The following is a 72,089-nucleotide window of genomic DNA, read 5'->3' on the forward strand; positions in this document are numbered from 1 at the left end:
TGAATATTGGCCCCCTCCCAGGCTAGAAACACCAGCCGTCAGCCGCCCCAGAAATGGCGCATCCATAGGATGCGCCAATTCTGGCACTTAGCCTCGCTCTTCCCACTGCCCTGTAGCGGTGGCAGTGGGGTAATAGGGTTGGGGTTGATGTCAGCTTATAATGCCAGCTGACATCAAGTCAAGGTTAGTAATTGAGAGGCGTCTATAAGACACCCCCATTACTAACCCCATAGTGAAAGTTAAAAAAAAACACAAACACCCAGAAATAAAGTCCTTTAATTGAAATAAAGACTCAATTCTTTAATGTTCTAAATTAAACTCTACTTACCGTCACGCCCATTCCAGCTGAAGCCAACGATCTCCTGCAATAAAAGTAAAATAATAAACCAACCTCATCCTTACCTTTCCATGGTTCCCAGGACGGCTTCAGCTCTGCTACATTGACATGACAGGCTGGATCGCAGCAGAACGCTGTCATCCAGCTTGCCGTGCCGCAGACACTGAGAAGCTCCTCAGTGAACCTCCTCAGTGTCTGGTTGTGACGGCATCCAGATGAGCCGAGTTCATGTCTAATGAACTCAGCTCACCTCATGCACATCACTGATAGCATGGGAGAATTCTCCCGTGCATGCGGTGCCGGCAAATGACGTCACCGCTTGAGCAGGAGAAATCTCCCACGCTGGGACGGCATTGAAATTGCAGGCTGGATGGTAGCAGAACGCTGGCATCCAGCTTGTCATCCTTCAGAGACACTGCAGAGCACAAGCATGCCTGTTGTTTCTAGCCTGGGAGGGGGCCAATATTCATTGCACCCTTCCTGGGCTATTAATATCAGCCCCCAGCTGTCTGCCTAGCCTTTGCTAGCTATTAAAATAGGGGGGAACCCATGTCATTTTTTTTTTGGGTCCCCCATTTTAATAGCTAGTAAAGGCTATGTGACTGACATGTTTCTATCTATCTAATCTATGTGTGATGCTCTATTCTTTCTGTTCTAAATTGTCAGGTACCGGTGTTTTTAAAGAGACCGGTGCATGAAAATCGGAGGGCACTAGTGTGTTCCAAGTGCCCTGCTATGTTTTTCATGCACCCTCCTATATACCCTGCCTGCCTGTCTGCCTATATATTCTGCCTGCCTGATGTTTAATTGAGCACTGTTCCCATCGATTTGGGCAATTTTTGACCTTCTGCAGACCGCCGGGGGGGACCGCCAGAAAAATGCTCGAGTTTCCCATAGACTTACATTGGGCTCGTTGCTCGGGTCGAGCACCCGAGTATTCCAATGTGCTCGACCCAAGCTTCGAGCACCCGAGCATTTTAGTGCTCGCTCATCACTAATCTGTACCATACTCCAAAACTTTGAGGAGTCCACCAAGATGGTGAGCTGCGATGATGCCATAATTAGCGTCACCATCCCGCTTCTCTGTCTTCTGAAATGCACTCTGCTCACAATTAAAGAGGATGCATTGCCGGCAGAGTGCAATGAGATGGAGCAAGGAACCATACAGGATTCCACACAGCCCAGCCTCATCTCATCCCAATGTGGATTGGGTGACAATGAGGAAGAGGAAGAGGAGGAAGAACAGGAGCTAGTTTCCTGCACTATAGACGGTACTACCTGCACAACTGTCATACTGTCTGTTCAGCGTGGATGGCCTGAGGACAGAGAGGAGGAGGATGACGAGGAGAGCATGGTCAGTCGTCCTCTTGGTGAGGGAGGGAAGTCTTGCCTCTTTGCAGTCTGGAACCATACGGGGTGATTACACACATCCCAGCCTCATGTCATCCCAACGTGGATTGGGTGACAATGAGGAAGAGGAGGAGGAAGAACAGGAGCTAGTTCATGCGCTATAGAGGGTACTACCTGCACAACTGTCAAACCTTCTGTTCAGCGTGGATGGCCAGATGACAGAGAGGAGGAGGAGGAGAGCATGGTCAGTCATTCTCTAGGTGAGGACACGGAAGTCTTGCCTGTTAGCAGTCTGGTAGGCATGGCTGAGTTTATGTTACGCTGCCTTTCCCGTGACCCTCGTGTTGCCCAAATTTTGGGTGACAGTCATTACTGGTTGGTGACACTTCTAGACCCATGCTGCAAAGAGAACTTTCTGTCTCTTATTCCCTTGCTGGACAGGCCTAATAAAATGGGGCAGTATCAGAATGCCCTTGTTGCGGAATTATTAAAAAAAATCCAATTTGAAAACGCTGACGGCAGAGGTCACAGTTTGTTGGACAACCAAGGAGTACAGGTGAGAGAGACACAAATGCAATCCAGCAGAGGCAGGGGAACACTGTCAAAGTTCTGGGACAGTTTTCTCAGACCCTCCCATCGCACAGGCCCTGAGATGCGGGGTACTCTCACAAGGAGGGAAAAGTTTCGGAAGATGCTGAGGGAGTACCTTGCCGATCGTACCAACGTCCTCCGTGATTTCTCTGTGCCTTATAATTATTGGGTATCCAAGCTGGATATGTGTCATGAACTTGCTCTCTACACCTTGGAGGTCCTGGCCTGCCCTGCCGCTAGCGTTTTATCAGAGCGGGTTTTTAGTGCCGCTGGTGGAATTATAACTGATAAGTGCATCCGCCTGTCAACTGAAAATGCTGACAGGCTGACTCTTATAAAAATGAACAAGGGCTGGATTGGGCCAGACTTGTCAACAACACCAATTGATAGCAGCGTAGCATAAACACAAATACAGTTTCTTTTTTTTGGGAGGTCTAACTCTATTCCCATGCACCTCTGTCTTCACACCCAGACATGGGTATATGCTTCTGGATTTTGTCTATTTGCTCTTGTTTTCCTCCTTCTCCTCATCCTTTTCCTCCACCACCATATCACCACAATATCTACCATATCGGCATATACATCAACGTCTCTTGTAAGGAGCATTGGAGTACCTCCAAATTTTTGACAGCTGTTGCACTAATTGCATAGGCAAACATTATGGGAGACCCACTTCCTAATAATGGGAACATTGTTTTCAGGAGACCCACTGACCTCTTCGTCTCTTGCAAGGGACATTGGAGTTCCTCCAAATTTTTGGCTGCTGTTGCATTCACTGAATAGGCAATAACAGTATGGGAGACCCACTCCATTCTAATGGGAACATGTCGTTGCTGTGGCCCAGCTCTATGTGGCTTTAAATTGCTATTGGGGTATTTCCTAAATTTCCTAAATTTTGGCAGCCGTCGGACTCACTGCATACCCTATAACTGTATAGCCTGTAAAAACATCAAATTTAAGGTTTCTTCTGAAAAACTAGGGCATAAATTTATTGTTAAATGTGAAATAATTTAAGTCATTAACCCTTTCCATCTGAAACTTCTTCCGTTGTTTAGGATACTTAACATGTTTCAGAAATATCTGTTCAAAATATACTGATTGCATTTTCACACTATAAGAAATCCTCCAACTACTGTAATAAGCAGATGTAACTTGCAATATGATGTGCAAAAAATTCTTGATTTCCTTATGGAGAGAGGGTCTCATTAGTATTTGGTTCACTGGAGAGGTTATGTTATAGAAGACATCTTGGGTGCCAGCTAGTAACATTTACCCTTTTCTGACATGGTACGTATGTGCTCTGGGCCTTATGGACCAGGTACGTATTATTATGACATGGCGATCACGCCCACACACAGGCTGCGCGGGCGCAATCGTCGCTGGGTGTCAGCTGATTCTGACAGCTGACACGCGGCACTCAGTCCCGGGAGCGGTGCCCGTACCACTCCCAGTACTTTAACCCCCTGAATGCTGCGATTGCAGCATTTAGCGATCGAGCAGAGAGACAAGAGCCCCTCTGATCTGGGATAGGAGACCCCGCACCGTCGCTGTCATGACGACATCCGGGTCACCAGGCATCAGCAACTTAGTTTGATCATGCGAAGTACATGATCAAACGGACGTGTCTGCAGCACTGAAAGGTGATAATTAGTGATGAGCGAGTATGTTTTGTTAACCCTTTCACCGAGTATACTCAGCCGAGCTCCGAGTATTTACAGCTGCTCGGTGATATGTTTGAATCACTCCCGTGTGCATGATTTGCGACTGTTTGACAGCTTTAGTACATGTGAGGAATGTCTGCTTCTTACACATTCCTCACATGTACTGTAAATACTCGGTGCTTGCCAGAGTATTCTCGGCAAAAGGGTTAAAAAAACATACTCGCTCATCATTAATTATCACTTGTCAGTGCTGCAGACACTTGTGATAATGTTTGTTATTAAGAGAAAGGCAGAGTCTTCACGGCTTAGAAAATAGTACATATTTTATTAAACAAAGTTCATTAAAAGAGAGAACGCAAAACATCAGGATAAAGTGCAAGGTGAACAATGATATGAATGGCCAGACTAAACACAGCCCAAAATATAAGGTGCTATATACTCATTCGATATGTGCAAAGTTGCAAGAATTGGTACCTAAACAGCCATGGGGTTGAGACACTACCCCTATGGCCCCCATTACTAAACAGGGAATAATCAATCACTTATTGTTAGAGCCAGAGTACCAGGAAAATATGTAGTACCTCTGTGGCTCCGAGAGCTTATTGCGGGTGATGGTCACACCATGGCTGGCGGGCTGACAGTAGGCTGGCCAAACAGTGGCGTGCCTATGTGGCACAATACAAAGAGTGACCAGACCTGCAATATATAAAGTGCTACATGCAATCTAATTTGATATGGTAAGAATACGGGGCCTTGTGAATCCTGGAGTGCGGCGGAGCAGGAGGCGATTTCAAATTTGGAAGAATTACTACAGGAACAGAGGCTTCCCCAATCAGGTGGGTTGCCCCCATGTGCAAGACCCAAATCTACGCACTTTCCCCCCTTGTCCCTGTGTCCGGCTGTGGAGATATTTGCCAAACTTGTCTCTGAGGACTTAGGAAGCTATCAACTTCCAGGAGACTTGACAACCTGACAGCATCACAACGTAGAGCGATTAATGTATTACAGTCATATAATGACATTGTAATTAAGGCAGCAGACAAGGGGGGAAATATCGTGATTTGGCCTTGTATGAAATATGAAAAGGAAGTATTTCAACAATTGAAAGATACTAACACTTATTCTAAATTACATTATAACCCTACTGCATCCTTCTCCGCTGCGCTCCAGGCGATCCTGGCCCGTGCTTGTGAGGATGGAGTTATAGACAAAAAAACTGTGGAGGCCCTTACTGTGAGGTTCCCCAAAACATCAACCTTCTATCTATTACCTAAAATCCATAAGGACGACGTCGACCCACCTGGGCGTCCGATTGTGTCTGGTTTGGCCGGTTTACCAATATGTAAATTTATCGATTTTTATCTGAAACCAATTGTTGAGACATTGCCTTCTTACATCAAAGACACAACGGACTTCCTCACATGGGTCGATGGCGTCCTTTTGGAGGTGGGGGTATTGCTTGTCACGGCAGATGTAGAAAGTTTATACACCTGTATTGAACTCACTATTGGTTTGGAGGCGATCCGCCTCTTCCTCGGGGCGTCCGACCTGGGGAGCCCTCTATGTGGACTGATCCTCGAGCTGCTGCACTTTGTATTGACCCATAATTATTTTTTATTTAAGGATGTAGTATATCTACAGAAACGGGGCACGGCCATGGGGGTGGCCTGCGCACCCTCGTACGCCAAACTCTTCTTAGGGGCGTGTGAGAGGCATATTTTTGGCGACGAGGGCGCGGGGGCCGCGGACCATATTTTGTTCTGGCTCCGTTATATCGATGATGTTTTGTTTTTTTGGCGAGGCACGGTGCAGCAGCTCGAGGAATTTATGGCCAGATTGAATCAAAATACTTGGGGCATTAGGCTGACCTACAAATTCGACACCAAAAGAATTGATTTCTTGGATGTCGCGCTGGAGGTCGATGACGAGAGGTACCTCCAGACCGACATCTTCAGAAAATCAACGTCAGTCAATGCCCTAATACATGCTGGGACAGCACATCACCCTGCAACTATAAGGGCTGTCCCTGTCGGGCAGTTCCTGAGGGTGAGGCGGATTGGTTCCTCTGACCTTAAATTTGAACGCCAGGCGGTAGATTTAAAACACAGGTTCAATCAGCGCGGGTACAGCAACAGGTGTATTAGGCGCGGCTATGACAGAGCAAGGAGGACCCCACGTAACAATTTATTGTATTCTAACACTAATAGGAGGTTGGATGTGGGGCCAGTGAAAATCCACTATATTTCAAACTATAACAATGAGTGGGAGAATATGAGGAAAGTCATGACGAAACATTGGGACATCTTGACAACAGACACCTCCCTGGGACCAATCCTTGGGGATCGCCCCCTTATGACCCCGAGACGAGCTAAAAACCTAAAAGATGTCTTGGTCTCTAGTCACTACGTTCCTGCAAGGCCAAACCCTTTTGGGTCTCATGGACCGACTGTTGGGACATTTCCTTGCGGCCGTTGTCTTGCCTGCGCCAATGTCGCGCGCTGCAACACGTTCACGTCCTCAGATGGTAAGAAACACTTTGAAATAAGACATTATATCTCCTGTGGCACCAGTAATGTCATCTACTATGCCACCTGTGATTGCCCATTAATTTATATTGGACTAACATCTAGGGAACTGAGAATACGTGTGCGTGAGCATGTGCGCGACATTGGCGCGGCCAAGACGGCAGCCGATGTCACTGAACTCAAAACTATTCCCAAGCACTTTAGGGCAGCTCATAATTGTGACCTCAGTTGTCTCAAGGTGCGTGGGATAGATGTTATACATCTAGGCGCACGGGGTGGTAATGTAAGAAAGATCCTGGCACAAGTGGAAGCCAAGTGGATCATAAGACTTCATACATTATCACCTCACGGTCTGAATGAGTCCTTATCGTTCTCTTCATTTTTGTAATAGGATTATGTATTTTTGAATTATTCATTATTTCATGTTGACCCTTCCAGCTACCCCTATTGGGTCCGTTAGGGCGTAAGTGGTTGCGGGCTTATAATTGTTTTTTGTTTTAATCTCATGTTTTTTACTTTACTTTTTTAACTGGTTTATTTCTTTAGCTTTTTTCTAGATAATTTAATAACTTCTTCATTCTGCACTGCACTGTACCTTTCTCTTATTTGTCTCAAGTGAACTCTATGACGCTTATACCTCAGATCGCACAGAGAATGGGATGATAAAAATGATCACAAAGGAAAAGAGAAAGAAAAGAACACTGATGGACTAAATACACTATATACTGAATTATCCACTTATCCATCTGCTTATCTCAACTTTTTCCTCTGTATATGATTGGTTGTTGATTTGGACCCCATTACTTATGTACACCTAATGGCAGGTGCCACTGTCCCCGGATGCGGTGCGCATGCGCCGGCTCTCCTGCAGTTGGGCGCGCTCCCAGCTGTCTTTATGGCGTCCGCGTGCGGTCGGGGACTTCCGCATTCTTTTGCGGCGTGCTCGCGCGTGCGTCGAATGTCTTGACGGCTCAGGGTTGGCGTCCGACGTAGGACTCGGCGGGCGCATGCGCCGTTCTCGCGCCTGTGGGACATCCGCACCCGCTCCCTCTGATCATGTGACCGGTCACGTGACAGTGCACGTGACCGGCGCGAAAGATTTAAAAAGGTCCTTCACTGTAGATACCACTACTGCCCCTTGAGAAAGCGGCCTTAGACGCCGCGAAACGCTCGTCGGGGAACGCCCTGTGACCTCTGCCTGATCAGCCTGCTCCCAGTCTATAATTTTGGTAAGAATACCACCCCTAATATAACTCTTTAAAACTATAGGTATCTCTTTCCCATTATTCAGTGATTAAGGGGTTTGTGGGTATTTTCTTACCATATCAAATTAGATTGCATGTAGCACTTTATATACTGCAGGTCTGGTCACTCTTTGTATTGTGCCACATAGGCACGCCACTGTTTGGCCAGCCTACTGTCAGCCCGCCAGCCATGGTGTGATCATCACCCGCAATAAGCTCTCGGAGCCACAGAGGTACTACATATTTTCCTATTACTCTGGCTCTAATAATAAGTGATTGATTATTCCCTGTTTAGTAACGGGGGCTATAGGGGTAGTGTCTCAACCCCATGGCTGTTTAGGTACCAATTCTTGCAACTTTGCACATATCGAATGAGTATATAGCACCTTATATTTTGGGCTGTGTTTAGTCTGGCCGTTCATATCATTGTTCACCTTGCACTTTATCCTGATGTTTTGCGTTCTCTCTTTTAATGAACTTTGTTTAATAAAATATGTACTATTTTCTAAGCCGTGAAGACTCTGCCTTTCTCTTTATAAAAAATGTTTCCAATGAGTCGGTATAGAGGGGTGTTTGGGGGAAGTGGTTCTCCCCACATACACCTCAATCTTGATTTTTGGGCTGTGTTTCTAATTATACTTGTGATAATGTATAGCAGTGATCCTGCACTGCTATACATATAACTGCGATCAGACTGCAGAAAGTGATAGTACCATAGTCTGACTAAGTAAAAAAGTGAAAAAAAAGTAAAAAAAAGTTCTAAAAATATTTTTAAAACTTAAAAAATATACAGTATATACAGTGGGTACGGAAAGTATTCAGACCCCTTTAAATTTTTCACTCTTTGTTTCATTGCAGCCATTTGGTAAATTCTAAAAAGTTCATTTTTTTTCTCATTAAAGTACACTCTGCACTCCATCTTGACTGAAAAAAAAACGAAATGTAGAAATTTTTGCAAATTTATTAAAAAAGAAAAACTGAAATATCACATGGTCATAAGTAGTGTTGAGCATTCCGATACTGAAATATCGGGTATCGGCCGATATTCGCGGTATCGGAATTCCGATACTTAATTCCGATACTATTGCAATATCGTATACCGGAATCGGAAGTTCCCATAATGCAATGAGACATTTTCATTTTATTCAGCCAATGAGGATCCTAAGAAGTGTGGGCACATCCTGTTAGGCATGTAGGCATCTTAACTAATGGCATGGCTGTGATTGGCTGCTGAAATGATGTCATGATGCACTATAAAAGCCACCGCCGCCATTTTGAGCTCACTCTGCTGTGAATTCAGTTAGGGATAGGACGCTGTTGTTCTGAGGGACAGTTTTAGCTACCTATTTGCTCTATACTGCTTTACCCAAGCTACTTTCTAAATCACTGTGCCTTGCAGTGCTAGTGCACAGTTCCCTGTGCTGTTCACCGCTATCTGCAAGGTCTGTGTGTGTGAGTGCAGCTCACCCTGTAGTGTGTGCTTCAGCCAAGTCTGGTTGTAGTGCACTCAGTGTGTGTCACTGCCTCATACATTGTCCTTTTTTGCCAATTCATAATTTTTCCTGATATCTCCTATTAGTGTGGTGGTTCCATCTGTATTCAGCTAAATTGGTTCCAAACACACTATATAGGAGTAGATAGAGAAATTTTTTTCCGTCTTGCAGCACTAGTGCACAGTGCTCTGCATCTGTACTGTTCACCGCTGTCTGCAAGGTCTGGTGTGTGAGTGCAGCTCACCCTGTAGTGTGTGCTTCAACCCCGTCTGGTTGTAGTGCACTCAGTGTGTGTCACTGCCTCATACATTGTCCTTTATTGCCAATTCATAATTTTTCCTGATATCTCCTATTAGTGTGGTGGTTCCATCTGTATTCAGCTAAATTGGTTCCAAACACACTATATAGGAGTAGATAGAGAAATTTTTTTCCGTCTTGCAGCACTAGTGCACAGTGCTCTGCATCTGTACTGTTCACCGCTGTCTGCAAGGTCTGGTGTGTGAGTGCAGCTCACCCTGTAGTGTGTGCTTCAACCCCGTCTGGTTGTAGTGCACTCAGTGTGTGTCACTGCCTCATACATTGTCCTTTATTGCCAATTCATAATTTTTCCTGATATCTCCTATTAGTGTGGTGGTTCCATCTGTATTCAGCTAAATTGGTTCCAAACACACTATATAGGAGTAGATAGAGAATTTTTTTTCCGTCTTGCAGCACTAGTGCACAGTGCTCTGCATCTGTACTGTTCACCGCTGTCTGCAAGGTCTGGTGTGTGAGTGCAGCTCACCCTGTAGTGTGTGCTTCAACCCCGTCTGGTTGTAGTGCACTCAGTGTGTGTCACTGCCTCATACATTGTCCTTTATTGCCAATTCATAATTTTTCCTGATATCTCCTATTAGTGTGGTGGTTCCATCCATATTCAGCTAAATTGATTCCAAACACACTATATAGGAGTAGATAGAGGAGCCTTTCTGCAGCATTGGGCCCTGCAGCCCCAGCCAGATTAGTATTAGCCTATTTTTTGCAGCCTCATCTATTGCATTGTAGGTTACCTTCCTACATTGTAATAGCTACAAAAAGTTTGTGATACTATCGTTATTACATCTTTAGGCACATCCAGTGTCTTTTTGTGACAAAAAAAACCTAAATAAAGTTCACCAAACACTCCACTTTACAGTTGTGTAGGCCACATTAGCTCATATTAAAGTCTAGTCCACACTTTATAAAATTAGTGTTTCTTATACCTGTTAGCAGCTGTTCAGGAATAAGCACACTAAGCCCTTAGTACTTTTCTGCCTATCTTTATCAGTCTACCAAGATGAAGAAGGCAGGGAGTAAGGCATGTGGTCGTGGTCGTGGGCGTGGGCGTGGAGTTTCTGCAGGGAGAGGACGTGAGGATTCTGTGCCTGCAGGGAGAGGACGTGGGGATTCTGTGCCTGCTGCGGGCACCAGTGACTCAGCATCCCCCAGTTTTACCAGGGAACAGTCCTTTATGCGCAGCTTTGTAGGAGCTAGCCGTACCCCACTGCTGCGCGAGGACCAAATTGAAGCCGTTGTCGGATGGATGGCAGCTAACGCATCGACTTCAATTAGTTCCAGATCCTCTCAGGTCCTGAGCACTGAAGAGCACCCATCTGTCTCTTCACCACCTGCCAAATTGCCCAGGCAGTCAGAGAGCCCTGGACAGGAGCCATCTCTACTTCTGTTCTCTGAATCTCTTGGCTTGGAAAGAGGGGGCCAGCCAAGCAGAATTCGAGAATTTGAAGAAGAGGTAGTATGCAGTGATGCGCAACCGTTTTGTCTCTCTGAATCTGAAGAGGCGGGTGGGCCAGTGCCTATGGTCAGCAGCACACCTCAGTACGCATCTGATGATGAGACTCAGGTGCCACTTTCTGGTGCGTACTGTGCTGTCGAGACTACCCAGGAGAAGCAGTTGTTTGAAGAGGGTGGTGTAGATGATGAGGTCCTTGACCCATCATGGCGTGAGGGACAGGAAGGTGGTGGGAGCAGCTCTGAGGAAGAGATTCCCCGAACGGCCCAAAAAGGAGGGAGAGGGAGGGGGCAGACTTGGTTGCCTGTAGCCTCCACTTCGGCACCCATTAGGAGCATGGCTCTTCCAAAATCCAAAGCGGGCGCTCCCAAGACTTGCAGTGCCTGGTCCTTTTTTGACACAGTTGCAGATGACATTTGCTTTGTCAAATGCAAGCTGTGTAATCAGAAGGTGAAAAGAGGGAAAAGTGTCAGCAACCTCAATACCACAAATATGTGGAAACATGTGCGGACCAAGCACGTGGTGGAGTTACACAAACACACTGAAGACCTAGGCCAACCTACAGCGCCACCTACCACCTCTTCAGCTCGTGTTGTAGCCTCTTCCTCCAGCTCACACACAGCTGGTTCGGCTTCCTCACAGGATCGCCATGGAAGAATCTCTGGCACTGTTGTACAGAGACACAGTGTAATTCCACCCACAGCACCACTTTCCCAGTCATCCTCACACTCCCAGGCCAGTCTACAGCCATCGTTAGCACAGGCATGGGAGAAAAGGCGCCCATACTCGGCAAACCACCCCCGAGCACAGGCTCTGAATGCTGGCATTGCTAAACTACTGGCCCTTGAAATGCTATCATTCAGGCTGGTGGAGACTGACACATTCCGTAACTTTATGGCATTGGCAGTCCCACAATACAACGTGCCCAGCCGCTTTTATTTCAGCAGGCAAGCCGTCCCTGCCCTGCAACATCATGTGGAGGGAAAAATTAAACATGCGCTACAAAACGCCGTCAGTAGCAAGGTCCACCTGACCACTGATGCGTGGACCAGTAAGCATGGACAGGGACGATACCTTTCCCTCACTGCCCATTGGGTAAATGTTGTGGAGCCGGGTACAGATCTTGAGAGTGGCGCTGTACGTGTTCTGCCAACTCCAAGGATTGCAGGAATCCAGTCTGTACACATTGACTCCTCCTCATACTCCAGTTCCTCTGAATCAGCGCTGCAGGAGCCGTCACGGTCTACCTCCACATCGACCCGTGAACGGTTACCTGTTATGATGACCGATATGAGCACAGCCGTGGCCAAACGTCAACAGGCCGTATTAAAATTAATTTCTTTGGGGAATCGAAGCCACACAGCGCAGGAGCTCTGAAATGCCATCAAGCAGCAGAGTGACGTGTGGTTTGTGCCAGCGAATCTCCAGCCAGGCATGGTAGTGTGTGACAATGGCCGAAATCTGGTGGCAGCTCTGGGCCTAGGCAACCTCACTCACATCCCATGTCTGGCACATGTGCTCAACTTGGTCGTGCAGAGTTTTTTGAGGGACTATCCGGATCTTGATGCACTGCTTCACAAGGTCCGCATAGAGTGCGCTCACTTGCGGCGTTCCAGCAATGCAAGATCACGCATTGCAGCTCTGCAGCGCCGATTATGTCTTCCGGAACATCGCATCATATGTGACCTACCCACCAGGTGGAATTCAACGTTACATATGTTGGAGAGGTTGTGTGAGCAGCAGGCAGCAGTAATGGAGTACCAGCTGCAGCAGGCGCAAACAAGTCGCAGTGCGCGCCGTTCACACTTCACCACCACTGAGTGGGCCTCTATGAAGGACATTTGCCACGTTTTGCGTGCCTTCGATTATTCCACGCGGATGGCGAGTGCAGATGATGCACTAGTCAGCATGACTATCCCCCTTATCTGCCTGCTTGAAAAAACACTGCAAGCACTAAGGGACGAGGTTTTGGAAGAGGTGGAGGATGAGGAGTCACAAATGCCATCTGCTTCTCTACAGTCTGCGCAATGTGGTTCCTCACAAAGGCCTAGGCAGGGGACACTTTGTGAGGAGGATGAGGAGGAGTCAATGGATGAGGAAGACATCTGTCCAGAGGAGGGAGGTACACAATGCTCTAGTAGTCAGTATCTAGAGCGAGGGTGGGGTGATGCAGAGCAGGCAGAGATCACGCCTCAAGCAGGGGACAGCGTTTCTTGGCCAGTTGGCAGTCTGCAGCACATGGTTGATTTCATGCTGCAGTGCCTCAGAAACGACCGCCGCATCGCCCACATTCTCAACACGGCTGATTATTGGGTGTCCACCCTCCTAGATCCTCGCTACCGGGACAACTTACAAAGCCTCATAACACCATTGAACCGGGAGCGTAAAATGCGGGAGTACCAAGACGCACTGGTGCATTCCATCATGTTCTCCATTCCAACCGAGAGCAGTGCTGCTAGTGCTTTACAAAGCAGCTCAGTGCGTCGAGGCAGTGGAGGAAGCTCTGCACAAAGAGGGAGCAGAAGCAGCGCCTCAGCACAAGGCAAGACCAGTATGGCCGAAATGTGGCAAAGTTTTGTGTCCCCGCCGCCACAAATGTCTACACCATCACAGACAGCTCCAGTCAGCAGGAGGCAACGTTTCCGTCAGATGGTGACAGACTACATGTCTTGCCCTCTTAGTGTACTCCCAGACGGCTCTTCTCCCTTCAAGTTTTGGGTCTGTAAGCTGGATACATGGCCAGAGCTTAGTCAGTATGCACTGGAGGTGCTAGCTTGCCCTGCTGCTAGTGTATTATCGGAACGCGTCTTTAGTGCCGCAGGTGGTGTACTAACAGACCGTCGCATGCGACTATCCTCCGATAACGTTGACCGGCTTACTTTTCTCAAAATGAACAAGGCCTGGATCTCTCATGAATTTGCCAGTCCTCTTCCAGAATAAATAATTGGTTGGCAACAGTATCCAGGTCTCCTGTTCTGTTCATGTTTCTACCACCTGAACTGTAATCCCTGAGCTCCAACACCGCCAGTTGGCGCTCGGAAGTGCCGTCTGCACAGTCAACACTTGCTGCCGTGTTATTGGGGTTCAGTAACGTCAGCTGTTCTCCTGCTGTGCGGACGGCAATTTCTCCTGATTTGTCCACATCCACTGTACTACACATTTTAAAGTTGCTCCAATTACTCCTCTGGCTCCTCTGTTTTCATTCTTATCCCTGGGCTCCAGCACCGCCAGTTGGCGCTCGGAAGTGCTGTCTGCACAGTCAACACTTGCTACCATGTTATTGGGGTTCAGTAACGTCAGCTGTTCCCCTGCTGTGCGGACGGCAATTTCTCCTGCTCTGTCCACATTCTCACTACTACAGATTTTAAAGTTGCTCCAATTACACCTCTGGCTCCTCTGTTTTCAGTATTATCCCTGAGCTCCAACACCGCCAGTTGGCGCACGGAAGTGCCGTCTGCACAGTCAACACTTGCTGCCGTGTTATTGGGGTTCAGTAACGTCAGCTGTTCTCCTGCTGTGCGGACGGCAATTTCTCCTGCTTTGTCCAAATCCACTGTACTACACATTTTAAAGTTGCTCGAATTACACCTCTGGCTCCTCTGTTTTCATTCTTATCCCTGGGCTCCAGCACCGCCAGTTGGCGCTCGGAAGTGCCGTCTGCACAGTCAACACTTGCTGCCGTGTTATTGGGGTTCAGTAACGTCAGCTGTTCCCCTGCTGTGCGGACGGCAATTTCTCCTGCTCTGTCCACATTCTCACTACTACAGATTTTAAAGTTGCTCCAATTACACCTCTGGCTCCTCTGTTTTCATTCTTATCCCTGGGCTCCAGCACCGCCAGTTGGCGCTCGGAAGTGCTGTCTGCACAGTCAACACTTGCTACCATGTTATTGGGGTTCAGTAACGTCAGCTGTTCCCCTGCTGTGCGGACGGCAATTTCTCCTGCTCTGTCCACATTCTCACTACTACAGATTTTAAAGTTGCTCCAATTACACCTCTGGCTCCTCTGTTTTCATTCTTATCCCTGGGCTCCAGCACCGCCAGTTGGCGCTCGGAAGTGCCGTCTGCACAGTCAACACTTGCTGCCGTGTTATTGGGGTTCAGTAACGTCAGCTGTTCTCCTGCTGTGCGGACGGCAATTTCTCCTGATTTGTCCACATCCACTGTACTACACATTTTAAAGTTGCTCCAATTACTCCTCTGGCTCCTCTGTTTTCATTCTTATCCCTGGGCTCCAGCACCGCCAGTTGGCGCTCGGAAGTGCCGTCTGCACAGTCAACACTTGCTGCCGTGTTATTGGGGTTCAGTAACGTCAGCTGTTCCCCTGCTGTGCGGACGGCAATTTCTCCTGCTCTGTCCACATTCTCACTACTACAGATTTTAAAGTTGCTCCAATTACACCTCTGGCTCCTCTGTTTTCATTCTTATCCCTGGGCTCCAGCACCGCCAGTTGGCGCTCGGAAGTGCTGTCTGCACAGTCAACACTTGCTACCATGTTATTGGGGTTCAGTAACGTCAGCTGTTCCCCTGCTGTGCGGACGGCAATTTCTCCTGCTCTGTCCACATTCTCACTACTACAGATTTTAAAGTTGCTCCAATTACACCTCTGGCTCCTCTGTTTTCATTCTTATCCCTGGGCTCCAGCACCGCCAGTTGGCGCTCGGAAGTGCCGTCTGCACAGTCAACACTTGCTGCCGTGTTATTGGGGTTCAGTAACGTCAGCTGTTCTCCTGCTGTGCGGACGGCAATTTCTCCTGATTTGTCCACATCCACTGTACTACACATTTTAAAGTTGCTCCAATTACTCCTCTGGCTCCTCTGTTTTCATTCTTATCCCTGGGCTCCAGCACCGCCAGTTGGCGCTCGGAAGTGCTGTCTGCACAGTCAACACTTGCTACCATGTTATTGGGGTTCAGTAACGTCAGCTGTTCCCCTGCTGTGCGGACGGCAATTTCTCCTGCTCTGTCCACATTCTCACTACTACAGATTTTAAAGTTGCTCCAATTACACCTCTGGCTCCTCTGTTTTCAGTATTATCCCTGAGCTCCAACACCGCCAGTTGGCGCACGGAAGTGCCGTCTGCACAGTCAACACTTGCTGCCGTGTTATTGGGGTTCAGTAACGTCAGCTGTTCTCCTGCTGTGCGGACGGCAATTTCTCCTGCTTTGTCCAAATCCACTGTACTACACATTTTAAAGTTGCTCGAATTACACCTCTGGCTCCTCTGTTTTCATTCTTATCCCTGGGCTCCAGCACCGCCAGTTGGCGCTCGGAAGTGCCGTCTGCACAGTCAACACTTGCTGCCGTGTTATTGGGGTTCAGTAACGTCAGCTGTTCCCCTGCTGTGCGGACGGCAATTTCTCCTGCTCTGTCCACATTCTCACTACTACAGATTTTAAAGTTGCTCCAATTACACCTCTGGCTCCTCTGTTTTCATTCTTATCCCTGGGCTCCAGCACCGCCAGTTGGCGCTCGGAAGTGCCGTCTGCACAGTCAACACTTGCTACCATGTTATTGGGGTTCAGTAACGTCAGCTGTTCCCCTGCTGTGTTCACGGCAATTTCTCCTGCTCTGTCCATATTCACTGTGCTACTTATTTAAAACTTGCTCCAATTACACCTCTGGCTCCTCCGTTTTTAGTATTTACCCTGGGCTCCAACACCGCCAGTTGGCGCTCGGAAGTGCTGTCTGCACAGTCAACACTTGCTGCCGTGTTATTGGGGTTCAGTAACGTCAGCTGTTCCCCTGCTGTGCGGACGGCAATTTCTCCTGCTCTGTCCACATTCTCACTACTACAGATTTTAAAGTTGCTCGAATTACACCTCTGGCTCCTCTGTTTTCATTCTTATCCCTGGGCTCCAGCACCGCCAGTTGGCGCTCGGAAGTGCTGTCTGCACAGTCAACACTTGCTACCATGTTATTGGGGTTCAGTAACGTCAGCTGTTCCCCTGCTGTGCGGACGGCAATTTCTCCTGCTCTGTCCACATTCTCACTACTACAGATTTTAAAGTTGCTCCAATTACACCTCTGGCTCCTCTGTTTTCATTCTTATCCCTGGGCTCCAGCACCGCCAGTTGGCGCTCGGAAGTGCCGTCTGCACAGTCAACACTTGCTGCGGTGTTATTGGGGTTCGGTAACGTCAGCTGTTCCCCTGCTGTGTTCACGGCAATTTCTCCTGCTCTGTCCATATTCACTGTGCTACTTATTTAAAACTTGCTCCAATTACACCTCTGGCTCCTCCGTTTTTAGTATTTACCCTGGGCTCCAATACCGCTAGTTGCTGCTCAGAAGTGCCGTCTGCACAGTCAACGCTTGCTCCAGTGTTATTGGGATTCAGTAACGTCAGCTGATCCCCAGCTGTGTGTCCGGCAAATTCTCCTGCTTTGTCCACATCCACTGTAGTACGGATTTAAAACCTCCTCCAAATACACCTCTGGCTCTTCTGTTTTTAGTATTTACCCTGGGCTCCAGCACCGCCAGCTGGTTCTCGGCAGTTCCATTGGCTCTTGTACCTTCTGCTACCCATCCGGGTTCCAGTACCGTCAGCTGGTTCTCGGCAGTGTCTTTGGCACGGGTACTCCCTCCTGCCCAGCCTGGTTCCAGCACGCCAGCTGTTTCCGGGTAGTGTCAACGTCACTTTGCCTCCAATGCGTTGTCCTGTCGTGTTGCGGTCGGGTTAGCCGACTCTATGGTGCCTGCAGTTTAGGTGACTCCTATGTGGGCTGCGGGATCTGGCAATGAAGGCTGGTTCCATAGTGCCAATAGGACAAGCACCCTCTGTAGGACTGTGGGTTTTGGTAACTGCGGCCGGCTCGCGGCCTTGAACTTTTTTTTTACATGGGTACCTTCTGCTACCCATCCGGGTTCCAGTACCGTCAGCTGGTTCTCGGTAGTTCCATTTGCTCTTGTATCTTCTGCTACCCATCCGGGTTCCAGTACCGTCAGCTGGTTCTCGGCAGTGCCTTTGGATTAGGTGCCTCCTTCTCGGTATCCAAGTTCCACCAACGTCTGCTGGTCCTTGGTAGTGCTTTCTGGCACAGGTACCTCCTGCTTAGTAACCGAGTTCCAGTAACATCAGCTGGTCCTCGGTAGTTCCATTGGCTCTTGTACCTTCTGCTACCCATCCGGGTTCCAGTACCGTCAGCTGGTCCTCGGTAGTTCCATTTGCTCTTGTATCTTCTGCTACCCATCCGGGTTCCAGTACCGTCAGCTGGTTCTCGGCAGTGTCTTTGGCACGGGTACTCCCTCCTGCCCAGCCTGGTTCCAGCACGCCAGCTGTTTCCGGGTAGTGTCAACGTCACTTTGCCTCCAATGCGTTGTCCTGTCGTGTTGCGGTCGGGTTAGCCGACTCTATGGTGCCTGCAGTTTAGGTGACTCCTATGTGGGCTGCGGGATCTGGCAATGAAGGCTGGTTCCATAGTGCCAATAGGACAAGCACCCTCTGTAGGACTGTGGGCTTTGGTAACTGCGGCCGGCTCGCGGCCGTGAACTTTTTTTTTACATGGGTACCTTCTGCTACCCATCCGGGTTCCAGTACCGTCAGCTGGTTCTCGGCAGTGCCTTTGGATTAGGTGCCTCCTTCTCGGTATCCAAGTTCCACCAACGTCTGCTGGTCCTTGGTAGTGCTTTCTGGCACAGGTACCTCCTGCTTAGTTACCGAGTTCCAGTAACATCAGCTGGTCCTCGGTAGTTCCATTGGCTCTTGTACCTTCTGCTACCCATCCGGGTTCCAGTACCGTCAGCTGGTCCTCGGTAGTTCCATTTGCTCTTGTATCTTCTGCTACCCATCCGGGTTCCAGTACCGTCAGCTGGTTCTCGGCAGTGTCTTTGGCACGGGTACTCCCTCCTGCCCAGCCTGGTTCCAGCACGCCAGCTGTTTCCGGGTAGTGTCAACGTCACTTTGCCTCCAATGCGTTGTCCTGTCGTGTTGCGGTCGGGTTAGCCGACTCTATGGTGCCTGCAGTTTAGGTGACTCCTATGTGGGCTGCGGGATCTGGCAATGAAGGCTGGTTCCATAGTGCCAATAGGACAAGCACCCTCTGTAGGACTGTGGGTTTTGGTAACTGCGGCCGGCTCGCGGCCTTGAACTTTTTTTTTACATGGGTACCTTCTGCTACCCATCCGGGTTCCAGTACCGTCAGCTGGTTCTCGGCAGTGCCTTTGGATTAGGTGCCTCCTTCTCGGTATCCAAGTTCCACCAACGTCTGCTGGTCCTTGGTAGTGCTTTCTGGCACAGGTACCTCCTGCTTAGTAACCGAGTTCCAGTAACATCAGCTGGTCCTCGGTAGTTCCATTGGCTCTTGTACCTTCTGCTACCCATCCGGGTTCCAGTACCGTCAGCTGGTCCTCGGTAGTTCCATTTGCTCTTGTATCTTCTGCTACCCATCCGGGTTCCAGTACCGTCAGCTGGTTCTCGGCAGTGTCTTTGGCACGGGTACTCCCTCCTGCCCAGCCTGGTTCCAGCACGCCAGCTGTTTCCGGGTAGTGTCAACGTCACTTTGCCTCCAATGCGTTGTCCTGTCGTGTTGCGGTCGGGTTAGCCGACTCTATGGTGCCTGCAGTTTAGGTGACTCCTATGTGGGCTGCGGGATCTGGCAATGAAGGCTGGTTCCATAGTGCCAATAGGACAAGCACCCTCTGTAGGACTGTGGGTTTTGGTAACTGCGGCCGGCTCGCGGCCTTGAACTTTTTTTTTACATGGGTACCTTCTGCTACCCATCCGGGTTCCAGTACCGTCAGCTGGTTCTCGGCAGTGCCTTTGGATTAGGTGCCTCCTTCTCGGTATCCAAGTTCCACCAACGTCTGCTGGTCCTTGGTAGTGCTTTCTGGCACAGGTACCTCCTGCTTAGTAACCGAGTTCCAGTAACATCAGCTGGTCCTCGGTAGTTCCATTGGCTCTTGTACCTTCTGCTACCCATCCGGGTTCCAGTACCGTCAGCTGGTCCTCGGTAGTTCCATTTGCTCTTGTATCTTCTGCTACCCATCCGGGTTCCAGTACCGTCAGCTGGTTCTCGGCAGTGTCTTTGGCACGGGTACTCCCTCCTGCCCAGCCTGGTTCCAGCACGCCAGCTGTTTCCGGGTAGTGTCAACGTCACTTTGCCTCCAATGCGTTGTCCTGTCGTGTTGCGGTCGGGTTAGCCGACTCTATGGTGCCTGCAGTTTAGGTGACTCCTATGTGGGCTGCGGGATCTGGCAATGAAGGCTGGTTCCATAGTGCCAATAGGACAAGCACCCTCTGTAGGACTGTGGGTTTTGGTAACTGCGGCCGGCTCGCGGCCTTGAACTTTTTTTTTACATGGGTACCTTCTGCTACCCATCCGGGTTCCAGTACCGTCAGCTGGTTCTCGGCAGTGCCTTTGGATTAGGTGCCTCCTTCTCGGTATCCAAGTTCCACCAACGTCTGCTGGTCCTTGGTAGTGCTTTCTGGCACAGGTACCTCCTGCTTAGTAACCGAGTTCCAGTAACATCAGCTGGTCCTCGGTAGTTCCATTGGCTCTTGTACCTTCTGCTACCCATCCGGGTTCCAGTACCGTCAGCTGGTCCTCGGTAGTTCCATTTGCTCTTGTATCTTCTGCTACCCATCCGGGTTCCAGTACCGTCAGCTGGTTCTCGGCAGTGTCTTTGGCACGGGTACTCCCTCCTGCCCAGCCTGGTTCCAGCACGCCAGCTGTTTCCGGGTAGTGTCAACGTCACTTTGCCTCCAATGCGTTGTCCTGTCGTGTTGCGGTCGGGTTAGCCGACTCTATGGTGCCTGCAGTTTAGGTGACTCCTATGTGGGCTGCGGGATCTGGCAATGAAGGCTGGTTCCATAGTGCCAATAGGACAAGCACCCTCTGTAGGACTGTGGGTTTTGGTAACTGCGGCCGGCTCGCGGCCTTGAACTTTTTTTTTACATGGGTACCTTCTGCTACCCATCCGGGTTCCAGTACCGTCAGCTGGTTCTCGGCAGTGCCTTTGGATTAGGTGCCTCCTTCTCGGTATCCAAGTTCCACCAACGTCTGCTGGTCCTTGGTAGTGCTTTCTGGCACAGGTACCTCCTGCTTAGTAACCGAGTTCCAGTAACATCAGCTGGTCCTCGGTAGTTCCATTGGCTCTTGTACCTTCTGCTACCCATCCGGGTTCCAGTACCGTCAGCTGGTCCTCGGTAGTTCCATTTGCTCTTGTATCTTCTGCTACCCATCCGGGTTCCAGTACCGTCAGCTGGTTCTCGGCAGTGTCTTTGGCACGGGTACTCCCTCCTGCCCAGCCTGGTTCCAGCACGCCAGCTGTTTCCGGGTAGTGTCAACGTCACTTTGCCTCCAATGCGTTGTCCTGTCGTGTTGCGGTCGGGTTAGCCGACTCTATGGTGCCTGCAGTTTAGGTGACTCCTATGTGGGCTGCGGGATCTGGCAATGAAGGCTGGTTCCATAGTGCCAATAGGACAAGCACCCTCTGTAGGACTGTGGGTTTTGGTAACTGCGGCCGGCTCGCGGCCTTGAACTTTTTTTTTACATGGGTACCTTCTGCTACCCATCCGGGTTCCAGTACCGTCAGCTGGTTCTCGGCAGTGCCTTTGGATTAGGTGCCTCCTTCTCGGTATCCAAGTTCCACCAACGTCTGCTGGTCCTTGGTAGTGCTTTCTGGCACAGGTACCTCCTGCTTAGTAACCGAGTTCCAGTAACATCAGCTGGTCCTCGGTAGTTCCATTGGCTCTTGTACCTTCTGCTACCCATCCGGGTTCCAGTAACATCAGCTGGTCCTCGGTAGTTCCATTGGCTCTTGTACCTTCTGCTACCCATCCGGGTTCCAGTACCGTCAGCTGGTTCTCGGCAGTGCCTTTGGATTAGGTGCCTCCTTCTCGGTATCCAAGTTCCACCAACGTCTGCTGGTCCTTGGTAGTGCTTTCTGGCACAGGTACCTCCTGCTTAGTAACCGAGTTCCAGTAACATCAGCTGGTCCTCGGTAGTTCCATTGGCTCTTGTACCTTCTGCTATCCATCCGGGTTCCAGTACCGTCAGCTGGTCCTCGGTAGTTCCTCAGCTTTCTTGTACCTTCTGCTACATTTCCAAGTTCAAGCTTTTTGAAATGGTTCTTGGTAATCACTCTGGATCTCCCTGACGAGGACCCTGAAGACGAGGACCCTGAAGACCAACCCTAAGAAGACGAGGACCCCGAAGACAATGACCCTGAAGACGAGGACCCTGAAGACCACCCCGAAGAAGACGAGGACCCTGAAGACCATCCCGAAGAAGACGAGGACCCTGAAGACCACCCCGAAGAAGACGAGGACCCCGAAGACGAGGACCCAGAAGACCAACCCGAAGAAGACGAGGACCCCGAAGACGAGGACCCCCGAAGACGACGACCCTGAAGACCACCCCGAAGAAGACCAAGAAGATGACCCTGAAGAAGTTGACCAAGAAGACAAAGAAGAGAAGACAAGCACCAAGATACAGAAAAACAAGAGACAGAAAACCAAGAAGCAGAAATACAAGAAGCTGCAGAACAAAAAGCGGAAGAACATTAAGCATAAGACTAAAAATCAGAGCAAAAGATAATATCTAAATTATAAGCAGAAGATGACTAAGCAGTGTATGGGGGTGAGTCCGTTCCTCCTCGTGGTGCCCCTGGAAAAGACCTGCTGCTGCAGGCCAAACTGAACGCGGACAAATCCTGTTGTAAATCTTTTGTGACGGGCAGAACGAAAGGTGTAATGTCCAACCTTTTATAGATAACAACTACAGGAATGCCTGTCACAAATAAGAATATGATGAAGAAGAAGAATATGAAGAAGATGAAGAAGTAGAATATGAAGAATGTAAAAAAAAGAATAATACGAAGAAGGTGAAGAAGAAGAAGGTGAAGAAGAAGTGGATGAAAAAGATGCTGAGGATGATGAAGGAGAAAGTGTGGGAGAAGTAAAAAAGAAGGTGAAGAGCATGGAAGTAGTGAAACATAAATATCTGACAAAATATAAAAATACTTAACATAGTTAATATTTCCGTAACTCAGAACATAATAAAAAAATATTAATTCCTGCTATTCCATTTGACTGGGCTAAACCTCTATGCCTTTATTGTCTCCCCCACCTCCCCCAATACATTCTACATTATTCTTAGTTGTTTTCCTTCATGTAGAAATAACCTACAAGGAAAGAAAGGGTTTATTTTAATTCCGATATTTATGTCCCATTGACTTGCATTGGTTTCCGGTATCGGAATCGGCGATATCCGATACTTTTTCGGTATCGGTCCGATCCAATCCGATCCGATATTTCCCGATATCGGAAGGTATCGCTCAACACTAGTCATAAGTATTCATACCCTTTGCTCAGACACTCATATTTAAGTCACATGCTGTCCATTTCCTTGTGATCCTCCTTGAGATGGTTCTACTCCTTCATTGGAGTCAAGCTGTGTTTAATAAAACTGATAGGACTTGATTTGGAATGGCACACACCTCACAAGACCTCACAGCTCACAGTGCATGTCAGACCAAATGAGAATCATGAGCTCAAAGGAACTGCCCAAGGAGCTCAGAAACAGAATTGTGGCAAGACACAGATCTGGCCAAGGTTACAAAAGAATTTCTGCATTACTCAAGGTTCCTAAGAGCACAGTGGCCTCCATAATCCTTAAATGGAAGAAGTTTGGGACCACCAGAAGTCTTCCTAGACTTGGCCGTCCAGCCAAATTGAGCAATTGTGGGAGAAGAGCCTTGGTGAGAGAGGTAAAGAAGAACCCCAAGATCACTGTGGCTGAGCTCCAGAGATGCAGAAGGGAGATGGGAGTAAGTTCTACAAAGTCAACTATCACTGCAGCCCTCCACCAGTCAGGCCTTTATGGCAGAGTGGCCCGACGGAAGCCTCTCCTCAGTGCAAGACATATGAAAGACCGCACAGAGTTTGCTCAAAAACACATGAAGGACTCGCAGACTATGAGAAATAAGATTCTCTGGTCTCATGAGACGAAGATAGAACTTTTTGGTGATAATTCTAAGTGGTATGTGTGGAGAAAACCAGGCACTTGTAACATCCCTGGCGGCGTGCTGGTATGGCTTACCATCTTCCACCAGGCAAGACCGCCAACTTACCTACCAGTCCAGGCTGCGCACTATGCTCCTCTGCTTGCTGTGTGCATGTCTTTTGTCTGCTGGCTTAGGGCGGCAGCGCTAGAACTTCCTGATTCTTAAAGTTACAGTGTGCGCAGTCCTAAAGCGTCCCCAGCCTATTGCTGTAAGTCACTGGATACTTAAACCTCCTCCACCCAGTGGGAGGTGCCTGAGCAACACTTTCTTACATTGTGTTCTGTGCAACTATGAATTGCCAGGTCCTGTCCTGAATATTGCCTGTTTCTGCCACCCTGGGGGCTGAGTACTCAGGCCTGTACCTGTGTCCTGTATCTTTCCTGTTCTGCCACCCTGGGGGCTGAGTACCCAGGCCTGTTACCTGCATCTGTGACTTCTGGTCTATTTCCGCCACCCTGGGGGCTGAATGCCCAGGCTTATTACTGTATCTCGTTCCTGTCTGAACTGTGTCCTAGAAAAAAGAGAGGGGTCGCTCACTGGTCTATTCAGGTGCTCTGAAGAAAAAAGTAATCTAAATTGCAAAAAGAACTTCGGCACTCCATAAATGTATATATAAGAAATATTGTATCTAGACTGATGTCACTTTGAAAAATTAAGGTTTTTTCGTATAATTTGCCAATTTATGTGTGCCCATCAACCACAACAAGGTCACCTTCGTATGGTGGGTAACTACGCTACACTACCACTGGATATGCCACTCTTGGGCTGTAAGCCTGTATGGACAATATGTCTCTGCTTGGGCTTTAAACCTACAATGTATGGGCAGGTAGAGCTAGTTAAATTGCAAAAATAACTTCGGCACTCCATACATGAATATATAAGAAATATTGTATCTAGACTGATGTCACTTTGAAAAATGAAGGTTTTTGTGCATAATTTGGCCAATTTATGTGTGCCCCATGATTAATAGAAAAAATATATATATTTCTTATATATTCATGTATGGAGTGCCGAAGTTCTTTTTGCAATTTAGATTACTTTTTTCTTCAGAGCACCCGAATAGACCAGTGAGCGACCCCTCTCTTTTTTCTATTAATCATTTTTGGGATCCCGCTCCTGGGACATTGCAGCAGGTACGTGTTCACCCTATTAGAAGTTTGACAGCCTTTTTTCGGACCATGCATCTCTCCCACTAATTCCTTCTATTCATTCACAGGTGGTTTTAACTAGCTCTACCAGCCCATACATTGTAGGTTTAAAGCCAAAGCAGAGACATATTGTCCATACAGGCTTACAGCCCAAGAGTGGCATATCCAGTGGTAGCGTAGCGTAGTTACCCATCATATGAAGGTGACCTTGTCGTGGTTGATGGGCACACATAAATTGGCCAAATTATGCGCAATAAAACTTCATTTTTCAGAGTGACATCAGTCTAGATACAATATTTCTTATATATTCATGTATGGAGTGCCGAAGTTCTTTTTGCAATTTAGATTACTTTTTTCTTCAGAGCACCCAAATAGACCAGTGAGCGACCCCTCTCTTTTTTCTATTAATCATTTTTGGGATCCCACTCCTGGGACATTGCAGCAGGTACGTGTTCACACTACTAGAAGTTTGACAGCCTTTTTTCGGACCATGCGTCCCTCCCACTAATTCCTTATATTCATTCACAGGTGGTTTTAACTACCTCTACCAGCCCATATATTGTAGGTTTAAAGCCCAAGCAGAGACATATTGTCCATACAGGCTTACAGCCCAAGAGTGGCATATTCAGTGGTAGCATAGCGTGGTTACCCATCATATGAAGGTGACCTTGTCATGGTTGATGGGCACACATAAATTGGCCAAATTATGCGCAAAAAAACTTCATTTTTCAAAGTGACATCAGTCTAGATACAATATTTCTTATATATTCATGTATGGTGAACTGTGTCCTAGCCCGTTACCTGTTGGTCTCTATGTCTGATCCTTCCCTTTTCCTGCAGTGTCTGAACAAGTACTTAACTCCTACTCGTTGTCCCTGTACTTCTGTTTGTGAGTTCTCGCTACTTCATAGCAAGTACCTTGTGTGTATCTGGCTCTGCTTTCCCATTTCCCTGCCTCCGTATCTACCTCCTGTGTTCTAGATATCTTCCTGTGTTTTCCTGTCCCGGTCTGTTCCATGTGAAAAGAGCCCTGTCCTGTCTGGCCACTCCTGCGGCTTTCCCGCCTGACCGCACCTGTGGCTCTGCCCTGCTCGGCTTCCTGTCCGCACCTGTGGCTCTGTTCTGCCCAGCCCTGCTCCGCTAGCCATCTGCACCTGCGGCTCTGCTCTGCTCTGCCCTGGTCTGATTCCTGTCCGCACCTGTGGCTCTGCTCTACCCTGCTCTGCTTCCCGTCCGCACTTGCGGCTCTGCTCTGCCCTGCTCCGCTTCCCGTCCGCATTTGCTGCTCTGCTGTGCACTGCTCCGCTTCCCGTCCGCACTTGCGGCTCTGCTCTGCACCGCTCCGCTTCCCGTCCACACCTGTGGCTCTACTATGCTTCCCATCCGTACCTGTGGCTCTGCTCTGCTCTGCCCTGCTCTGCTTCCCATCCGCACCTGTATCTCTGCTCTTCCCTGCTCCGCTTCCCGTCCGCACCTGCGGCTCTGTTCTGCTTTGCCCTGCTCCGCTTCCTGTCTGCACTTGCGGTTCTGTTCCTGTATCCCAGTCTGTACTGGTCCCTATCCAGCCAGTTTACCTACCTGTCAGTACCGCCTGTCTGTATACCAGCCCTGCCTGCCAGTACCCGCCTGTCTGTATACCAGCCGTGCCTGTCAGTACCCACCTGTCTGTATACCAGCCGTGCCTGCCAGTACCCGCCAGTCTGCATACCAGCCAAACCTGCCTGTTCCTGCATTCCCCAGTGTGAGTCAACAGCTGTGACCAGGGTCTTACCTGGAGTAGCACCTGGGCCACCTCCCTCGTCCCTCCTCAGACCACGGAGTTTATTAAGCCACTGTGCGTCCGTGGTCGGATCTGGCGAGGCCCTTAGTCACGCCCCTCCATGCACTCCTCAGTTCGAGTCCCATTGGGACCACTAACCACGCTCATGCCAAACAGTCCGGGTGTGAGCGTAAAAGCACTGCTCATCACCTGCCCAATACAATCCCAATGGTGAAACATGGTGGTGGCAGCATCATGCTATGGGGGTGTTTTTCAGCTACAGGGACAGGACGACTGGTTGCAATTGAAGGAAACATGAATGCGGCCAAGTACAGAAATATCCTGGATGAAAACCTTTACCAGAGTGCTCTGGACCTCAGACTTGGCCGAAGGTTCACCTTCCAACAAGACAATGACCATAAGCACACAGCTTAAATTAACAAAGGAGTGGCTTCAGAACAACTCTGTAACCACTGTTGACTGGCCCTGCCATAGCCCTGACCTAAACCCAATTGAGCATCTCTGGAGAGACCTGAAAATGGCTGTCCACCAACGTTCACCATCCAACCTGACGGAACTGGAGATGATCTGCAAGGAAGAATGGCAGAGGATCTCCAAATCCAGGTGTGAAAATACTTGTTGCATCATTCCCAAGAAGACTCATGGCTGTACTAGCTCAAAAGGGTGCTTCTACTCAATACTGAGCAAAGGGTCTGAATACTTATGACCATGTGATATTTCAGTTTTTCTTTTTTAATAAATTTGAAAAAAATTCTACATTTCTGTTTTTTTTTCAGTCAAGATGGGGTGCAGAGTGTACTTTAATGAGAAAAAAATGAACTTTTTAGAATTTACCAAATGGCTGCAATGAAACAAAGAGTGAAAAATGTAAAGGGGTCTGAATACTTTCCGTGCCCACTGTATATATACAGGTGCTTCTCACTAAATTAGAATATCATCTAAAAGTTAATTTATTTCAGTTCTTCAATACAAAAAGTGAAACTCATATATTATATAGAGTCATTACAAACAGAGTGATCTATTTCAAGTGTTTATTTCTGTTAATGTTGATGATTATGGATTACAGCCAATGAAAACACAAAAGTCATTATCTCAGTAAATTAGAATACTTTATGACAACAGTTTGAAAAATGTTTTTAAAATCTGAAATGTTGGCTTACTGAAATGTATGTTCAGTATATGCACTCAATACTTGGTCGGGGCTCCTTTTGCATCAATTACTGCATCAATAAGTGGCATGGAGGCGATCAGCCTGTGGCACTGCTGAGGTATTATGGAAACCCAGGTTGCTTTGATAGCAGCCTTCAGCTCATCTGCATTGTTGGGTCTGGTGTCTCTCATCTTCCTCTTGACAAAGGTCAGGCGAGTTTGCTGGCCAATCAAGCACAGTGATACTGTTGCTTTTATACCAGGTACTGGTACTTTTGGCAGTGTGGACAGGTGCCAAGTCCTGCTGGAGAATGAAATTTCCATCTCCAAAAAGCTTGTCGGCAGAGGGAAGCATGAAGTGCTCTAAAATTTCCTGGTAGACAGCTGCGCTGACTTTGGTCTTGATAAAATACAGTGGACCTACACCAGCAGATGACATGGCTCCCCAATCCATCATTGATTGTGGAAACTTCACACTAGACCTCAAGCAGCTTGGATTATGTGCCTCTCCACTCTTCCTCCAGACTCTGGGACCTTGATTTCCAAATGAAATGCAAAATTTACTTTCATCTGAAAACAACACCTTGGACCACTGAGCAACAGTCCAGGTCTTTTTCATCCTGGCCCAGGTAAGGCGCTTCTGGCGTTGTCCATTGGTCATGAGTGGCTTGACACAAGAAATGCGACACTTGTAGCCCATGTCCTGGATACGTCTGGATGTGGTGGCATATGACATGGGAAAAACATGGAGAAGACCACTGGAAGCATTTTTGACTCCCAGGTCACTGCTGTCAACAATGTTGTCGGAGTATTAAGCCACTTTTACGGACTCACAATAAAACATACAAAAACTAAACCAAAATGGATTTTCCTCGGAAAAATGTTAAGGAACATCCTTTCCAGGGTAATGAGTTGTATATAAGACAAAATGAATAGCCAAAAACAAAAATGCTCCTACACACCATGGGCTATGTTCACACATAGTGTTTTTGATGCCTTTTAACACTTTTGCATTGCTTTCAACGGTGAAAAATACATTCACCAGGAAATGTCATTTTAATATTATAATACCTTATTTTGCCATGTGGTGTGTGAAACATGATCAGACACATCCTGTTTCATTTATGAATGAGGGACTCTGAAAGTCGCAAAAAATATTTGTATAGGGCCATCAGGCGGCCCTTACTATTCTTAAAGGGCCAGCAGTCAGTCCTCACTATTGTTAGAGAGCCATCAGTCGGCTATGCTTTACAATAATTATCCCATTATTGAGTGCCTCTCCTATAATGTTATTGCGTATTCAGTAACTGCGAGGGCTGCCAAAAATTTGGACGCACCCCAATACCCCTTTGAAGAGACATAGAGGAAGGCCTTAGTAAAAAGAAATGTTACCATTATAATGGAGTGGGTCTCCTATAGTGGTAATGCCAATGAAGTGACTGCAAGGGCTGCCAAAATTTGGGAAAAACCCCAATAACAATTTAAAGACACATAGAGGTAGGCCTCAGTAACGAGTATGACATGTTCCCATTAGAAAGGAGCGGGTATGCTATACAGTTATAGAGTATGCAGTGAGTGCAACGGCTCTCGAAAATTTTGAGGCACTCCAAAGCCCCTTGCAAGAGACGTAGAGCAGGGCCTCTTGAAAAAAATGTTCCCATCATTAGGAAGTGGGTCTCCCATACTGTTTGCCTATGCAGTCAATGCAACGGCTACCAAAAATTTGGAGGCTTTCTAATGCCCCTTGCAAGAGACGTTGAGGTCAGAGGGCCTCCTGGAAAAAATGTTCCCATTATTAGGAAGTGGGTCTCCCATACTGTTTACCTATGCAGTTAATGCAATGGCTGCCAAAAATTTGGAGGCACTCCAATGCCCCTTGAAAGAGACGTAGAGGTCGGAGGGCCTCCTGGAAAAAATCTTCCCATTATTAGGAAGTGGGTCTCCCATACTGTTTGCCTATGCAGTTAATGCAACAGCTGCCAAAAAATTGGAGGCACTCCAGTGCCCCTTGCAAGAGATATAGATATGGTAGATATGGTGGTGATATGGTGGTGGAGGATGAGGATGAGTAGTAGGAGGAGGACAAGAGCAAAAGGACAAAATCAGGAAGCATATACCCATGTCTGGATGTGAAGACAGAGGTGCATGGGAATAGAGTTAGACATCCCAAAAAAAGACACTGTATTTGAGTTTATGTTACGCTGCTATCATTTGGTGGTGTTGAGTAGTCTGGCCCAATCCAGTCCTTATTCACTTTTATAAGAGTCAGCCTGTCAGTATTTATCAGTGGTTATAATTCCACCAGCGACACTAAAACCTCACTCTGACAAAACACTAGCGGCAGGCCAGGCCAGAGCCTCCAAGGCGTAGAGAGCCAGTTCATGTCATGCGTCCAGCTTGGATACCTAATAATTATAAGGCACAGAGGAATCATGGAGGACGTTGGTTCGGTCGGCAAGGTACTCCTTCAGCATCTTCCTAAACTTTTCCCTCCTTGTGAGAGTACCCAGCGCCTCAGGGCTTGTGCGATGGGAGGGTCTGAGAAAACTGTCCCAGAACTTTGACAGTGTTCCCCTGCCTCTGCTGGATTGGATTTGTGTCTCCCTCACCTTTACTCCCTGGTTGTCCATTGAACTGTGACCTCTGCCGCCAGCATTTTCAAATGGGAATTTTTAAAATAATTCTGCAGCAAGGGCCTTCTGGCACTGCCCCATTTTATTAGGCCTGTCCGCCACGGGAATAAGAGATAGAAAGTTCTCCTTGTAGTGTGGGTCTAGAAGTGTCACCAACCAGTAATGACTGTCACCCAAAATTTAGACAACGTGAGGGTCACTGGAAAGGCTGCATAACATAAACTCAGCCATGTGTGCCAAACTGCTAACAAGAAAAAGAGAAAAGAACCACATGCAAGAAGCAGCACAATTCTGTATGTGAAAGGTGTAATTTTATTCCAGAAGCTTTGTAGACAAAACATTTAAAAACATTTACTAAATATATAGACACAAAGGGGTCTGGCCCTTACGACTGCCCAAGTTAGTAGATGGACACCAATACAGATAGTACAATGAACAGACAATGCTCTATGTGTCATACAACAGATTGCTTGGGTACTCGACCCAAGCAACGAGCCCAATGTAAGTCTATGGGAAACTCGAGCATTTTTCAGGGGGCCCCCCCCCGGCGGTCTGCAGAGGGCCTAAAAAGTGCCCAAATCGATGGGAACAGTGCTCAAATGGGGACAGCATGGGGAAGACCACTGGAAGCATTTCTGACTCCCAGGTCACTTCTGTCAACAACTTTGTCAGAGGTTTTACGCAACTTTTACGGACTCACGATAAAACATAACAAAACGAAACCAAAATGGATTTTCCTGGGAAATATGTTGAGGAACATCCTTTCCAGGGTAATGACTTGTATATAAAGCAAAATAAATAACCAAAAACAAAAGTGCTCCTCCACACCTTGGGCTATGTTCACACGTAGCGTTTTTGATGCGTTTTTTCACTTTTGCATTGCTTTCAACCGTGACAAATGCATTCACCAGGAAATTTAATTTTAACATTTTACAACCTTATCTGGCCATGTGGTGTGTGAGATATCATCAGACACATCGTGTTTCATTTATGAAGGAGGGACTCTGAAAGTCACCAAGCCTATTTTTATAGGGCCATCTGGCGGCCTTTACTATTCTTAAAGGGCCAACAGTCGGCCCTCACTATTCATATAGAGCCATCAGCCAGCTATGTTTTAATGTTTCCATTACTAAAGAGTGGGTCTCCTATACTGTTATTGCGTATGCAGTGAGTGCCAGGGCTGCCCAAAATTTGGATGCATCCCAATACCCCTTTTAAGAGACTTAGAGGAGGGCGTCATGAAAACAATGTTCCCATTATTAGGAAGTAGGTCTCCCATTGTGTTTGCCCATGCAGTGAATACAAGGGTTGCCAAAAATTGCAGCAAGGAAAGTGAAAAGCCTGCACCACCTGCAAGCAGCTGCAATAGTCAGTGCAAAGCTGAACATATACAATGCAGACACCTAAATAGGACTTGGTAACATTTCAGGTGCAAAAGCTCATAAAAAAGTTTAAACAGTCCAAAATCATCATAACAAAGAAAAATGAGCTGCACTCACCAGTCCTTAAAAGCAGTATCTTTATTGCATAAGAATGAAAAGTCCGGAAAGCAGGGAGAGTGGAGAAGAAAAAAGCAGGGAAGTCTGCTTTTTTCTTCCCCGCTCTCCCTGCTTGCCGGACTTTTTATTCTTATGGAATAAAGATACTGCTTTTAAGGACTGGTGAGTGCAGCTCATTTTTCTTTCTTATGATTATTTTGGGTTGCCAAAAATTGGGAGGCACTCCAATGCCCCTTGGAAGAGATGTGCAGGTCAGAGGGCCTCCTGTAAACAATTTTCCCATTATTAGGAAGTGGGTCTCCCATTGTGTTTGCCTATGCAGTGAATGCAAGGGTTGCCAAAAATTTGGAGGCACTCCAATGCCCCTGGGAAGAGACGTGGAGGTCAGAGGGTCTCCTGAAAACAATGTTCCCATTATTAGAAAGTGGGTCTCCCATTATGTTTGCCTATGCAGTGAATTCAAGGGTTGGCAAAAATTTGGAGGCACTTCAATGCCCCTTGGAGGAGACGTGGAGGTCAGAGGGCCTCCTGAAAACAATGTTCCCATTATTAGTAAGTGGGTCTCCCATTGTGTTTGCCTATGCAGTGAATGCAAGGGTTGGCAAAAATTTGGAGTCCAATGCCCCTTGGAAGAGACGTGGAGGTCAGAGGGCCTCCTGAAAACAATGTTACCATTATTAGGAAGTGGGTCTCCCATTGTGTTTGCCTATGCAGTGAATGCAAGGGTTGGCAAAAATTTGGAGGCACTACAATGCCCCTTGGAAGAGACGTGGAAGTCAGAGGGCCTCCTGAAAACAATATTCCCATTATTAAGAAGTGGGTCTCCCATTGTGTTTGCCTATGCAGAGAATACAAGGTCTGCCAAAAATTGGGAAGCACTCCAATGCTCCTTGGAAGAGATGTGGAGGAGGGCCTCATAAAAAAATGTTCCCATTAGAAAGGAGCGGGCCTCCTATACTTGTAATGCCCATGCACTAAGTGTATGGGCTTACAAACATTTACCCCTGAGGGGTATACATGAACATACTGTATACAAAATGTTTTTTTACGGGCATAATAAACATCCTTTAAAAAAATTATGTGGGTGTTGCATCATGAACCACGGTCACCCTGGTGATATGGTGGTGGAGGATGAGGAGAAGGAGGAGAACAAGAGCAAATAGCCAACATCAGGAAGCGTATACCCATGTCTGGGTGTGAAAAGGTGCATGGGAAAACACCTCCCAAGAAAAGACAATGTATTTCAGTTTATGTTACGCTGCTATCATTCGGTGGTGTTGGGAAGTCTGGCCCAATCCAGCCCTTGTTAATTTTTATAAGAGTCAGCCTGTCAGCATTTTCAGTTGACAGGCGGATGCGCTTATCAGTTATAATTCCACTAGTGGCACTTAAAACCCGCCCTGATAAAACGCTGGCGGCAGGGCTTGCCAGGACCTCCAAGGCATAGAGAGCCAGTTCATTCCACATCCAGCTTGGATGCCCAATAATTATAAGGCACAGAAGAATAACGGAGGTCGTTGGTACAGTTGGCAAAGTACTCCCTCAGCATCTTCCCAAACTTTGCACTCCTTGTGAGAGTACCCCGCGCCTCAGGGCTTGTGCAATGGGAGGGGCTGAGAAAATTCTCCCAGAACTTTGACAGTGTTCCCCTGCCTCTGCTGGATTGAAGTTGTGTCTCTCTCGCCTATACTCCTTGGTTGTCCAACGAAGTGTGACCTCTGCCGCCAGAGTTTTCAGATGGGAATTTTTTTAATAGTTCCGCAACAAGGGCCTTCTGGTACTGTCCCATTTTTGTAGACCTGTCCGCCTCAGGAATAAGAGATATAAAATTCTCCTGTAGCGTGGGTCTAGAAGTGTCACCAACCAGTAATTATTGTCACCCAAAATTTTGAGAACGCGAAGGGTCATGGGAAAGGCAGCGTAACATAAACTCAGCCATGCGTGCCAGACTACTAACAGGCAAGACTTCTGTGTCATCACCAAGAGGATGACTGACCATGCCCTCCTCCTCCTCTCTGTCCTCTGGCCATCCACGCTGAACAGACAGTATGACAGTTGTGCAGGTAGTACCATCTATAGCGCATGAAACTAGCTGCTGTTCTTCCTCCTCCTCTTCCTCATTGTCCCCCAATCCACATTGGGATGAGATGAGGCTGGGCTGTGTAATCTCCCTGTATGGTTCCTTGCTCCATCTCATTGTGCTCCGCCTGCAATGCATCCTCTTTGATTGTGAGCAGAGAGGGTTTCAGAAGACAGAGAAGCGAGATGGTGATGCTAATTATGGCATCATCGCCGCTCACCATCTTGGTGGAGTCCTCAAAGTTTTGGAGGATGGTACATATGTCTGACATCCATGTCCATGCCTGAGGTCTTATGTGTGGAGTCTGAACTCTATACCGACGGCCTTGTTGATGCTGGTACTCAACAACTGCCCTCTTCTGCTCACAAATCCTTCCCAACATCTGCAGTGTACAGTTCTAACGCGTGGGGACATCACACACCAGTCTGTGAGTCGAAAGCTGTAAACACTGCTGAAACACGGCAAGGGCGGCCGAAGCTGTAGGTGACTCTCTAAAATGGGCATACAGGCGGCATACTTTAATAAGCAGATCCGGCAGCTCCGGGTAGGATTTGAGAAACCGCTGAATGACGAGGTTAAGCACATGGGCGAGGCATGGTACGTGTGTGAGCTCGCCTCGCCTCAGAGCTGCCACCAGGTTCTGGCCATTGTCACACATGACCATGCCTGGCTGTAGCTTCAGCGGTGTGAGCCACAGATCTGTATACTCTTTCAGAGCTGTCCTCAACTCTTCAGCAGTGTACGGTTTGTGACATAAGCATATTAGCTAGAGCACAGCCTGGTGCCACTTGGCCGAGGCAGTGCTGCAGAGCTTCCAGCTTGTGACTGATGTGGTCATTTTGGAAATGAAGACTGAAGAGGAGGAGGAACCTGAGGAGGATGAGGAGCTGTAGACCGTGGGGACAACCCTGATTGACTTAGGGCCCGCAATCCTTGGCGTCGGGAGGACGTGTTCCGTCCCAAGGTCCGACTGGGTCCCGGTTCCACTATGTTAACCCAGTGTGCCGTCAGTGAGTTGTACCGTCTCATCCCACAAGCACTTGTCCATGGTTAGGTGGACTTTCCTGGCAACTGCGTTGTGAAGAGCACGGCTAATGTTTTGGAACACATGCTTGTGTAATGCTGGGATGGCAAACCAGGAGAAATAGTGGCGGCTGGGGACCGAGGGACAGCCGCCGCCATGAGGTTGTGGAATGCTGCCATCTCCATAAGCCTAAAAGGCAACATTTCAAGTGCAAGCAGTCGTGAAATGTGAGAATTTAGTAGTGTGGCCTGTGGGGCGTTGGCTGCATATTTGCGCTTGCTTTCCAAGGAATGGGGTATGGACAACTGAACGCTGCGCTGGTACAAGGACGTGGACGTGCTTCCTGATGCTGCTACTTGAGAGTGTGCAATGACAGGTGCAGGGCAGGAGGCATCTTCGCATGCACCATGCACAGGGGATTGGCTTGCATGCACAACAGCGGAAGAAGCAATGGTACCACCCGCAGACACTGTTCCTGGACCCTGGGGTTCAGCTCACAAAGTCGGGTGCTTTGCTGCCATGTGCCTGATCATGCTGGTGGTGGTCAGGCTGCTAGTTTTCCACCCCTGGTGATGCTGGCCTGGCAGGTGGTGCAAATGGCCTTTTTGGGGTTATCGGCAGAGTCTTTAAAATACAACCAGACATTGGAAGACCTAACAGTTGTACTGGCAACTTCCGTTGTGTTGGTGTTACGGGGAACGGTTGCCTGCATATTCTCTGCGGCCACCACACTGCTTCTTCCTGCCTGTTGGGGTGCTTTTTCCTCCTTCCCCCTGTGTGCTGCTCTTCTCGCTCTGCATGTCCTACTGCAAGGTTGGGTCAGTTACTATATCATCTACCACCTCCTCTTCCACTTCTGCACCCCGGTCCTCCTCCTGACTTTCTGGCAATTGTGTCTCATCATCATCGTCCACTTCTTGTGACACTTTCCCACCGTCGCCTTCGTGTGACCGTGGCTGCTCAAATATTTGGGCATCGCTACATGCGATCTTCTCTTGCCTCGCTTCAAGTGGACCAGGCAAGAGGCCCAAATCTATAAATGGAAAAGTGAACAGCTCTTCAAATTGTCCAAGTGTGGGATCAGTTGTCTCAGGGCACTCGGCATGGTGGGAGGAAGGAGGATCAGGGTGAGGAATATGCGGTCCAGACTCACGGCTACTGAGACTTGACCGTGTGGAAGACAGGGTGGTGGTGGTGGCTAAGTGACTGGAAGCATCATCCGCTCTCCAACCAACAACCTTTTGACACGGCTATGGGTTCAATAGTGGTGTGCTGCGGTCCCCTTGGAATTGGGACAGGAAGGTCGGGCGAGAACATGTGGGTGTTTGTTGTGGCACAATTTCAGCTAGCCCACAGCCTTGGCCTCGGCCTCTGCATGCACCATCACCATCAGGTCCAGTTTCCCGTCCCTAGCCATGTGCCTTGCCCATTTTAAATGGAGGATAATATCTTCCACGCTCACTACAAATGTCTGAATTTGGAACGAACTTATATGTAATCCGTGTGACGGACAAACCGCAGTTTTAAATACCTGGCCTGTTGGTAACTAGTTTGAACAGCAAACTTGTGTCAATTGCTTCACTGACACACTGAAACAATTTTTTAATGGAGGTTAGAAATGGCAGTATTTTCTGAAAACGTATATGTGATCCGTGTGACGAAGAAAACACAGTTTTAGATACCTGGCCTGTAGGTAACTATTATGAACAGCAAACCGGTGTCAAAAACTTCGCTGACATAGTAAAAAAAAATTTGAATGGAGGCCAAAAATGGCAGTATTTTCTGAAAACGTATATGTGATCCGTGTGATGGAGAAAACACAGTTTTAAATACCTGGCCTGTAGGTAACTATTTTGAACAGCAATCTGGTGTCAATAGCTTCACTGACACACAGAAACAAATTTTTAATGGAGGTCAGAAATGGCAGTATTTTCTAAAACGTATATGTGATCCGTGTGACGGAGAAAACACAGTTTTAAATACCTGGCCTGTAGGTAACTATTTTGAACAGCAATCTGGTGTCAATTGCTTCACTGACACACTGAAGCTAATTTTTAATGGAGGTCAGAAATGGCAGTATTTTTTTTAAAACGTTTATGTGATCCGTGTGACGGAGAAAACACAGTTTTAACTACCTGGCCTGTAGGTAACTATTTTGAACAGCAAACCGGTGTCAAAAACTTCGCTGACACAGTGAAAAAAAATTTGAATGGAGGCCAAAAATGGCAGTATTTTCTGAAAACGTATATGTGATCCGTGTGACGAAGAAAACACAGTTTTAGATACCTGGCCTGTAGGTAACTATTATGAACAGCAAACCGGTGTCAAAAACTTCGCTGACATAGTAAAAAAAAATTTGAATGGAGGCCAAAAATGGCAGTATTTTCTGAAAACGTATATGTGATCCGTGTGATGGAGAAAACACAGTTTTAAATACCTGGCCTGTAGGTAACTATTTTGAACAGCAATCTGGTGTCAATAGCTTCACTGACACACAGAAACAAATTTTTAATGGAGGTCAGAAATGGCAGTATTTTCTAAAACGTATATGTGATCCGTGTGACGGAGAAAACACAGTTTTAAATACCTGGCCTGTAGGTAACTATTTTGAACAGCAATCTGGTGTCAATTGCTTCACTGACACACTGAAGCTAATTTTTAATGGAGGTCAGAAATGGCAGTATTTTTTTTAAAATGTTTATGTGATCCGTGTGACGGAGAAAACACAGTTTTAACTACCTGGCCTGTAGGTAACTATTTTGAACAGCAAACCGGTGTCAAAAACTTCGCTGACACAGTGAAAAAAAATTTGAATGGAGGCCAAAAATGGCAGTATTTTCTGAAAATGTATATGTGTCACCCCAGGCCTGGATGCCACAAACTTGTAAGGCTGTGTCTGAGAGCAGGAGGGAGGTTCTCTGGTCATGGACCATTTGCATGCCGCACTTCCTGTCCCAGGCCAGTAGGGGGAGCAGGCTGCCCCTATAAAAACTGGCACTGAGGGCAGGGTTAGAGAGACGAGGATCCACTTCTGAAGAATCCAGAAGGGTTCCAAGAAGCTAGGGACAGGTCAGCCGCAGCTGAGGAGTCCGGGAGGCAAAGTAGGAGCAGAAAGCCAGGGACAAAGGCGACGAGAGCCGGTCCTGGCAGAGAGAAACTACATACCGGACACTGGGGTCCAAGGCTGTCAGGATTGCAAGTCCTGCAGCAGATCATCTACCTGCGAGGGATTTTAGGTCCCTTGGCCTAAGAAGCCTGGAGGCTCCGCCACACAGAGGGACCGGTACAGCACGGAGAAGCTACAGGTACCTAAGGCCCGAGTCGCAAGCCATACAGGCGTAGTACACGGCAAGCTCAGGGACGTGGGCTATCATACCACTAAAGGGGGAGTTAGTCAGCAAGGGAAGAGAGAGAACGGTAGGCCTACCCACTCAACCTGACCAGCGGAGCTCGCCTGATTGCCCTCAGACACCCAGGTCCATTCCTACCCTGTACTCCTGTTGGGTCTATGATAAGATCAGTAAAAGTCCCTGGACTGCATTATTGGACTCTGTGTGGTTACTGCTGCGCCTGCACCATCACCCCCAGCACCCTATTACACTGCCCTGAGGCTACACTCCTCCCGTGGGTCGTTGTACTATTCCCTGCTGCATCCCCAACACCAGCCTCAGCGGTCTGCCTTGCAGCGGCGGTCCTCCCTGACCGCAATCCACGGGTGGCGTAGTCGGACATTACCTACAGCACATCATAGACTACCACTGGTCTGACCACCCTGAGCCATGGGACCGGGTCGCCACTACTACTCCCAGCATTGCCCCTGAAGACCGGTCCCGAGTGCCCCACGGCCCAGGGGGCGAGTCATATATGTGATCCGTGTGATGGAGAAAACACAGTTTTAAATACCTGGCCTTAGGTAGCTATTTTGAGCAGCAAACCAGTGTCAAAGACTCCGCTGACACAGTGAAAAAAAATTTGAATGGAGGTCAAAAATGGCAGTATTTTCTGAAAACGTATATGTGATCCGTGTGACGGAGAAAACACAGTTTTAAATACCTGGCCTGTAGGTAACTATTTCGAACAGCAATCTGGTGTCAATTGCTTCACTGACACACTGAAGCTAATTTTTAATGGAGGTCAGAAATGGCAGTATTTTTTGAAAACGTATATGTGATCCGTGTGACGGAGAAAACAGTTTTAAATACCTGGCCTGTAGGTAACTATTTTGAACAGCAAACCGGTGTCAAAAACTTTGCTGACACAGTGAAAAAAAATTTATATGGAGGCCAAAAATGGCAGTATTTTCTGAAAACGTATATGTGTTCCGTGTGATGGAGAAAACACAATTTTAAATAGCTGTATTTTTAGTGCTGTAATATGGAAAGGACCTAGCTGTATTCTGCAGTGCCAACAAGCAAATGGCGCAGAAAAACGGTGTTCTCTGGATTGCTTTTTAAGCAAATAATGAGGATTAAGATCCCAAAAAAATTATTCCTGGCCCCTGAGACCTGGGCCTTTGTCTAGAAATATCTAACAGCAGCAGAAGGCAGAATTGGAATGGAGCCTATTGTGCTATATGCACTGCAGTCTGCTATATACACTGCCTACCTGCCTATATACACTGACTGCATGATATCTCTGCTGATTGATTAGTCCTCAGAAGGACTGTTTGTTGAGATGGACATGTGTTTCTAATATAGTTTGGTACACCTACACTATAAAGAAACAAGCAAATCTCTCCCTAGCTCAGCAGCAGCTCTCCTTACACTGTCTGATTACGGAGTGACTGTGACGAGCATGGCGGTGCCAGGTCTGATATAGACCTGATGACGCTGTGCGGCCAGCCAATCACTATAATGCTACAACCACCATGGCTGCGGCATTACAATGAGTGGCAGGCAATCACTGCATGCAGGGAGGGGACCCAATCATCTGCCTGAGTATCTTTTAAGTACTCGGTGAGCTCCAAGCATCTCGAGCACTGAGATGCTTGGGCGAGTACTGAGTACTTGCGAGTATGCTCGCTCATCACTACAACAGATACATGCGCATATAACTCATCAAAATACAGAGATAAAAATTTGCAAAAAAGAGTCAATGATCACTGTAAAGGATGAATGAGAAAAAAACAATAGCCACAAAGAGGATTTTTTTTTGCCACCTAATCATCAAAGTTTGTACATTATAAAAGCCCAATGGCTAATATAAATACAAGGGTAATATCAAATCCTTAATGCTCCTGCAGCATGGTCTTACAAGGTAATCATATATAAAGTCCCAATAATGCAAAAGGTCTCTTGTTATATATATACAGGGATAAATATCCTAAAATAAATCATATGTATAGCCTATATTTAGCGTGAGGTAAGTATATCACTTGATCTGACCTATCTGCATATATCTAGATCTGACCCATCCGCATATACAGGATGTAATGCCTGGCAGAAAGAGATGTAGACCGGTATACCCAGTCAATGTGGCTAGTGCTAAAATATACCAGTCATGTGGAGAAGATGAAGGACCAGAACCCCATGCCCCACGCGTATCGCCACATCTCTGCGCAGCTTTGTCAGGGAAAAAACGTCCACTGCTTCCTGGCTTATCTTTATATCCTAGTTGAATAAGCTAATAGCATACCGGTGTGTTTCCCTTGCCGTCAACACCTCCACCGGACCGGAAATGACGTCATCGGCTGGAGGGCGGAAGTGACAAAGTCAGCCAGGAGAGTCTGAGTGTGGGCAGACACCTTGCCCTTACTATGCTGTTGCGCAACCGCAAGAAACCCCTCCACCTGTCTGTGCAGCTATGCTGCTTCCTACGGGGAGCCTGTAACCACGTCAGCCACCTTATTCTCATGACAGGTTGATATGTAATTGAAGGTAATGCCCAGACACTAGAAGATGAACACAAGCACTAGTACATAGATGGAGATAGGGGATATATATGCAACACCAGACATACTAATCCCATTTGCATATCTAAATGTATCCAGCATCAGGATGAACTTTTGCTTTTTAGTTCATGCTATTCTCTCTCAATCAGACCATCAGATGTAAATCAATCTCGTGAGGGCCCAAAGGTGGAGACCAATATGGTGCCTGCCATAGCCCCACATTAGATTGAAGGTTTGAGAGGGAATGCATGTACATGATTTCAAGTCAACGCGGTATATAGTATGAGATGATACATCCTTACCCCATATCATGGGGATATCGTACTGATACTTGTTACATATATTAAAGGCCTCCCAAAAATTACTGTGATGTGAATGTGTATATGCAGGAATGCTTCCTATTTGTCACAGAAGCTCCCTATGCATATCTCAATATCCCAATCCCGGTAGTACCCACTACTGCACAGTGCAATGTTTTAAGATTAACTCATCTGAAAGGCAATTCAGAAGGTTAATAAATGGCTGGAGGATATCTTCTGGAGGAACCCGGGAAAATACTCCTTTATCTAACATAAAATTATCTCCATAGAGTACCTCCAACCCACCAAGAGCCTATTCCCATACATACATGCCACTTTCAAATCATGGAACGCATACCAGAGAAAAGACGGATTGCTAATGTTTAGATAATCATATAATATATCCAGTTCTGAAATATATCATAAATACATCCAGTAGGGAGAGGGGAAAGGGATGATGAGGATAAAAGGCCTGCTGGAGTAATAGGCCGATTGGATTATATCAAACAGATACCAACAATGCTAGGTGTAGAGCAACATATCCGCCCCTCCAGATAGCGAATATTTGGATAATATTATAATATATCCTGTTCTAAGCTGTCTCATCAACACATCTGGGGGAGGAGATAAGGATGACAAGAAAAAAGGCCTGTTAGAATGGTTGACCCATCCAATAAACTAAAGCAGATACCAAGAATGCTAGGTGTAAAGCAACATGTCCGTCCCTCTAGTAAACATTTGTTATTATAGAGGTTCAAGTTTCAGGAGAAAATATATATTCTACTGTCAGTTGATGCAAAGAAGTGTATTCCTATGGGATTCAGCTGATGAGGCCCATTTCGATGTAGTCATCCAGGATGGAGGTATCTTGCAGTTTGCAAGCAGCCATCTTCCAACGAAAGGAGCCCAACATTTTGATGTGGTGAGGGCCTGGTAAACCATTTTATCGCTCAACTAATGGAGGAGAGAAGATTCTTCCATATACAAAGGCCCATCTTCACAAGGGAGAAGATCCAGTATAGCTATTGGACAGAGGACCTGGTAGGGTCAGGAAGAGAGGAGAGAGGATTACAAGGGTTAGAGCATCCCAACGGCTTAGCATCCCAAAAATCAGTAAAAAGTAGTTCCTCATTCATCCCATGGGGTGCCATCGATTGTAGTTCATAAATCCAACGTGATTCTTGTTGGAGTAACTTCCTCTGGATATTATATATAAGAAGAGACCTTTTGCATTATTGGGACTTTATATATGATTACCTTGTAAGACCATTGAGCTATGCTGCAGGAGAATTAAGGATTTGATATTACCCATGTATTTATATTAGCCATTGGGCTCTTATAATGTACAAACTTTGATGATTAGGTGGCAAAAAAAAAATTTCTTTGTGGATATTGTATTTTTCTGGTTCATCCTTTACAGTGATTATGGACTCTCTTTTGCAAATTTCTATCTGTGTATTTTGATGAGTTATATACGCATGTATCTGTTGTATGACACACAGAGCATTGTCTATTTATTGTACTATCTGTATTGGTGACCATCTACTAACTTGGGCAGTCATAAGGGCCAGACCCATCTGTGTCTACATATTTTTTAAATGTTTTGTATACGAAGTTTCTGGAATAAAATTATACCTTTTACATACAGAAGTGTGTTGCTTCTTGCATGTAGTTCTTTTCTCTTTTTCTTGCATTCTTGGTTACACCACATGGGTTAGCACCTTCTTTAATTCACTGCTCAAAAAAATAAAGGGAACACTTAAACAACAGAATATAACTCCAAGTAGATCAAACTTCTGTGAAATCAAACTGTCCACTTAGGAAGCAACACTGATTGACAATCAATTTCACATGCTGTTGTGCAAATGGAATAGACAATAGATGGAAATTATTGGCAATTATCAAGACACACTCAATAAAGGAGTGGTTCTGCAAGTGGGGACCACAGACCACATCTCAGTATCAATGCTTTCTGACTGATGTTTTGGTCACTTTTGAATGTTGGCTGTGCTTTCACACTCGTGGTAGCATGAGACGGACTCTACAACCCACTGAAGTTGCTCAGATAGTGCAGCTCATCCAGGATGGCACATCAATGCGAGCTGTGGCAAGAAGGTTTCCTGTGTTTGTCAGTGTAGTGTCCAGAGGCTGGAGGCGCTACCAGGAGACAGGCCAGTACACCAGGAGAAGTGGAGGGGGACTTAGTAGGGCAACAACCCAGCAGCAGGACCGCTACCTCCGCCTTTGTGCAAGGAGGAACAGGAGGACCACTGTCAGAGCCCTGCAAAATGACCTCCAGCAGGCCACAAATGTGTATGTGTCTGCACAAATGGTTAGAAACTGACTCCATGAGGGTGGTATGAGGGCCCGACGTCCACAGATGGGGGTTGTGCTCACAGCCCAACACCGTGTAGGATGCTTGGCATTTGCCACAGAACACCAGGATTTGCAAAGTCGCCATTGGTGCCCTGTGCTCCTCACTGATGAAAGCAGGTTCACACTGAGCACATGTGACAGACGTGACAGAGTCTGGAGACGCCGTGGAGAGCGATCTGCTGCCAGCAACATCCTTCAGCATGACTGGTTTGGCAGTGGGTCAGTAATGGTGTGGGGTGGCATTTCTTTGGAGGGCTGCACAGCCCTCCATGTGCTCGCCAGAGGTAGCCTGACACCCATTAGTTATCGAGATGAGATCCTCAGACCCCTTGTGAGACCATATGCTGGTGCGGTTGGCCCTGGGTTCCTCCTAATGCAGGACAATGCCAGACCTCATGTGGCTAGAGTGTGTCAGCAGTTCCTGCAAGATGAAGGCATTGAAGCTATGGACTGGCCCGCCCGTTTCCCAGACCTGAATCCGATTGAGCACATCTGGGACATCATGTCTCGCTCCATCCACCCACGTCATTTTGCACCACAGACTGTCCAGGAGTTGGCGGATGCTTTAGTCCAGGTCTGGGAGGAGATCTCACAGGAGACCATCCGCAACCTCATTAGGAGCATGTCCAGGCTTTGTAGGGAGGTCATACAGGCACATGGAGGCCACACACAATACTGAGCCTCATTTTGACTTGTTTTAAGGACATTACATCAAAGTTGGATCAGCCTGTAGTGTGATTTTCCACTTTAATTTTGGGGGTGACTCCAAATCCAGGCCTCTATTGGTTAATAAATTTGATTTCCATTGATTCTTCTTGTGTGATTTTGTTGTCAGCACATTCAACTTTGTACAGAACAAAGTATTCAATGAGAATATTTCATTCATTCAGATCTAGGATGTGTTATTTGAGTGTTCCCTTTATTTTTTTGAGCAGTGTATTATTGGACTCCATATTTGCTCTGCTCATTTGTATCTATACATATATACAGTACAGACCAAAAGTTTGGACACACCTTCTCATTTAAAGATATTTCTGTATTTTCTTAACTATGAAAAATGTACATTCACACTGAAGGCATCAAAACTATGAATTAACACATGTGGAATTATATACTTAGCAAAAAAGTGTGAAACAACTGAAAATATGTTTTGTATTCTAGGTTCTTCAAAGTAGCCACCTTTTGCTTTGATGACTGCTTTGCACACTCTTGGCATTCTCTTGATGAGCTTCAAGAGGTAGTCACCGGAAATGGTCTTCCAAACAATCTTGAAGGAGTTCCCAGAGATGCTTAGCACTTGTTGGCCCTTTTGCCTTCACTCTGCGGTCCAGCTCATGCCAAACCATCTAAATTGGGTTCAGGTCTGGTGACTGTGGAAGCCAGGTCATCTGGATTAGCACCCCATCACTCTCCTTCTTGGTCAAACAGCCCTTACACAGCCTGGGTTCATTGTCCTGTTGAAAAATAAATGATGGTCCAACTAAACGCAAACCGGGAATAGCATGCCGCTGCAAGATGCTGTGGTAGCCATGCTGGTTCAGTATGCCTTCAATTTTGAATAAATCCCCAACAGTGTCACCACCAAAGCACCCCCACACCATCACACCTCCTCCTCCATGCTTCATGGTGGGAACCAGGCATGTGGAGTCCATCCGTTCACCTTTTCTGCGTCGCACAAAGACACGGTGGTTGGAACCAAAGATCTCAAATTTGGACTCATCAGACCAAAGCACAGATTTCCACTGGTCTAATGTCCATTCCTTGTGTTCTTTAGCCCAAACAAGTCTCTTCTGATTGTTGCCAGTCCTTAGCAGTGGTTTCCTAGCAGCTATTTTACCATGAAGGCCTGCTGCACAAAGTCTCCTCTTAACAGTTGTTGAAGAGATGTGTCTGCTGCTAGAACTCTGTGTGGCATTGACCTGGTCTCTAATCTGAGCTGCTGTTAACCTGCGATTTCTGAAGCTGGTGACTCGGATAAACTTATCCTCAGAAGCAGAGGTGACTCTTGGTCTTCCTTTCCTGGGGGGGTCCTCATGTGAGACAGTTTCTTTGTAGCCCTTGATGGTTTTTTCAACTGCACTTGGGGACACTTTCAAAGTTTTCCCAATTTTTCGGACTGACTGACCTTCACTTCTTAAAGTAATGATGGCCACTCGTTTTTCTTTACTTAGCTGCTTTTTTCTTGCCATAATACAGATTCTAACAGTCTATTCAGTAGGACTATCAGCTGTGTATCCACCAGGCTTCTGCACAACACAACTGATGGTCCCAACCCCATTTATAAGGCAAGAAATGCCAATTATTAAACCTGACAGGGCACACCCGTGAAGTGAAAACCATTTCCGGTGACTACCTCTTGAAGCTCATCAAGAGAATGCCAAGAGTGTGCAAAGCAGTCATCAAAGCTAAAGGTGGCTACTTTGAAGAACCTAGAATATAAGACATATTTTCAGGTGTTGCACACTTTTTTGTTAAGTATATAATTACACATGTGTTAATTCATAGTTTTGATGCCTTCGGTGTGAATGTACAATTTTCATAGTCAAGAAAATACAGAAAAATCTTCAAATGAGAAGGTGTGTCCAAACTTTTGGTCTGTACTGCATATATATATATATATATATATATATATATATATATATATATATATATATATGTATATATATATACAGTGCCTACAAGTAGTATTCAACCCCCTGCATATTTAGCTGGTTTGATAAGATGCAAATAAGTTAGAGCCTTCAAACTGCAAACGAGAGTAGGTTTTATGAACAGAAGCATAAATCTTACAAACCAAAAAGTTATGTTGCTCAGTTGAATTTTATTAAATTTTAAACATAAAAGTGTGGGTCAATTATTATACAACCCCTATGTTTAATATTTTGTGGAATAACCCTTGTTTGCAATTACAGCTAATAATCGTCTTTTATAAGACCTGATCAGGCCGGCACAGGTCTGTGAAGTTATCTTGGCCCACTCCTCCATGCAGATCTTCTCCAAGTTATCTAGGTTCTTTGGGTGTCTCATGTGGACTTTATTCTTGAGCTCCTTCCACAAGTTTTCAATTGGGTTAAGGTCAGGAGACTGACTAGGCCACTCCAACACCTTGACTTTTTCCCTCTTGAACCAGGCCTTGGTTTTCTTGGCTGTGTGCTTTGGGTCGTTGTCTTGTTGGAAGATGAAATTACGACCCATCTTAAGATCCTTGATGGAGGAGCGGAGGTTCTTGGCCAAAATCTCCAGGTAGGCCGTGCTATCCATCTTCCCATGGATGCGGACCAGATGGCCAGGCTGCTTGGCTGAGAAACAGCCCCACAGCATGATGCTGCCACCACCATGCTTGACTGTAGGGATGGTATTCTTGGGGTCGTATGCAGTGCCATCCAGTCTCCAAACGTCACGTGTGTGGTTGGCACCAAAGATCTCGATCTTGGTCTCATCAGACCATAGAACCTTGAACCAGTCTGTCTCAGAGTCCTCCAAGTGATCATGAGCAAACTGTAGACGAGCCTTGACATGACGCTTTGAAAGTAAAGGTACCTTACAGGCTCGTCTGGAACGGAGACCATTGCGGTGGAGTACGTTACTTATGGTATTGACTGAAAACAATGTCCCCACTGCCATGAGATCTTCCCGGAGCTCCTTCCTTGTTGTCCTTGGGGTAGCCTTGACTCTTCGGACAAGCCTGGCCTCAGCACAGGAGGACACTTTCAAAGACTGTCCAGGCCGTGGAAGGCTAACAGTAGTTCCATAAGCCTTCCACTTACGGATGATGCTCCCAACAGTGGAGACAGGTAGGCCCAACTCCTTGGAAAGGGTTTTGTACCCCTTGCCAGCCTTGTGACCCTCCACGATCTTGTCTCTGATGGCCTTGGAATACTCCTTTGTCTTTCCCATGTTGACCATGTCTGAGTGCTGTTCACAAGTTTGGTGAGGGTCTTAAATAGTCAGAAAAGGCTGGCAAAAGAGATCTTTAATCCACACATGTGAAGCTCATTATTCTTGGTGCCTGAACTACTTCTTAATACTTTAGGGGGACCAAACAGAATTCTTGTGGTTTGAGGGGTTGAATAATAAATGACACTCTGAATTAACTTTTAACGTTTAAAAAAAAAAAAAAAAAAATTTGCTGCAGTGCATTTCCCACTTCCAGGCTGATCTACAGTACAAATGTCACAATGCCAAGTTAATTCCGCATGTGTCAACCAGCTAAATCTGCAGGGGGTTGAATACTACTTGTAGGCACTGTATATATATATGTGCATATTGTTGGTCTCTCCTTTTGGGAGATTTTTCTTGAGAGTATCGCGCTGTCTATTGTGGCGTTATTTGTAATACGATATACAATTGTCTACTGGGTGTGGATATTCTGCTAACTTCCTTGAGATGGATTGGGAAGCAAGAGAGGCCTCTTGGCGGGCCCAGACTACTAACGTTTACTCAGATGCTATAAACCCTATTCCTCAGTCAGAGTTTACGCAAACTGCAGCAGAGCTTACATTAGCACCTAAATCTGGTATCCGCCTATGGTGGAACATATGCAGTTTAGAGGAATACCTTAAAACAGGCATTGTCCCACGGGGACTTAGGATTCCCATTTATCCCGCCTGGGAACCCAACCCCAATTTTCGTTCTACTTGGGAGCAGGGATTACTCCGATGTTCCAGCACAATTATCAAAATACTGCTGGAACACGATAGGGAGTTGTTTGCGGAGGCTAAGATTAAAATTAAAAGTCTAGAATCCACATTGAATAAATTTGAACAACAACAGATACAGCCCTTTCAGGCTAAACTTAAGGAAAATCTAGATAAATATGATAAGGAAATTAGAAACAATATATGTAGTAAATTTCAGAGGGATCGTGAGGATTTTGAGCAAAAACGAGCTTTCAAGTGGAAACACTGGGGAAATAGACGTCGGACAGAATATACTGAAAACACATCATGGGCAGATAACACCTCGAGTGATTTTTTATCATCAGCGGAAAGCGATCCAGAGGGAGGACTAGACGAGGCATCAAGCGTAAGAAACATCTTCACAAGAACAACCGGAAATGCAAACCGCAGGCCTCCCTTCCAATACAATCGGAACAGGAAATGATAACTCCATCTACAGCATCTGACACATCGGGGGCACCTGGCAGACAGGTATCATAGGACACTGTACAAGTCATAAATCTATCATCTTATGAGCTATCTGCTGGTGAAGTATCAGTTTTGCAGAAGGGATTAACCTTCACCCCGACACAACCTATGGATAAGTTTATTATCATTAAAGATTTGTTTCTCTTTTGTAGAAGCCTGATTCTTAGAGTCCTCCATAATAAACCTGAGGCAATTCGAGCAATGGATGAAATGGACCAGTAAGTCTTTCGAGATCTGTTGGATTTACTGGAGGAAATGGAGCCTAATAGGGGTAAGAAAGCATTTCCACACAGAAACAAATCCATGATATCTCCACCCCTATCCTTGGTTCTGGCTGTTAGGATCTTCTATGAGTTAGTCATAAAGAACATCACCAAGATGCCCTCTCTGCCAGGTCCACGATCCAATTTGACCCAGCAGGAACAAAAGATACTATACAACTTCAAAAACAACAAGGAATTCCTGATAAAAGAGGCGGAAAAAGGGAGCAATGTGGTCATTTGGCCACATCTTTTCTATCAGGAAGAAGCTCATAGACAGCTGGATAACCCGAGGTTTACCGTAAACGCCCCTCGGATCCTATTGAGATTTTTTTCAAGCAATTCAAGAAATTACCGAATTTAGCATGAGAGCTGAATATTATCAGTCATAAGGAAAGAAGCTATATTTGGGTTGAGCATCCCGTTACACCCACCTTCTATATGCTCCCCAAAGTACACAAATGTATATCCAAACCGCCCGGGAGACCGATTATCTCTAGTATTGGAGGTTTATGTAAAAAGGCAGGGATGTATATAGATTTCTTCCTTCAACCCATGGTCACAGCATTACCCTCCTATGTGAAGGATACCATGCATTTCATCACTATCTGTCAAGATATGACGTTTCCCACTAATGGCTTATTAGTCACTTGTGACGTGGAATCTTTGTATTCCAATATCAACCATTCTATTGGGATGAGGGCGGTTACACATTTTTTGGATCAGCAGATTGCCTGAGACAGAATGCATGACTCATTCATTATTGTTTGTTGGATTTTGTTCTCCGTAACAACTATTTTTTATTCGATAGAACATTCTATTTACAAAATTCAGGCGTGGCCATGGGAGTACGGTGTGCACCATCCTTTGCCAACTTATTTTTGGGATGGTGGGAGGAGACTATTGTGTATCCTTCGCAATGGTTCCGGGAGAAAGTTGGTTATTGGAAACGATACATTGACGATGTCTTTTTAACATGGAGAGGTACGGAACAGGAATGCCGGGCGTTTATGGACTTTTTGAATGGGAACTCTTTAACCCCTTAATAACATCTGACGTACTAATACGCGTCTGTGCCCTGGGACTTAAGAGCCAGACCCGTATTAGTACGTCATCGCGATCACGCGCGCACACAGGCTGTGCGGGCGCGATCGCCGCCGGGTGTCAGCTGATTGTCACAGCTGACACCCGTTACTATGTGCAGGGAGCGGTCCTGCACCGCTCCCAGCACATTAACCCCTGCAATGCTGCGATCGAAGTCGATCGCAGCCGATCGCAGCATTGCGGAGGCAAGGGGAGGTGATCGCAGATACTCACCTCCTCTTCCGGCTTCCAGCGCTGTCTGCAAAGCCTTCCCGGGTGTTGCCATGACGACCCGATGTCGTCATGACAACATCCGGGTCACCAGACAGCAGGAAGATTGTTTGGACATGCGCAGTGCATCTCCAAACAATCTTCTCACTGTGCAGCGCTGATAGCCTGTATGACACAGGGATGGTGCTGAATTCCTGTGCCATGCAGGCGATCAGAGAAAAAAAAGTGAAAGTCCCATAGTGGGACAAAGTAATAAAGTATAAAAACTGTCAGTAAGTGAAAAAAAAAAAAAAAAAAATTGCAAAAATATAAAAAAAAAAATAAATAAAACAATCCACCAAAAATAAAAATATAATGTACCCATCAATAAATATTATTATAAAAAAAAAACAAAAAAAACAATAAAAGTACACATATTTGGTATCGCCGCATCTGGAACAACCTGACCTATAAAACTGTCCCACTAGTTAACCCCTTCAGTGAACAAGGTAAAAAAAAAACAAAAAAAAAAACTAAGCAAAAAACAATGCTTTATCACCATACCACCAAATAAAAAATGGAATAACACGCGATCAAAAAGACGAATGTAAATAAAAATGGTACCGCTGAAAACGTCATCTCGTCCCGCAAAAAACATACTGACATACAGCTCCATCAGCCGAAAAATAAAAAAGTTATAGCTCTCAGAATAAAGCTATGCTAAAAAATATTTTTTTCTATAAAATTGCTTTTACTATGTAAAAGTGCAAAACATATAAAAACAATATAAATGTGGTACCGCTGTAAACGTACTGACCCAAAGAATAAAGCTGCCTTATCACTTTTACCATACGCGGAACAGAATAATAAAAAAAAAAACAACTCCTGAATTGTTGGTTTTTGTTTATTCTGCCTCCCAAAAATCGGAATAGAAAGCGATCAAAAAAGTCACATGCCTGAAAATGGCACCAATAACAACGTCAACTCATCCCGCAAAAAACGAGCCGTCACATGACTGTCTGCCAAAATCTGGAAAAGTTATAGCTCTCAAAATATGGCGATGCAAAAACTAGATTTTACAAAAAATTCGTCTTTTTGTGTGTGACAGCTGTCAGTCATAAAAACCCCATATGATTCTGGTATTGCTGTAATCACACTGACCCGAAGAATAAAGTCGTCTAATCACTTATACCGCACGAGGAATGGCGTCAAAAATAAACTCTTGGGTTAGGATTGGGCTAGGGTTAGGGCTGGGTTTGGGGTTAGGGTTGTGCTAGGGTTAGGGTTGTGCTAGGGTTAGGTTTGTTGTACGGTTAGGGTTGTGCTACGGTTAGGGTTGTGCTACGGTTAGGGCTGTGCTACGGTTAGGGCTGGGGTTGGGGTTAGGGTTGGGGTTAGGGTTGTGATGGGGTTGGAATTTTTTTCAAAAGTAAGAAAAAAGATGACGATATGGCGACTATTGTTGAGTGCAAGTGCTCGCTACTTGAGTTTGCATCGGGTGCTCTGGTATGCATTGAGTATCTTGGGTATTTGAGTGACATGCTCGAGTCTCTGCCCCATATGCTTCGCGGCCAAAAAAACTTTACGGGGATTGCCTGCCATGCACGAGCGATCCCCGCATGGTTTTTTTTGGGTGTCTAATTACCGTGAAACATGCGGAGCAGGGACTCGAGCATGTCAATCGAGCACACGCTGTACATGGTGCATACCTGAGTACCCGATGCAAACTCAAATAGCGAGCACTTGCGCTCAAGACTAATGACAACTTATTCAATATGATGACCTAATGTAAACAAATTCTGTATCGTACCTCTGGGTTCAAAATGTTCACTATACACCTTAATAAAATCCTTGAGGGGTATAGTTTCCAAAATGGGGTCACTTGTGGGGGAGCTCCACTGTTTAGGCACATCACGGGCTCTCCAAACGTGACATGGTGTCCGCTAACAAATTGAATGGAAAATCGGCTCAAATTGTAAGCGGACGCCATGTTGCGTTTGGAGAGCTACTGCGTGCACAAACATTGGAGCTCCCCCACAAGTGACCCCATTTTGGAAACTAGACCCCCCAAGGCACCTATCTAGATGCATAGTGAGCACTTGGAACCCCCAGGTGCTTCACAAATTGATTCGTAAAAATGAAAAAGTGAAAAAAAAACACTTTTTCATATTTATGAAATTTTTCATAAATATGAAAAAGTGTTTTTTTTTCACTTTTTCATTTTTACGAATCAATTTGTGAAGCACCTGGGGGTTCCAAGTGCTCACTATGCATCTAGATAGGTGCCTTGGGGGGTCTAGTTTCCAAAATGGGGTCACTTGTGGGGGAGCTCCAAAGTTTGGGCACACAGGGGCTCTCCAAACGCGACATGGTGTCCGCTAGCAAATTGAATGGAAAATCGGCTCAAATTGTTAGTGGACGCCTTGTTGCGTTTGGAGAGCTACTGCGTGCACAAACATGGGAGCTCCAATGTTTGGGCACACAGGGGCTCTCCAAACACAACATGGCGTCCGCTAATTATTCAAGCAAATTTTACAATCAAAAAGTCAAATGGCACTCCTTCCCTTCCGAGCCCTGCCGTGCACCCAAACAGTGTTTTTTCCCACATGTTAGGTATCTGCGTGCCCAGGGGAAATTGCACAACAAATTTTGGGGTCCATTTTTTCTTGTTACCTCTGTGAAAATAAAAAAAATTGGGTCTAAATTAACATTTTTGTGAAAAAAGTTAAATGTTCATTTTTTTCTTCCACATTCAAAAAATTCCTGTGAAGCACCTGAAGGGTTAATAAAGTTCTTGAATGTGGTTTTGAGCACCTTGAGGGGTGCAGTTTTTAGAATGGTGTCACTTTTGGGTATTTTCTGTCATAAAGACCTCTCAAAGTGACTTCAAATGTGATGTGGTCCCTAAAAAAATGGTTTTGTAAATTTTGTTGGAAAAATGAGAAATCGATGGTCAACTTTTAACCCTTATAGCTCCCTAACAAAAAAAATTTTGGTTCCAAAATTGTGCTGATGTAAAGTAGACATGTGGGAAATGTTATTTATTAACTCTTTTGTGTGACATATCTCTCTGATTTAAGGGCATAAAAATTAAAATTTTGAAAATTGCTAAATTTTCAAAATTTTCGCCAAATTTCAGTTTTTTTCACAAATAAATGCAAGTGATATCGAAGAAATTTTACCACAATCATGAAGTACAATATGTCCCGAAAAAACAGTCTCAGAATCAGGGGGATCCGTTGAAGCGTTCCAGAGTAATTACCTCATAAAGTGACAGTGGTCAGAATTGTAAAAATTGGCCTGGTCATTAAAGTGCAAACCACCCTCGGGGCTTAAGGGGTTAAACATATTTTTAACATACTCAATGTCAACAACGACGGCGACTTACCTGGATCTCACTATCCAGATGAAGGGTGACCGGCTGGTCACAAACCTATATAGGAAACCAACAGCGACAAATAGCCTTTTGGATTTTAACAGCTTTCTTCCATTTCATATTAGGCAAGGAGTACCAACTGGACAGTTCCTGAGAACCAGGAGAAATTGTACAGAAGACAAGGACTTTGAGAGCCAGGCGCATCTGCTCACAGACTGTTTCAGGAATCGGGGATATCCCATGAGGACCATTTCCAAGGCATATCATCGGGCAAAATTGCACACACAGGGAACCCTTTTGGAGACAAGACCTAAACCTAAAGACGACAAACTGCGCTTCATTATGGAATACAACAATGGAACCAGGTGAGGAATGTCCTGACGGAACATTGGAAGATCCTTACCACTGATCTCCAAACCGGTACTTTGGTGGGGGATCGGCCCCTACTTAGGGCAAGGAGGGCATCCAACTTTTGGGATATCTTAATACGGTGCCACTATACGAGACCTACGGTCCTTTTAAACAGGGGGGTCACCCTGAAGGGTTCCTTTCCTTGTGGTGATTGCAATATATGCCAGTTTGAGTCCTACCTGTGATTTTTTCATCAACCCCTTAGATTCGAAAACATATCGACTCAAGACATTTATCAATTGCAAGTCAAGGAATGTGATCTACGTGATTATATGCCCTTGTTGACTGATACATGTTGGACAAACCTCACAAGAAATCAGAAAAAGAATTCAGAAACACATCCCCACGATCAACGATCAACTTGGCTGCCTCGAACATTGATAAAGGTAACACAATTTCCTTGGTGGCAGCACATTACCTGAAATATCATGACGGGAATTGCAGGAGTACGCAAATAGTGGGCTTGCAAAAGGTCAGGCACCAGGAAAGCGGGGGGAATATCGGTAGGAAGTTACTCCAACAAGAATCACGTTGGATTTATGAACTCCAATTGGTGACACCCCATGGGATGAATGAGGAACTACTTTTTACCATTTTTTTTGGGATCCTAAGCCGTTGGGATGCTGTACCTCAAACCTTGTAATAATCTCTCCTCTCTCGCTGACCCTACCAGGTCCTCTGTCCAATAGCTATACTGGATCTTCTCCCATGTGAAGATGAGCCTTTTTATATGGAAGAACTTTCTCTCCTCCATTGGTTGAGCGATTAAAATTGTTTACCAGGCTCTCTCCGCATCAAAACGTTGGGCTCCCTTCGTTGGAAGATGGCTGCTCGCAAACTGCAAGATACCTCCATCCTGGATGACTACATCGAAATAGGCCTCATCAGCTGAATCCAATAGGAATCCACTTCTTTGTATGAACTGACAGTAGAATATATATTTTCTCCCCACTGGGTCATCCGGGCAGTTTATGGACTTGAAAACCAACATTGTTGGTGGCATGTTCGACGAACCGGATACCTGACCACCTGAAACTTGAACCTCTACAATAACCAACGTTTACTGGAGGGGCGGACATGTTGCTTTACACCTAGCATTCTTGGTATCTGGTTTAGATTATTGGATGGGTCAACAATTCTAGCAGGCCTTTTTTCTTGTCATCCTTATCCCCTCCCCCAGATGTATTGATGAGACAGCTTAGAGCTGGATACATTATATGATTATCCAAATATTAGCAATCCGTCTTTTCTCTGGTATGTGTTCCGTGATTTTAAAGTGGCACGTATGTATGGGAATAGTCTCTTGGTGGGTTGGAGGTACTCTATGGAGATTATCTAACATAAAATTAACGGGTATTTTCCCGGGTTCCTCCAGAAGATATCCTCCAGCCATTTGTTAACCTTCTGAATTGCCTTTCAGATGAGTTAATCTTAAAATATTGCATTATGCAGTAGCAGGTACTACCAGGATTGGGATATTGAGATATGCATAGGGAGCTTCTGTGATAAATAGGAAGCATTCCTGCATATACACATTCACATCACAGTAATTTTTGGGAGGCCTTTAATATATGTAATAAATATCAGTACGATATCCCCATGATATGGGGTAAGGATGTATCATCTCATACTATATACCGCGTTGACTTGAAATCATGTACATGCATTCCCTCTCAAACCTTCAATCTAATGTGGGGCTATGACAGGCACCATATTGGTCTTCACCTTTGGGCCCCCATGAGATTGATTTACATCTGATGGTCTGATTGAGAGAGAATAGCATGAACTAAAAAGCAAAAGTTCATCCTGATGCTGGATACATTTAGATATGCAAATTGGATTAGTATGTCCGATGTTGCATATATATCCTCTATCTCCATCTACATACTAGTGTTTGTGTTCATCTTCTAGTGTCTGGGCATTACCTTCAATTACATATCAGCCTGTCATGAGAATAAGGTGGCTGGCATGGTTACAGGCTCCCCGTAGGAAGCAGCATAGCTGCACAGACAGGTGGAGGGGTTTCTTGCGGTTGCGCAACAGCATAGTAAGGGCAAGGTGTCTGCCCACACTCAGACTCTCCTGGCTGACTTTGTCACTTCTGCCCTCCAGCCAATGATGTCATTTCCGGTCCGGTCGAGGTGATGTTGGCAAGAGAAACACACCGGTATGCTATTAGCTTATTCAACTAGGATATAAAGATAAGACAGGAAACAGTGGACGTTTTTCCCCTGATGAAGCTGCGCGGAGACGCGGCAATACGCGTGGGGCATGGAGTTCTGGTCCTTCATCTTCTCCACATGACTGGTATATTTTAGCACTAGCCACATTGACTGGGTATACCCGTCTACATCCCTTTCTGCCGGGCATTACATCCTGTATACACGGATGGGTCAGATCTAGATATATGCAGATGGGTCGGAACAAGTGATATGCTTACCTTACGCTAAATATAGGCTATACATATGATTTATTTTAGGATATTTATCCCTGTATATATATATATATATAACAAGAGACCTTTTGCATTATTGGGACTTTATATATGATTACCTTGTAAGACCATTGAGCTATGCTGCAGTGGCATTAAGGATTTGATATTACCCATGTATTTATATTAGCCATTGGGCTCTTATAATGTACAAACTTTGATGATTAGGTGGCAAAAAAAATCTCTTTGTGGCTATTGTATCCTTTACAGTGATTATGGACTCTCATTTGAAAATTTCTATCTGTGTATTTTGATGAGTTATATATGCATGTATCTGTTGTATGACACACAGAGCATTGTCTATTTATTGTACTATCTGTATTGGTGATCATCTGCTAACTTGGGCAGTCATAAGTGGCAGACCCCTTTGTGTCTATATATTTTTTTAATGTTTTTAAATATTTTGTTTATGAAGTTTCTGGAATAAAATTATAACTTTTACATTTAGAAGTGTGCTGCTTCTTACATGTGGGTCTTTTGTCTTTTTCTTGCATTCTTGGTTACACCACATGGGTTAGCACCCTCTTTAATAATATTGTACTCCATATTTCCTGTGCACTTTTGTATCTATCTATATATATATATATACAGTACAGACCAAAAGTTTGGACACACCTTCTCATTTAAAGATTTTTCTGTATTTTCATGACTTTGAAAATTGTACATTCACACTGAAGGCATCAAAACTATGAATTAACACATGTGGAATTATATACTTAACAAAACAGTGTGAAACAACTGAAAATATGTCTTATATTCTAGGTTCTTCAAAGTAGCCACCTTTTGCTTTTATGACTGCTTTGCACACTCTTGGCATTCTCTTGATGAGCTTCAAGAGGTAGTCACCGGAAATGGTCTTTCAACAATCTTGAAGGAGTTCCCAGAGATGCTTAGCACTTGTTGGCCCTTTTGCCTTCACTCTGCGGTCCAGCTCACCCTAAACCATCTCGATTGGGTTCAGGTCTGGTGACTGTGGAGGCCAGGTCATCTGGCATAGCACCCCATCACTCTCCTTCTTGGCCAAATAGCCCTTACACAGCCTGGAGGTGTGTTTGGGGTCATTGTCCTGTTGAAAAATAAATGATGGTCCAACTAAGCGCCAACCGGATGGAATAGCATGCCGCTGCAAGATGCTGTGGCAGCCATGCTGGTTCAGTATGCCTTCAATTTTGAATAAATCCCCAACAGTGTCACCAGCAAAGCACCCCCACACCATCACACCTCCTCCTCCATGCTTCACGGTGGGAACCAGGCATGTAGAGTCCATCCGTTCACCTTTTCTGCGTCGCACAAAGACACAGTGGTTGGAACCAAAGATCTCAAATTTGGACTCATCAGACCAAAGCACAGATTTCCACTGGTCTAATGTCCATTCATTGTGTTCTTTAGCCCAAACAAGTCTCTTCTGCTTGTTGCCTGTCCTTAGCAATGGTTTCCTAGCAGATATTTTACCATGAAGGCCTGTTGCACAAAGTCTCCTCTTAACAGTTGTTGAAGAGATGTGTCTGCTGCTAGAACTCTGTGTGGCATTGACCTGGTCTCTAATCTGAGCTGCTGTTAACATGCGATTTCTGAGGCTGGTGACTCGGATAAACTTATCCTCAGAAGCAGAGGTGACTCTTGGTCTTCCTTTTCTGGGGTGGTCCTCATGTGAGCCAGTTTCTTTGTAGCGCTTGATGGTTTTTGCAACTGCACTTGGGGACACTTTCAAAGTTTGCCCAATTTTTCGCACTGACTGACCTTCATTTCTTAAAGTAGTGATGGCCACTCGTTTTTCTTTACTTGGCTGCCTTTTTCTTGCCATAATACAAATTCTAACAGTCTATTCAGTAGGACTATCTGCTGTGTATCCACCAAACCCCATTTATAAGGCAAGAAATCCCACTTATTAAACCTGACAGGGAACACCTGTGAAGTGAAAACCATTTCCGGTGACTACCTCTTGAAGCTCATCAAGAGAATGCCAAGTGTGTGCAAACCAGTCATCATAGCAAAAGGTGGCTACTTTGAAGAACCTAGAGTATAAGACATATTTTCAGTTGTTTCACACTTTTTTGTTAAGTATATAATTCCACATGTGTTAATTCATAGTTTTGATGCCTTCAGTCTGAATGTACAATTTTCAAAGTCATGAAAATGCAGAAAAATCTTTAAATGAGAAGGTGTGTCCAAACTTTTGGTCTGTACTGTATATATATATATATATATATATATATATATATATATATCCAGACTGCTAACAGGCAAGACTTCCGTGTCCTCACCAAGAGGATGACTGACCATTCTCTCCTCCTCATCCTCCCCCTCCTCCTCCCTGTCCTCTGGCCATCCACGCTGAAGAGACGGTATGACAGTTGTTCAGGTAATATCGTCTATAGCGCAAGAAACTAGCTCCTCCTCCTCTTCCCCATTGTCACCCAATCCACATTGGGCTGTGTGAAATCACCCTCTATGGTTCCTTGCTCCATCTCATCGTGCTCCGCCTGCAATGCATCCTCTTTAATTGTGAGCAGAGAGTCTTTCAGAAGATAGAGAAGTGGGATGGTGATGCTAATTCTGGCGTCATCGCAGCTCACCATGTTGGTGGAGTCCTTAAAGTTTTGACAGATGTCTGACATCCATGTCCACTCCTGAGGTTTTATGTGTGTAATCTGACCTGAATACCGATGGCCGTGTTGATGCTGGTAGTCAACAACTGCCCTCTTCTGCTCACAAATCCTTCCCAACATCTGCAATATAGAGTTCCAACACGTGGGGATATCGCACACCAGTCGGTGAACTGGAAGCTGCAAATGCTGCTGAAGCATGGAAAGGGTTCGGAACCTGTAGCTGACTTTCTAAAATGGGTACACACGTGGCATACTTTGACAAGCAGATCTGGCAGATCTGGGTAGGTTTTGAGAAACCGCTGAACTATGAGGTTAAGCACATGGGCCAGGTATGGTACATGTGTGAGCTCGCCTCACTTCAGAGCCACCACCAGGTTCTGGTCATTGTCACACATGACCATACCTGGCTGTAGGTTCAGTGATATCAGTCACAGACCTGCCTGCTCTTTCAGAGCTGTCCACAACTCTTTAGCATTGAGCGGTTTGTCATCTAGGCATATTAGTTTCAGCACAGCCTGTGGCTGCTTGACCGAGGCAGTGCTGTAGTGCTTCCAGCTTGTGACTGATGTGGTCATTTTGGAGATGGAGGCTGAAAATGAGGAGGAGGAGGTGCAGGAGCTATAGAATGTGAGGGCAACCCTGATTGACCCAGCGCCCGCAATTCTCGGCGTCGAGAAGATGTTTTCCGTCCCAAGTTTTGACTGGGTCCACTATATTAATCCAGTGTGCCGTCAGCGAGATGTACCGTCCCTGCCCACAAGCACTTGTCCACGTGTCTGTGGTTAGGTGGACTTTTCCAGTAACTGCATTGTTGAGGGCACGGCTAATGTCATGGGACACGTGCTTGTGTAATGCGGGGATGGCACACCGGGAGAAATAGTGGCGGCTGGGGACTGAGGGATGGCCGCCTCCATCAGGTTGTAGAAATCGTCCGTCTCCATGAGCCTAAAAGGCAACATTTGGAGTGCAAGCATTCGCAAAATGTGTGAATTTAGTAGCGTGGCCTGTGGGGCGATGGCTGCATATTTGCGCTTGCGTTCCAAAGGATTGGGGTGGGGACAGCTGGGACAAGGACGTGGACATGCTTGCTGATGGTGCTAGTTGAGACTGTTCAATGACAGATGCAGGGTGGGAGGCATCTTCACATGTGCCATGAAGAGGGGATTGGCATGCACGCACAACAGCGGAAGATGCAGTGGTGTCACCCGAGGACACTTTTTCTGGACCCTGGGATTCGGCCCACAAAGTCGGGTGCTTTGCTGCCATGTGGCTAATCATGCTGGTGGTGGTCAGGCTGCTTGTTTTGCTGCCCCTGCTGATGCTGGCCTGGCCGGTGGTGCAAATGGCCTTTTTTGGGTTATTGGCAGAGTCTATAAAAAACAACCAGACTCGGGAAGACCTAACAGTTGTAATGGCAACTTCCGTCGTGTTGGTATTACGGGGAACACTTTCCCGCCTTGTGTCTGCAGCCACCACACTGCTTCTTCCTGCCTGTTGTGGTGCTAAACCTCCCTCCCCCTGTGTGCTGCTGTCCTCACTCTGCATGTCCCTCTGCCAGGTTGGGTGAGGTACAATATCATCCACCACCTCATCTTCCACTTTCATACCCTGGTCTTACTCCTGACTTTCTGGCAATTGTGTCTCATCAACATCCACCTCTTGCGACACTTTCCCACCATCGCCTTCGTGTGACCGTGGCTGCTCAAATATTTGGGCATCGCTACATGCGTTCTCCTCTTGACCTGCTTGAAGCTGGCCGGGCGTGAGTCTAGAATCTATAAATGGAAAATTAAACAGCTCTTCAGAGTGTCCAAGTGTGGGATCTGTTGTCTCCGGGCACTGGTGGGAGGAAGGAGGATCAGGGTGAGGAACATGTGGTCCAGAATCACGGCTACTGAGACTTGACCATGTGGAAGACAGGGTGGTGGTGGTAGAGGTGATGGTGGCAAAGTGACTGAAAGCATTATCTGCTATCCAACTGACAACCTTTTGACACTGCGCTGTGTTCAATAGTGGTGTTCTGCGGCCCCCTAGTAATTGGGGCAAGAAGGTCGAGTGACAAGATTTGGGTGTTTGTTTTGTCACAATTTCAGCTTGCCCACAGCCTCGGCCTCTGCATGCACCATCACAATCACGTCCACTTCCCTGTCCCGTGACACGGACCTTGCCCATTTTAAATGGAGAACAATATGTTCCTCGTTCACTACAAATGGCTGGATTTGAACCACAGTTATATGTGATATGTCTGACGGACCACCACGATTTTAAATAGCAGGCCTGTAGTTTGCTAATACTATTCTTCACAGTGACCTCGTGTGAATAGCTTCACTGACACACTGCAACAAAATGTAAATGGAGGCCAGAAATGGCTGAATTTGGACCACAGTTATATGTGATACGTCTGACAGACAACCACGATTTTAAATAGCGGGCCTGTAGGTTAATATTCTTCACAGTGACCATGTGGGAATAGCTTCACTGATACACTGCAACTAATTGTAAATGGAGGCCAATATTTTCCACGTTTACTACAAATTTCTGGATTTTTATCGCTGTAATATGGAAAAGATCTGGCTGTATTCTGCAGTGCTAACAAGCAATGGGAGCAGAAAGATGGTTCTCTGGATTGCTTTTTAAGCAAATAATCAGGATTAAGATAAAAAATAAATTAGCCCTGGCCCCTGATATCTGGGGTTATGTTTGCAATTATCTGTAATAGGAGGTTCAGTCAGAACGTGCAATGGACCCTCTTGTGCTGTATACACTGTCTGCCACAAACCCTGCTTGCCTTGCTTTTTAAGCAAATAACCAGGATTAAGATAAAAAAAATTATCCCTGGCCCCTGATATCTGGGGCTATGTCTGCGAATATCTGTAAGAACAGCAGCAGCAGATAGAAAGTGCAATGGACCCTCTTGTATGCACTGCAGTCTGCCACAAACCTTTCCTGCCTGCCTAACTCCTGCTATCACCACTGAATATATGCAGTTGGATTAGTCCTCAGAAGGACTGTTAGTTCAGATGGATATATAGATATGCTGTGGAATGCTTTTACTAACTATAAACAAGCAAATCTCTTCCTGACTCAGCAGCAGCCCTCCCTACTCTGCCTATTTCCGGGGTAGACTGTGACGACCCTAGCATCACCGGGTCTTATATAGACCCGATGATGCTATGCGGCCAGCCAATCACTGTAATGCCACAACCAACATGGCTACGGCTTTACAGTGTGTGGCAAGCAATCCCTTTCATTGGCTCTCTAAAGAGCACCAAACATTCCCCCGCCCGAGCAACCTGGAAATACTCGCCGAGCACCGAGCTTGTCGAGCACCGTGATGCTAGGGCGAGTACCGAGTAGTTGCGAGCACGTTCGCTCATCACTATTTGTAATGACTCTATATAATATGAGTTTCGGTTTTTGTATTGAATAACTGAAATAAATTAACTTTTGGATGATATTCTAATTTAGTGAGAAGCACCTGTATATATTGTGCCCATAAATAAATATTATTATGAAGAAAAACAAAAAAACAATAAAAGTACACATATTAGGTATCACCGCATCCAGACCGACCTGACCTATAAAACTGTCGCACTAGTTAAACCCTTTAGTGAACATGGTAAAAAAATAAATAAAAAACGAAGCAAAAAACAATGCTTCATCATCATACCACCGAACAAAAAGTGGAATAAAACGCGATTAAAAAGACAAATGTGCATAAAAATGGTACCGCTGATAACGACATCTTGTCCCTCATAAAATAAGCTGCCATACAGCTCCATCAGTCAAAATATAAAAAAGTTATAGCTCTCAGAATAAAGTGATGCAAAAAAAATATTTTTTCTATAAAATAGTTTTTATTGTGTTAACCCCTTTACCCCCGGGGGTGGTTTGCACGTTAATGACCAGGCCACTTTTTACATATCTGACCACTGTCACTTTATGATGTAATAACTCTGGAAGGCTTCAATGGATCCCACTAATTCTGAGATTGTTTTTTCGTGACATATTTTACTTCATGATAGTGGTAAAATTTCTTCAATATCACTTGCATTTATTTGTGAAAAAATCTGAAATTTGCCCTTAAATCACAGAGATATATCACACAAAATAGTTAATAAATAACATTTCCCACATGTCTACTTTACATCAGCACAATTTTGGAACCAACATTTTTTTATTAGGGAGCTATAAGGGTTAAAAGTTGACCAGCGATTTCTCATTTTTACAACAAAATTTGTAAAACCATTTTTTTAGGGGCCACATCACATTTGATGTGACTTTGAGGGGCCTTTATGACAGAAAATACCCAAAGTGACACCATTCTAAAAACTGCACCCATCAAGGTGCTTAAAATCACATTAAATAAGTTTATCAACCCTCCAGGTGCTTCACAGGAATTTTTGGAATGGGGAAAAAAAATGTTACTTTAGACCCAATTTTTTTTATTTTTGCAGTGGTAACAGGAAAAAATGGACCCCAAAATTTGTTGTGCAATTTCCCCTCAGCACGCAGATACCCCATGCGTGGGGAAATAACACTGCTTGGGCATACGGCAGGGTTCGGAAGGGAAGGAGCGCCATTTGACTTTTTGATTGTAAAATTTGCTTGAATAATTAGCGGACGCTATGTTGCGTTTGGAGAGCCCCACATGTGCCTAAACAGTGGAAACCCCCCACAAGTGACACCATTTTGGAAACTATACCCCTCAGGGAACTTATCTAGATGTGTGGTGAGCACTTTGAACCCCCAGGTGCTTTGCAGAAGTTTATAACATTGAGGCGTGAAAATACAATTTTCACATTTTTCCCACAAAAATGATTTTTAGCCCCCAGTTTTGCATTTTCATAAGGGTAACAGGAGAAATTGCACCTTGCAACTTGTTGTGCAATCTCTCCTGAGTTAGTCGATACCCCATATGTGGGGAAAAACCACTGCTTGGATGTACGGAAGGATTCGGAAGGGAAGGAGCGCTATTTGACTTTTTGAATGTAAAATTTGCTTGAATAATTAGCGGACTCCATGTTGTGTTTGTAGAGCCCCTGATGTGCCTAAACAGTGGAAACCACCCACAAGTTACACCATTTTGGAAACTAGACCCCTCAGGGAACTTATATAGATCTGTGGTGAGCACCTTGAACCCCCAGGTGCTTCACAGAAGTTTATAACATGGAGCCATGAAAATAACATTTTCACATTTTTCCCACAAAAATGTTTTTCAGCCCCCAGCTTTGCATTTTCATAAGGGTAACAGGAGAAATTGCACCATTCAACTTATTGTGCAATATCTCCTGAGTAAACCGATACCCCATATGTGGGAGAAAACCACTGCTTGTGCGTACGGAAGGGTTCGGAAGGGAAGGAGCGTCATTTGACTTTTTGAATGTAAAATTTGCTTGAATAATTAGCGGATGTGCCCCTGATGTGCCTAAACAGTAGAAAACCCCCACAAGTGACACCATTTTGGAAACTAGACCCCTCAGGTAACTTATCTAGATGTGTGTTGAGCACCCTTAACCCCCAGGTGCTTCACAGAAGTTTATAATATTGAGCCGTGAAAATAAAAAAATCTAACTTTTTCCACAAAAATTATTTTTTTTTCCATATTTTTTATTTTCACAAGGGTAAGAGGAGAAAATGGAACTTAAAAACTGTTGTGCAATTTCTCCTGAGTACGCCAATACCCCATATGTGGGGAAAATACACTGTTTGGGTGCACGTCAGGGTTCAGAAGGGAAGGAGCACTGTTTGACTTATTGAACGCAAAATTGGCTGGAATCAAGAGCCATGTCGCATTTCGCGAGCCTCTGATGCGCCTAAATAGTGGAAACCCGCCACAATTGACTCCATTTTGGAAACTAGACCCCTCAAGGATTTTATTAAGGGGTATAGTGTACATTTTGAACCCATAGGTATGACACAATTTGATAACATTAGGTCATCATATTGAATAAGTTGTCATTAGTCTTCAGCGCAAGCCCTCACTACTTGAGTTTGCATCGGGTACTCGGTTATGCACCATGTATCACGGGTGCTCAAGTGACATGCTCGAGTCCCTGCCCCACATGTATCATGGTTGTTAGACACCCAAAAACATGCGGGAATCGCTCGTGCATGGCAGGTGATCCCAGCAACATTTTTTTTGGCCGCGAAGTATATGGGGCAGAGACTTAAACATGTCACTCGAACACCCACGATACTCAGTGCATACTCGAGCACCCGATGCAAACTCAAGTAGAGAGCTCAAACTCAACACTGGTCGCCATATTGTCATCATTTTTTTTTCTTTACTTTTGAAAAAATCCCAACCCTAACCCCAAATCTAATACAATCCCAACCCTAATGCTAGCACAACCCTAACCCTAACCCCAACCCCAACCCTAACCCTAGCTCAACCCTAACCCTAGCTCAACCCTAACCCTAGTCCAACCCCAACCCCAACCCCAACCCTAACCCTAGCCCAACCCTAACCTTAGCCCAACCCTAACCCTAGCTCAACCCTAACCCTAGCCCAACACTATCCCTAGCCCAACCCTATCCCTAGCCCAACCCTAACTCTAGCCCAACCTTAACCCTAGCACAACCCTACCCCTAGCACAACCCTAACCCCAAACCTAATACAACCCTTACCCTAACCCTAGCACTACCCTACCCTAGAGTTTATTTTTTTACACCGTTCCTCGTGTGGTATAAGTGATTAGGTGACTTTATTCTTCAGGTCAGTGCGATTACAGCGATGCCAAATTCATATCGGGTTTTTATGATTGACAGCTGTCACACACTAAAAGACGCTTTTTTTGCAAAGACTAGTTTTTATATTTTGAGAGCTATAATTTTTCCATATTTTGACCGACAGGGTCATGTGAGAGCTTGTTTTTTGTGGGACAAGTTGACGTTTTTATTGGTACCATTTTCGGGCATGTGACATTTTTTGATCGCTTTCTATTCTGATTTTTGGGAGCCAGAATAAACAAAAACCAGCAATTACGGAATTGTTTTTATGTTTTTTTTTTATGCCGCTCCGCGTGTGGTAAAATTGATAAGGCAGCTTTATTCTTCAGGTCACTATGTTTACAGCATTACCGCATTTATAGTTTTTATATTTTGCCACTTTTACACAATAAAAACTATTTTCTATAAAAAATAATTTTTTTGTATCGCTTTATTCTGAGAGCTATAACTTTTTTATTTTTCGGATGATGGAGCTTGTTTTTTGCGGGACAAGATGACGTTTTCAGCGGTACCATTTTTATTTACATTCGTCTTTTTGATCGCGTGTTATTCCATTTTTTGTTTGGCGGTATGATGATAAAGCATTCTTTTTTGCTTTGTTTTTTATTTATTTTCTTTACCGTGTTCACTAAACGGGTTAACTAGTGGGACAGTTTTATAGGTCAGGTCGTTCTGGACGCGGCGATACTAAATATGTGTACTTTTATTGGTTTATTTGCACACAGGGGAGACATTACTTTGGTCATGTACTTCGCATGACCAAAGTAACGTCCTGACTCCTGGTGACCCGGATGTTTTCATGACGACATCGGGTCATAATAACAACATCCGGAAGCCGCCGCAGACCTCGTTGGATGCCGGCAGGAGAGGTGAGTATAGCCATCACTTCACCCCTTGCCCCCGCAATACTTTGATCGCAGCATTACGGGGGTTAATGTGCCAGGAGAGGTGCGGGACCGCTCCCAGCATATAGCACCGGGTGTCAGCAGTGTCAATAAGCTGACACCCGGCGGCAATCTCCCAGTACCGCTTGTGTGCGGGCGCGATCGGCGCACGCTTAATAGTACGTAGCTGGTCCCATGGCGTAGCTTCTTACTATTACTGACCTTGTCGGAAAGGTGTTAAAGCGCAAAAAAAACCCAAAACGATATAAATGTAGTATCGCTGGAAATGGACTGATCCGAAGAATAAAGCTGCCTTATCAATTTTACAACACGCGGAAGAGCATAAAAAAAAAAATAATCATTTTTTTTTATTCTGCCTCCCAAAAATCGGAATAGAAAGCGATCAAAAAATGTCACATGCCCGAAAATGCTACCAATAAAAGCATCAACTTGTCCCACAAAAAACATGACCTCACATGGCTCTGTCAGACGAAATATGGAAAAATTATAGCTCTCAAATATGGCAACGCAAAATTAGTCTTTGCAAAAAAAATTTTTTTTAGTGTGTGACAGCAGCCAAATATAAAAACCCCCATAGAAATCTGGTATCGCTGTAATCACACAGACCTGAAGAATAAAGTCATCTAATCACTTACACCGCACGAGGAACAGCATAAAAAATAAATAAAACCAATTCTTCACCTGCTGCTGAGTTGTTCATTCTGCCTCCCAAAGATCGCAGTATGGCTCGGCTCACATTTATTCTGCGCTCTGCACTAAGCGCTTATACCGGGGTTTCCATGTAAATCTCTGAAATATGTGATTCAGATGGAACCCCCGGCGGAAGATTCCCTGTAATGAGGCAGATGGAGCATCATGAATGCTGTCTGGCCTGTGATCCGACAGTGTCCGTCTTTTTATTTGGTGTGCATAAAAGTGCCGTTGGCCACAGTTTTGTGAACCTCTGAATAAAAAGACACCACTAAACAAAGGCCAGACGGAGCCCAGAGTAACTCTTCTGCCTCAATATAGGGAATTGATCCCTCGGGATAGGGTTAGGGTTGTGTTAGGTTTAGGGTTGTGTTAGGGTTAGGATTAGGGTTGTGTTAGGGTTAGAATTAGGGTTAACGTTGTGTTAGGGTTAGGATTAAGGTTACAGTTAGGATTAGGGTTGTGTTAGAATTAGGGTTTTGTTAGGGTTAGGGTTGTGTTAAGGTTAGAGTGGTGTTAGGGTTAGGATTATGATTACAGTAAGGATTTGGGTTAGAGTTGTGTTAGGGTTGTGTTGGGGTTGTGATTTTTTCAAAAGTATAGACAAAAAAATGATGATATGGAAACTAGTGTTGAGCGCAAGTGCTCGCTACTTGAGTTTGCATCGGGTGCTCAAGTGACATGCTTGAGTCCCCACCCTGTAAGTTTCGCTACCATACACGAGAAATCCCTGCATGTTTTTTTTGAGTGGCTAACAACTATGAACCATGCGGGGTGGGGACTTGAGCATGTCCCTTGAGCAGTCGCGATACTTAGTGCTTACCCGAGTACCCGATGCAAACTCATTTAGAGAGCACTTACGCGCAAGAAATAATGACAACATATTCAATATGATGACCTAATGTTATCAAATTCTGTGTCGTACCTCTGGGTTCAAAATGTTCACTATACCCCTTGATAAAATCCTTGAGGGGTCTAGTTTTCAAAATGGGGTCACTTGTGTGGGGTTTAGGTACATCAGGGGCTCTCCAAACGCAACATGGCGTCCGCTCTCGATTCTAGCCAATTTTGCGTTCAAAAAGTGCTGCTTCACTTCTGAACCCTGCCGTGTGCCCCAAGAGAGTTTTTTCCCCACATATGGGTTATACTGTAGGTGTACTCAGGAGAAATTGCACAACAATTGTTGGGGTTCATTTTCTCCTCTTAACCTTGTGAAAATAAAAAAATTTGGGCTAAAAGATCTTCTTTGTGGAAAAAGTTAGATTTTTTTAATTTCACGGCTCTACGTTATAAACTTCTGTGAAGCACCTTGGGGTTCAGGGTGCTCACTATGTGGCACCCCAGGGGTCAGGTTTCCACAGTAATAGCAATATTACGTCTGTGAGCAGGTGGGAGGTCTCCTGGGCAGGAATCCTAAGCATGCCACACCTCCTGCCCAGTCCTGGGAGGGGAAGAACTTCCCCTACATAAACTGGGGCTGAGGCAGGGTTAAGCGAGAGGAGTTCCAGACAGAGACGGAGTCTGGTCTGGACACGCAGAAACAGGGACAGATAGACATCAGGAGCTCTGTAGGAGCCAAGGAGAAGCGCCAGGGGCTGGAGCTGTGCAGAGCTCGCCCTGGGAGAAGGTACTAAAACCGGACACAGGAGTCCGAGGCTGTGGGGACTAAGATATACCCAGCAGCAGAATCCATCCGGCAGGGGATTCCAGGTCCTCTGGCCATAAAAGCCCGGAGGCTCAGTCACAACGAAGGGACCAGCACCGCCATTCCGGAGCGGAGGCTAACAGGAGGCCCCAGGTCACCAGCCATACGGGTGAGCACCACACGGTATACCCAGGGATGTGGGCTACTTGTAACCGCCGAAAGCAGGGTAGCCAGGAAGGGTACAGACTAACGGGAAGGCCTACAACTCCACCTGGCCAGGGGAACTCCGGCTTACTCGCAGACTAACCAGGCCCCAACTACTAGCCAGTACTCCCGGGGGAATTTGCCTTGTACCATCAGTAAAGACCCTGAACTGTACCCTCGCATTTCCGTGCTTCCTTGTCGCACCATTAGTGCTGGGACATCCACACCATCACTCCCAACATCAACCTCATCCTCTGCCCTGAGGCCATACCCCTCCCATTGGGGGTTATACCATCCACGCTGCACATCCATACCACCGGCCTCAGCGGACTGCCCTGCAGCGGCGGCTTCATAGCCGCATTCAACGGGTGGCATAGTCGGACACTAATACCATCATACCAATAACTGCCACTTAGTTTGACCACCCTGGGCACGGACCGGGTCACCGCCACACGAAGACTACTACCCCCATCGGATCTGGCTCCGGGTATTCCCCGCGTGCGCAACGCTACACAACATGGCCCAGGGGGCGAGTCAACTACACATCTAGATAAGTTCTTTGAGGGGTCTAGTTTCCAAAATGGGGTCATTTGTGGGGATCTCCACTGTTTAGGGACATCAGGGGCTCCCGAAATGTCACATGGCGTTCGCTAATTATTCAAGCAAAATTTACATTCAAAAAGTCAAATGGCGATTAGTGATGGGCGAGCACTAAAATGCTCAGGTGCTCGTTGCTCAGTTCGAGCACATTGGAATACTCGAGTGCTCGACCCGAACGAGTCCAATGTAAGTCTATGGGAAACACGAACATTTTTCAGGCTGCTCCCCCTAGCGGTCTGCAGAGGGCCTAAAAATTGCCCAAATCGATGGGAGCAGTGCTCAAATGGCATGGGAACAGCATGGGGAAGACCCCTGGAAGCATTTCTGACTCCCAGGTCACTGCTGTCAACAATGTTGTCAGAGGTATTACGCCACTTTTACGGACTCACAATAAAACATACTGAAACTAAACCAGAATGGATTTTCCTGGGAAATATGTTAACCCTAGAACACATGACCATAAAAATCTACACTTTCACATACCTGGGGCCTTTTAGGCCCGTGTGCAAATAATAAATAAATGACCTACTGGAAATGACAAACAAATATATACCTGAGGAATACCTAGAGTTTCAAAATTCTAACTAAAGAAATCTTGCAGAAAATAGAAAACAACTAACAGGGCGGGCCTGCGAGGCCCCAGGTATGAGTTCTAGGGTTAAGGAACATCCTTTCCAGGGTAATGACTTGTATATAAAGCAAAATAAATAGCCAAAAACAAAAATGCTCATCCACACCTTGGGCTATGTTCACACGTAGCGTTTTTGATGTGTCTTTGCACTTTTGCATTGCTTTCAACCATGACAAATGCATTTACCGGTAAATGTCATTTTAAAACCTTATTTGGCCATGTGGTGTGTGAGACATGATCAGACACATCCTGTTTCATTTATGATGGAGGGACTCTGAAAGTCACAAAGCCTATTTTTATAGGGCCATCAGGCTGCCTTTACTATTCTTAAAGGGCCATCTGTCGGCACTCGCTATTCTTAGAGAGCCATCAGCCGGCTAGGCTTTATTATTCCCATTACTAAAGAGTGGGTCTCCTATACTGTTATTGCATATGCAGTGAGTGGCAGGGCTGCCCAAAATTTGGACGCACCCCAATACTCCTTTGAAAATATTGACGCACCCCAATACCCCTTGGAAAAGACTTAGAGGAGGGCCTCCTGAAAAGAATGTTACCATTATTAGGAAGTGGGTCTCCCATTGTGTTTGCCTATGCAGTGAATGCAAGGGTTGCCAAAAATTTGGAGGCACTCCAATGCCCCTTGGAAGAGACGAGGAGGTCAGAGGGTCTCCTGAAAATTTTTTACCATTATTGGGAAGTGGGTCTCCCATTGTGTTTGCCTATGCAGTGAATGCAAGGGTTGCCAAAAATTTGGAGGCACTCCATTGCCCCTTGGAAGAGACGTGGAGGTCAGAGGGACCCCTGAAAACAGTGTTCCCATTATTAGGAAGTGGGTCTCCCATTGTGTTTGCCTATGCAGTGAATGCAAGGGTTGACAAAAATTTGGAGGCACTCCAATGCCCCTTGGAAGAGACGAGGATGTCAGAGGGCCTCCTGAAAACAATGTTCCCATTATTAGGAAGCGGGTCTCCCATTGTGTTTGCCTAAGCAGTAAATGCAAGGGTTGCCAAAAATTTGGAGGCACTCCAATGCCCTTTGGAAGAGACGTGGAGGAGAGCCTCATAAAAAAATGTTCCCATTAGAAAGGAGCGAGTCTCCTATACTTTTAATGCCCATGCACTAAGTATATGGGCAGACAAACATTTACGCTGGGGGGTATACATGAGCATACTGTATAAAAATGTTTTTTTTACGGGCATCATAAACACCCTTCAAAAAAAATTATGTGAATGCTGCATCATGGA

The sequence above is a fragment of the Phyllobates terribilis genome, unplaced genomic scaffold (assembly GCF_046119375.1).
Source record: "Phyllobates terribilis strain yellow unplaced genomic scaffold, ASM4611937v1 Scaffold_1__5_contigs__length_1240528914, whole genome shotgun sequence".
Classification (NCBI taxonomy): Eukaryota; Metazoa; Chordata; class Amphibia; order Anura; family Dendrobatidae; genus Phyllobates; species Phyllobates terribilis.